The 72089-nt window shown below is 39.5% G+C and overlaps 1 protein-coding gene across 1 annotated transcript; it reads left to right on the top strand.

Moving 5' to 3' along the window:
* Positions 1-14945: 14945 nt before the first annotated feature.
* Positions 14946-67024, top strand: UNC5D (unc-5 netrin receptor D). The gene is made up of 16 exons (XM_068421285.1): positions 14946-15222; positions 19653-19796; positions 22588-22691; positions 35643-35823; positions 36647-36814; positions 37159-37323; positions 42760-42792; positions 46860-47045; positions 49017-49394; positions 51561-51645; positions 53319-53487; positions 55170-55397; positions 58906-59055; positions 63175-63336; positions 65119-65297; positions 66820-67024. The coding sequence occupies exons 1-16, from the start codon at positions 14946-14948 to the stop codon at positions 67022-67024; spliced, it is 2814 nt and encodes a 937-aa protein (XP_068277386.1).
* Positions 67025-72089: the final 5065 nt, after the last annotated feature.

Below are 72089 nucleotides of genomic sequence, written 5' to 3'. Positions count from 1 at the left end.
CAAATTGAAGTGAAATAAAAATGAGAAAGGCAGGATTTGTTACTTAGATTACTCTTTGACATCAAACTTCCTCGCAGAAGAAACAGTATATTGTTACCTTAAAAAACTGAGGTTGGATCAAGTTTGTATGTGAGGACTTTTAAAAAAGAAAACTATGTGGAATTTCCCTGCCTTGCACTTAAAAGCTTCGGCTAGAGACCAGAAGGACCTCATTAAAGTTTGCTGAACATTCTTTTTTCTCATTTTGCTACTTCCCTACTGATACTTTTATTACTTTTCCCTATGGTGCTTGACAATGCGTGTGTTTTGTGTAGTGCGTTACTAAGCATAATAGGAAAACATGTGGGGAATAAAAAGTAGTTATTCTTGAAGTATCCATAACATCAGCTAATTTATGTACGAAATCTGCCAGCAATATAAAGAAATGAAGCAGTTGGGGTTTCAAAGACACTTGTGCTTTTTGGTTATGCAATTCCATAGCTTGGCAGGGCCAGAAGCAGCTGCAGTGTGATAGGAAGGAGGATGGGAAGAACACTTATACTGTGGTGGGTGATGCAAATCAGCCGTAGAAATCCCTTAGACAAATCCCTGTGAATTCACTGTGGAAATCCCTCATAGGCCATGGATGTTTGTCACTGTGTGTTGACTACGTGATGGCCGGTATTTCTTCTGAAGTGCAACGTGCCTTTGGGACCAATCACATGCATCTATTCAAAGAGATGCTTTCACTTGTCAGCATCTCCCCTTTACTTATACTTACTGCATTTGGGCTTCAACAGAAATAAATTAGTCCTCCTTTACCATCCTGTCTCCACCATCTTTTCTGTGTTCAAAGAAATCATTTTACTTGAGAGACTATAGTTGCTGTTTTGTTTTGGTAGATGGAGTTCTTCTGAAATTAAGCTATGACCGTAGATGCTGAGCACTTTTGAAAATCAAGTCTTTGTGCATCCTTTTTCCACTTTTATTTCATTTTATGGACAGAGTACTAAATAGTCACCATCTAGTATGCATTACTTTAAAAACAGGTCAATAAAAATGACCAGAATGAAAAATCCTCACGGTCATGTAAGGACTTTTGCAACAGAAAGGCACTTTTCTTGCCCATACTGCTTAATTCATACATGGTGATTTCATGGTGATTTTTTTCCCCTTGATATTATTCTTAATTAAGCCTCAAAAAAGAGACAGAATGTGCCTTTTGGGCCTGAAAATTTAATTAACAATATATTTTACCAGATTTCTTGGATATTATTACACTTTCGCTTCTTGCCTGTAAGACACACGTTTCTTGTTTGTGTAGTTAACAGATTAAATAAAACCATAAAAAGGGTTGTATTTTTAACTCCAGAGTTTTCTTACCCCCACATGCACCTTTTAATGTTTGAAATTAAGCAGCAGGGAGATTTAGGCTGAATGTTTCAAGGCCATTATAGTTAGCTATACCTCTGAGATCCATTCGGCAGCGCAATGCTAACAGAGCACTTAATCTGCGTCACGGCAAAGACTCCAGGGTGCGTGCGCAACGGAAGGCATTTATTTACCAAATTAAAAGCACAGCAAGTAAAGGCCTGGGTGGTATTTAAGCATATTTTATCGACTCCTATTCTGCTTCTATTTACTAAAGTTCTCACTGATGGAAGATGATGGATGAGCTGATTGCTTGGCTTGCGAAAAGGTGAAATACATCTTCTCTGATTTATTCTTCTTGCATTGACAAAACAGCTTTTGGTGTAATTGGAGAGTGTCCAAGTCCAGCTACATACGGGGAGTCCTGGCAGCTTCTCTCACTGCTGTATTACACTCAAGCCTGTGTATGTCTCATAATGGAGAGTCTGACAGATTTCAGATTTAATGTCAAGTCCAGTGTTAAAGCCAATTATAGACATATATAAATTTATAAGCCTGTCTGTGTATAATAAAAAGATTTGTGTATTTGGTTCTTAAATGAAGCTATATACTTCATACCAGAGAGGGATCTGGCCCATAATTTCTGTGCTTATGTGATACACAGTTATGTACACAAACACATTACCAGATCTTACCTCACTATTATTTGTTAAGAGTAGCCAGTATGTAACGCTCCTTTGGATATACGCATTGACTTGTGTGTGTTGTGAATCTACTGAAGTTGTTTTATTTGCTTTTGATTGAATGGTTATGGGCTTGGCTGTGCCCATAGATTAGATTTCTCACAATATACTATGGAGTTTTCTGATTAAGAAAATTACCTAAAATATGTCATAATACAGCACTGTGAAAATATGATAAGGTGAATCATATCAAGGGCTTATTTTCCAAACTCACGTGTTTGAATTCAGCCTAAGGTAACACCACTAATTTTACTACACAGGCTAGAGCAAAGACTGTGTCTTATCTTTTACACTAAATGTCTCTGTCTCGTTTGTACCTGTTGATTTTTCAAGATCTAGAATGAAAGATGTCTAGTTGGAATTTAGATATGTATATATTTTATAAAATCTATAAAGTACATGTTAAACACAAGTGAGATGTAGCAGTTCAGTGCTCTGTAATGTTTTCATGTCTTTTTAGTGAGTCTCTTTTTATGGAAATGCAGATTTTTATCCAGATATCTAGTTTGTCTCCTTCTCATTTCAAATATCACACTTTGCCATGATTTTGGCTACTTCCTACAGCTCGTGATTTTGTAAATTACTTTTCAGACACTGATGTTCACTGCAAGACTACATCAGAGCTGTCAGACTTGACAAATAAATCTTCAAGTCTTGGAACAAAAGGGCTTTCAATCACAGAGCTGGTGATAAACACCCTGGGTTAATAATGCTGCTTTTCTCAGGGAGAAGATGACTCAAACAGCAATGAAGTAACAAGTGATTTTTATCATCATGATGATATGAAAAGGATATTGTTCATAGAGCATTTGAACGTAGTTCTTGACTAATTCCACATTCTTCTCGGTGCTTTTTGTAAAAGCTAAGGGAAGACGTTCTGAACGTAGCTAACAGGGCTTGGGGCAGCCCAGACCCAGTCTGTGATCATTTCCTAGATACACGGTGTCAGGTTCAGTGTCTATGTGTGCACGTATGTATGGTCTTAAATATGTGAAGGTAATTGTGGGCTGGCAGATTCTAAAAGATGCTATTTCTTAATGTTGAAATTGGCTAAAAGGAATAGTTTAGTTTTGAGTGATACACGTTTTCATCTAGTTGGTCAAGCATGTACAAAAGGGACACTTTTTGTTTTTCTTTTTTTTTTCTGTTCTGCACAAAATCCCTAATGTTGTGACTTTTCCAAAAAGGCTGTAATGTTGTGCTGGAGTTTGTGTGAAACTCACTTCAAATCACCTCCCTTCAATTTCTTCTTTGGTTCATGATTCACATAGTGTGTACAGGGAAGAGCAACTCACTGATGCAGCTCCAGGGCTGAAGGTGTGCGTATCAATACTGCTGGTGGTGTCATGAACTTCCAATAGAAAATACAGTTCATATTCTGCAATTGTATTGTTTGCATGAATTCTACTTTTACAGGAGAAATTCTCAAGTCTTAACGTATTGGTTTGGTGTCTGAATAGAGGGGTTTATGGTTAATTTTACTTCCTTTTTTCTTCTTAAAAAGAAAATAATCAGACTTGCCTCCTGCTGACAAAGTGGTAAGAGGGAAATTTCACTGCAGTCATTCTTTTGGGGGGCAGTCAGATGCCACGTTATTGGAGACTACATAAATGAATAGATGGATGTAAACAGTATGTTGGGGATTAGTTGTCAATGTCATCTCTTATCACTTAGTTCAGTGAGTCATGTAGCTGTGGCAATATACAACAGCCTTAAAGGTAAGGCAACATTAGTGATGGCAAGACTTTTTAGGATCAGTTGGCATTTAGAAGGGAAGATAAAAACCTCTGCACTTTGTTCTGCTCTTAAGAAAGACTGAAAATGCCTTTGTCTGTGACAGGCTATCTAGGATTTTGAGGAAAGGCTTTGTACATTATTAATACGAAGATTGTTATCAGTATAGATTTTTTTCTGTTCTCAGTTCCCAACACGAAATATGTGAGTACTTGTTGATTTAGCAGAGCTCATTCTATGTGTAAGACAAACTTGCTGATGTTTTTAAGCATCAGAATAGATTTGCCATGTTTTTGTAGTAGGTACTTGTCTTTTTGAATATAGTGTGTTATATATTGTATTTGTATATATATTGTATTGTGTTTCACTTTGTTTCCTATGACATAGACCAATGGGATCAAGCTGGGAAGCAGGAAGAACTTTGAGTGTTACAGTACAGACAAGTTGTAGGGAGTCTGTTTCATTAGTGCAATTTCCCACGCTGCTGGTCCGAAGTGTTTTAAGGGGAGGCGTATAGAGGGGTGATAGTGACTCGAACTCTCATTCATGTATCTAAATAAAAGCCTATTTAGAGTTAAATATTCTGTCATAAATTGGTACCAGCTTTAGGGAGGTCAGATGCATCAATCACTGATAGAATGCAATTCTTCAGATTAACTAGTCTTGGCAAATGAGCTAAGCATAAGTTGTAAGTCAAGCATGTGCTCAAATCTCATTGACTTTTTAAAAGCAGTATAAGTGCTGTTCTGTGCTAAATTGGAAACTTAATGCTGTTTCACTGTCATCAGTTTGAATTTATTTTTAGCTGTTCACACAGTATCAGGAAAAGAAGGTTCTAGACACTTCATAGTGATGAAGCAGCTAACCCAGCCTCACTTTAAGGTGGTTGTGCCGATATTTCTCTTGGAAGCGTAACATCTTTTCTCCTTTTGCAAACTGATCGTTAGAGGTCATCAGATAAATCGTACTTGAATAGAAATACAAACAGTGTTTGCAGGGTATAAATATGTGCTACTGCTTTGAATGGTAAATGAATGAATTAGGGGAATATTGTTGGATCAACTTCTTGTTTTTCATTGTGTCCCTCACTTTACCTGCCAATGAAAGGCTTGGTGGGTGAGGCATGACAACACCCCACCTGTACTGGGCTTCAGTGGGAGCAGCTGCCAATGTAATTGGTATCTTATCCATCGAATTGCTAACTGAAAGGTGGCATTTATTATAGCTAATAAAGCACCATGTCTCTTAACGTGGAGAAATTGAACTTAAGTATCATGTTTGTGGAGTTTGAAGGAGATGGATTTTAATGTCATACTCCATAATTCTTGACATGCTGGGAAAAAATGGAAGTGTTCTGGGGTGTTACTGCTGCGTTTTGTTTTGAGAGCAGCTCTTGAGTTGTGACTGGACAAAAGTGGCCATCTATCCCTCTTCCCCTCCCCTTTTAGGGAAAAAAGGAAGGTAGTTTGTTATCAGGTATGGTTGTTAGCCATGGGTTATACATGCCTACCATGGACATTATAAAAATATACAGCGTTCAGTACCAGAATCTGTATTTCTGACCTATTCTTGATTTAGTCTAGTACTTCAGTTTGTAGGTTACATTACATATAATGACACTGCCTCGCAAGCCATAAAGTAGCCTCCACTTCAAAATTGAAATAGTCTGGCTCATAATGGCATGAATAACCTGGTACAATGGTGCTCTGTTGATTTAGTCATTTGGCTTGTTCAACATAAAAATTACCAGCAATTTTAGGATAAGTTATGAAGAACGTAATGTCTTGTATTGTTGGACAAGAAGTAGAGTTTAGAAAAATTGAACTGTGAATTGAAATCTGAAGGGACTGCATTGTCCTCTGCAAGAAATACAGTCCTTACCACGACTTAAGGAAAATCACCACTCTGTGGCTTCTTTCCCTAGAGCCTTTTATCTGTCAGAAAAACCGTTTGGGTCATGGTGTTTCTTTTCCCATGCAGAAAAGAAATAGGAGATGTTAACTGAGCAATAGCAGCTGAAGTTCTAATTTTATGGAATCCAAAAAAAGAAAAAGCAAAAATATTCCTTTAAAAATCAATCAAGAATCCCATCCCACAGTTTCTTCGAGTCTCGCTTAGAGGATATACGAGGTATGCTCTCAGTGCTGGCCTGGCACTTTCTGAAATGCTGAAACTAAGGGAGCTCAGGCTTCCTTACCCAAAATGCAGGAATTTTTAACATCAATAAATAGTTTAGATTCCAGAGCTTGCACTGAAGAGTGGTCAGCTGGAGGCTTCTTTGTAAAGCGTTCAGAAAGTACAGCATTTCGTAAAATTTCTTGAAACCACATGGGTAGACAAAGTTGAAAACAATGAAATTCACGCAAGGGTAAGCTGTGACACTGCCGAATCCTTTAACTGATCTGAGGGGAAGAAGGGGAAAAGGGTGGATGAGTTTTATTACTTCAAGGTATGATCTGCCAGTATAAATATTTTCAGTACAAGAGAATGTAGTTGATGCACATAAATGGATTCAAACATAGATTGCCAGTCTCACCCAAAAGTACATGTTTGCAGCATGAACAACTTGCTGCAGAGCCAACAGCTGTCAGTTTTCCTAAAATGCCCTTCTCCTTGAAAAGCAGCATGGAGCAGGATATAGAAAAGGATATAGATTTTTCACAACGTAGCATGCAATTCAGATGGAAAATGTCAGGTTTTGAAAATTATTAATCTTTGTGCTGCACAAAACTGTCAGCTGCAGGGGCGTTTAGTGTAGGAGGTTCTTGAGAGAGAGTATTTTCAAATGGATTTTTTTTTTGTTTTTCTCTTTTGCTTTGTTTGGGGGTTCTTTTGTTTCTTCCCCCACCGGTCGCTGAGTAAACAGGCAGTCTCAGTTCATGACTAGGACAGTAGCTGCCAGGTAGCAGAAGTCACAGAAAACTGAGCTGAGTTAGTTCTAGCTCAGTCAGAGCATACTTGAACGTTACAGCCCCTGGATTCTGATTCACTGTAAAGGGAAATGGAAGGCGGGCGTGGGGAATTATTTAGGAAATGGGTGAGCAGCTGAATGAGGAATTCTTCTGTGCCAAGTTACTACAGAAATTTGATTTTGGTAGGAGATGCTGAACTAGCTATCTGCCAAAGTTGTGATCTGGAATATTGTTCTTTTCTGCTGATAGCGGATAGTTCCTGTAAAAGCTTATCGTATTTTGATTTTGCCTTAGCCAGTCAAAAAGGCAAAATGGTTCCAGTTTCTGCTAAGGCCCAGAGGAGGAAACATTCATTGTAAGTGTATCTCGTTGAGGAACAGGAACAGCTCTTTGCAGGGCAGTTTGTGACTGCTGCTTTGAGTTCAGTAGGATCTCCGTACATGGTTGTAAAAGAAACTTATTATTATGTGAATTTCGAAATAATAAGACTTGCTGTTAATGTTTGCATATCTAGAATCTCTGTCTTGAGGTTTCTTGTACCTGAAGACAAATCCTACTTTATTCATGCAAATATCAGTATTTGGATAAATAAGGATTCCCCGATTCAAAGCCGTTGTATGCTACTTTCTGTTCCTGGCTCCGATGCAATCATATGCTCTCGGTATTGGAGGTGGCAGTTCACTGATACCTTTCTTACTGGAATGCAGGGATTTGAAGGGTTTAGATGGACAGGCTGGGGGAGAGTTCCTGCTGAGATTATAAGCATAGCATTAAACAAGTACTGCCTCTCTTTCCTGTGCTGGCTGCCAAGAAAAACGTTGACGTGCTTTGTTATGCAACATCTGTTGTCAAGAATTGTATGCATTATCATTCAGGGGTGGAGGAAGAAAGGTGGTTTTTTTTTTTTCTGCTCAAACATTTACAGAAGAAATTAAACTGACATTATCTACAGAACAGCTTTGATGGTGCAGTAGTTTTAAGAGCAGTTTGGCATATGTGTGGGCTATTTGTGCCCCCTCTTTTTTAATGCATTATCAGCAGTACTACAGCAGCCTTATTACTTGCTTGCAAACAAACCAAAGACTTGTCTGTAGTCCAGTTGGAAGCAGAATGTGAATAGCTCTGCAGTAAGCATCTCCAGCAGTCGAATTGGTAGTTGGGCACATCAGCACCTTTAGCCTTAATAATGACAATGGTTTTGTGAATTAAGTTGGAGGAAAGAGCTCTGTGACTCATTCAGTAAATAAAATGCTGCTGTAGCTAAGAATAAGCATTGTACCACAGGTGCAGCTATGAACTGGGTATGAGTTCATTACATTTATTATTGCTTTGTTGCTGAGCTAGAAGTACTTGCGTCAGCAGGTACCCTGTTTTGGCCCAGGTTTTGATAAGCAGATACGTTAAGTCGGTAATTGTACTTGGGAGAGAAATCCTAGCTTACACTTGTCATTTGTGGACAAATTGGAGTTTTTAGTTTACTTCAGGTTAGTTTTTCCCATGGAAGTTTCTCTCTTTGGTATATCACAGTGCAGCTGATCCAAATGATAATTACACTCTTGCCAATCAAGGGAGAGCAATCGAGGTGGAGGATCTTTCGAGCAGTACTAGCAGCTGAAGAATCCCATCCTCATAATTTCAAAGCTGATTTCAGTCTTTGAGGGATGGGAACATGGAAGGAGGGCAGCAGATTAAAGCTGTTAGTGTATATCTGATTAGATTTGGGCTCAAATATATTCTGCAAATTGCTGGGTCCTAATAAAAATGAGTTGGTGATATTTAAAAACAAGTTACTTACATTATGATCATTTCCCCTTGACTTTTACGTTAATAAGCTCATTAACTTTATCCTAACATAATTCACTTTCTGCTGGTGAATTATTTGTTATCCTTGAAAGGAATCCAAGCAGTTACATGTTTTATTTACTGCACTCTTAGTGGCATTGGGATTTTTTTCCTAATGTTCTCACAGATGGAAGAAATCCACTATTTTTCCTTCTTTGTTGAGGATCAAAATGAGCATTTTAGCCTTGCTCTAGTTTGGTTCTAATTAATTCCCTTTCTGGGTCATTGGCACTTGAAGTTGAAAGCTACTTTTTTATATGTAAACTGAAAATTTAATTTAAAAGTTTTAAAAATGTCCTTTGGTTAAAAAAGCCCTTAAACTTAGACTTCAGCAAGACAGTTTATTTGCCTTTGTGTGCTGAAGACCAGCCTACTAAAGAAATCTGTGCATAGGTTTCAGTGTAAATGTGAGATATCATCTAAATAGACAGAGCATCCAAGCAGAGCACTCCAGAGAAGCCTTCTCTCACTTTTCTATCTCCTGCTTTATCTTGTGCTTCTGTGCTAAATTGTAGTAGTGACTTTCTCCAGCTGCCTGCAAGGCCTGTTCCATAGTGTAGAAACTGGAAGTAAATACTTGACTTTTTAATGGCAACTATTATAGCTGGCAGCCCTTTGAGGCACATGGAACATCAGTTGGCGAAATGAGACTGGTTAATTTATTCAGAGTTCATTTATTGTCACCTTAACCAGGCCAAGTATCCTGGGCAGCACCAAAGCTGAATCTTCAAGGCAATCTGTTGATCCCAAAGGTGACACATCTGGTGGTCTTACTGCACCATCTGGAAATGTGTGGCTGCACAGTACGATAGCAAAGCTTCCCCCCTCTCTCCCCACAACCACCTGATAAATATGATGTATTTTCAGGAAACCGTTGTTAAAATTTGTACAACTAATGCTATTGCCATTGAAGGCAAACCCTGCGTAGCTGGCATGCGATAGTGGATATTTGATATGTACTGAGAATTGTAAGGTTGTTTTGAGGTCATTCAGTCATCTATTGAGGCCTTAGTCTTTTCAGTCCTGTTTGTTAGCTAAATGTACAGACATTGTCCTCATCCATTTGATTCTCTTCACGTGTACAAGTCTGGTACTACCCCATATTTTCTCATAGTATTTTTAAAGTATTTTTTTCCTTCTAGTGTCATACTATTTGCACATTGCATGCTGGAAGACTTCTTGTTACAGTTTCATCTGTTTAGAATGCTGGAGAATCTTTTTGCCTTTAAAGATTTATATTCCTTGCATACTGCTTAAAGAAAAAAATCTAGATGTTAAATAAATGTATGAATGTATGAAAGATTCTTCAAGTTTGTAATCCACTTAATATTTAATAAATGCAATATATCATTTTTATAATATGTATGACTTAGATATAGATAGATTTAGAATACATAAGGGATTACAATAGGATAACACATCCATCTCTGTTGACATAGAAAAGACCACAAATGTTTTATGAACATATTAATCCTCACTGGTGAAAATAAATGCCCTACCCTGCTGTAACCCATTAGCAACGTGGTTTATGGAAAGTTACTTTTCCGAATTTCATTGAACTGTAAGTTTCTCGTGAAATGGCTGAAGAGAGGGCACAACAATGTCAACCCAGTAGTTAAATTCTAGAGGGAAACTGGTGCTAGTGAAAAGGGATTTTTTTTCTTTTCAGTTTTTTTCTTTTTTATAAAGAGAACCCACTGGAGCTGATTGAACGGGAACTGGTCTCCATGTACCATTCTTTCCCTGGTAGCCCTGCTGAGGCTGCTCACTAATCCCACTGGGACTTGGCAGCACGAAGTGAGCTGATAGTTTCTGGTGGGGGTGAAGAACAGGTGGGGATGGTGAAAGGTGACTGCTTTCATTCTTGATCTGGGTAGGTGATGTGATCAGTTGTAGAACTGGTATCAGTTTTGTCTTAGTCACTTAAACATCTGAAGGAGTTTAAGTGTGTAGAGCTGTGTAGAGGTGCAGAAGTACATTTTACTTGGGTTGTTTGATAGAGTCAGAGAAGAATTAAGGCTGGAATTCGTGGATAAAGGTGTGATGCTTTTGAACTTTATTCTGTTTTATGTAAGTAAATGTATTTAACTAAATTATGCTTTCTGCCATGTGCAGAGATTAAACAAGGACTAAGAGTTTTAAGGAAAGTATACAGCCCTTAGCTAAGGCTCATAAGATATTAAAAGGGAAAGAAGATGGAATAAATGAGGATTGAGAAATGGCCTCAGTCACATTAGCCTAAAGATCCTTTCCATGGAAGAAGTCCTGCTCACTAAAGAAATAGTACTTTATATTCTTAAAGCATACTGTCACAGCAAAATTTTGTTGACATCCTAGGGTCTTTCTCAAATGGATTCTGTGTGAGAAGACATTTGGATGATAATGTTGTTGCTGCTGTTTGTTGAAAAGGTGGGGGGAAAGGGTTTGTTCAGTGAAATAAAAGCAATCAGAATGTTTTAGGGAAGTAGAGCTTTTCTGCTCAGTTACAGTTAACAGTTAAGGGACTCCCTGTCAGTGAGAAGAGTAGGTGGTTCAGACCAACACGCTGACTGGCCTTTTAACGGGTGAGTAGTGTGTATGTCAGCTGTCGTGGGGTTTGGCCAAGGAGCAGCGAATCATTGAAGCAGGCTCACTCAGTTGCTTACAACTGTGGCAGGTCATTCTGTCATTCTCCAGCCAGTTCTACTCACCACTCGTGAGTCTGTGGGTAGTCTTTTGTACCCTGGGACTTTCTCTCACATCTGTTTTATTCGTTGTTGAAGAAGCATTTAACCTTTTACAGCTTTGTAGACGTAAAGTTAGTTACGTAGGAAAGGACTGTTAAAGTGAATAGACGAGCAGGCATTTAAAAGTGTGTGTGTTATACTTCACAGTTGTCTCGATTTTTAATCCTATTAAGACAACTTATTTCCATGATTATGTATTGACTTTCACTCTCCTTTCCTGCTAATAAGCTGGAGACAATGTCATCCAAAGCCTTCTAAGTAACAGAGGAATAGTGTATGCAGCTTAGCATGGTTTTACTAAGTACTAGAACACAGCTCTGTGGCGTTTGGTTCCTAGTTTCATGGCTTGCTCTTATTCACATTGTCCATTTTCAGACTGTTGACCCTTCTGCAAAATGAAATTGATGATGTGTGCTTCCCAGATTTGTTGCCAGACTTCCTTGATGCGTGCAAAAAAAAAGTAATGATCAAAGAAGCCACAGTGCAATTCAAAGCAAAGCAAAATGGTAAAAACAGGTGTATAACTACTAGTTTCAAGTAGAAGCATCCAGCTTAGTATCTAGTCCTATGCACACAGAAGAAAGGAGATTCTTTAAAATTCAGATAAGCAGGTTTACTTTGCAGATAAAGATTCTGAGCACACTGCTTTTGTGTGATAATATTTTAGATTTATTTCCACAACTTATTGCACATTCGTTTTTTGGAGTTTTCATTGCAGAAGATTGCCAGGAGGAATGGATTTTGTCTTCCTCAGCTGGCAGAACAATTTTCCACCTGTCGCCCAAATATTTGATGAGAAGGATTATGGTACAGCTGCTGGAAGTTTATACTTTATATCCAGAGGAAGCAAGAGGGTCTGATGAAACTAATACACTGATATCAAAAGTTGGCTTGCTGAAATGTACATACAGCACTTGTGACTTTCAACATGTGCTGAAAATTTAGGAGACCCTGTCTGCTAAGATGGGAAATACAGAAATGGTCGTGGTTGTATGGAATTTCTTTAAGCAATCTTTGATTTCCCCCCAGTGCTCCCTTTTGTCCAAAGGAACACCGATCCTTCTAAGTGCCCGACTTAGTTACTGAGGCACGTGGGGTTTCACTTTCACAGTCAAGTTTTTCAAGCACTAATAGGTCTCAGACCCTGTCAGTGCAGCTGATTTCATCAGCCCAGCAAGAGGAGGGTCCGTTCATTGTAGCTTTGACTTCACCCTCTCCACAAGACGGCATCCTGTGGGATGTTGGTTTTGAAGAGTATCTTAAAAACCTAAGGAGCAGGTGCCTCAGACGTGGAACGTGGCGTTAGTGCCGCTTTGCTTGTCCACACATCGGTATCGTATATGGGTACAGAGTTGGCAGGCAAATGAAGGCGGCTGTACAGTAGGTGCTCCGTGGCAGCCATACCAATTAAGCAGTTCTGTATCATTTACCGGGAGTGCTGACTAAGTAGTAATTGGATTCCCCTCCAATATGTAGAGTTTAAAGAGTTTAAAGGAAAATTATGCAGTGAAACTCATCAGCATGCATGTTTTATTACCGGCCATTCCCACTGTTCCTGTATTGTCAATCTTTGCTAAATGCCGTGTCCCTACAGGCTTTAGTAAATCCATGTACTAGAGGAAATAACAAAGGCATTAAAGGATTTCATGTGGGCAACAAAATCTCGTATTTCCATCAAAATCTGAGTGACTTCCAAAAAACCCACATTGTTGAATATGGGACAGGGTCACCTGATTAAAAGAATGTAGACAGATCTCACTAAGTTGCTTTTCTGACTGAATAATGACTCAAATTTCATTATGAAAACCATTCCATGCATAAGGAAGTTATGTCTTCTGTAATATGAATTTTTTCATCCTCTGACTTCCTGTAAAAATGAATGTATGTGTGGAAGTCAGCAGCTACTGTAGTTGTCTCAGCTAAAATATTCTTTGACCTGAAATGCATATATATTTATATAACATCAGTTATGCCACTTGTAAGGAGAATTGTGCCCTTAATTTCAGTGGGGCTGGGATTTCATCCTTTGTGTCTTGCCCTAAACAGCAAATTTAGTGGAATACCATGGGTCAAAGTTCTCCAGCTGATTGATCCTTATAAAACTGTCCACTATTCTTCCTCAACACAGGCGTGTTGCTGCCTTGTGAAGCACTCAAAGCATTGATGGGAGCATGGGATTTCCAAGCCTCTCCAAAATCCTATAATGACATTTTTGTTATTTTCTATAAAGCACGGATTTAATAAAGCCTGCAGGGACGCAGTATTACTGAAGATTGACAAGATGGAAATTGGCATGAATGTTCAGTAGTAAAACACTAAAAATTATGATGGTATTTTATAAAGTACACTGTGAATGTAGTTTAAAACACTGGGCTCATTTGAAAATCACAATGATCTCCAGCACGTCCGCAGTGTATATTTGCACACACAGATACTGAGCGCTAAGAGAGAGCGACCTATTTTTGATAGAAGCAAAGACAAAGTATGTTCTCATTATTCTGTAATCTACTAGACCTGGGAAGGTTTTTAGACTTACTTCATATCATCATAACTTACCTTTCATCTAACTGAATTTCATTGTTTTTGGTTAAATCACATATGTATTTCCCTCAGCTATTCCTCTTTCTCTGATCCTGCATTCCCTTCATCTGCATGTAGACCGTGTCCTCCTCTGTTACCATCTGGCCACACTGTATGTATTCAGTACTTTCTCATCTTCCTTCATAAATTGAACCCTTCTGACTTATTTTGGTTGCTGTTCTCTGAATTTTCTCACAAAAACTGACAAACTACTAAAATAAATCCCAGCATTGCTAAAAATCAATGGGAATTTCCCATTTTTGACAGCAGCAACTAGGATTTGACTCAATTAGAAGAGCTGTAGTAAAGGTAAAGCTTGTATTCCGGTGCTTCTATGTTCATGTTTAAGCTCAGGAGTTCAGAAAATCAGACACCTAGGCTTACACAGAGCTGAACGAATGCCCTCGGATCCTACTGTCTGTGATACAAGCTGAAAAGACTCACTGTCTTGCACTTTCTGGCCTTACAGCAACCACTTTTCCACTTTGATATCACCTTAGAGGGGCTGCAGTAAATGGGAACAGTGGAAAAGCATATTGAAAATTTCTTCTAAGTGGGCATGAAATCACAGTTTGCTTATTCTGCTGTTGGAGTGCTACAGTAATGCTGTTCATATCAATGTATTTCTCTGTGGTTAACACTCTGATCCCTGCTAAATCTGCAGCAACGGTCTAAAGGAAATTAAACTCAGTGAAAGAAAGGAAGATTTGGTAGTTAAGGCACTGGGCTGTCACTCAAGAGAACAAGGTTTAGTTTCTACTTCTTCCACAGACTTTCTGTCTGACCCTGGGTGACGCATTTAATCTTTCGGTGCCTCAGTTCCCCATCTATAAAATTGGCAATAGTGAAGATGCAGTTTCCTGATGATTCTGATGCTTCTTTTCTGTCAATTTTCTTGACAGTTCTTACACTTGAATTGTTTGATATTTTTGTGTGTGTATGTGTGTGTCAAATTCATTGCAAAGCACAATCCTGACAGCTACTGAGTTCTACAGGTGTTTCTCTAGTAAAATTAGTTCTTAATAAAATCCAAGCTGGTATTTAATCAATTAAATGAGATGATACAAAGGGTGCAGCAACATGAAAAATGTGTATTTTCCTTTCCTTCCCTTTCAGGAAATGATAACAGTGAAGCCCTTCCGGAGTCTATCCCATCTGCTCCTGGAACACTGCCTCATTTTATGGAGGAACCAGACGATGCCTACATTATAAAAAGCAACCCCATTGTCTTACGCTGTAAAGCCATGCCAGCTATGCAGATTTTCTTCAAGTGCAATGGTGAATGGGTCCATCAAAACGAGCACGTGTCTGAGGAAAGCATGGATGAGACTACAGGTAAGGGCTGATGTGTCCTTCGGGAGGTGTATCTGAGTGCAGCGTCCACCAACAATACACAAACCAGAGCAAAGAACAGGAGATCCCATTCAGAGACCCACAGACAGGAGAGTCGTGGGGCTTAGCGGATAGTTGCAGGCTTGCACTGAGCTGAAGGAGTGGGAACTGGCTCTAATTCCAAAGTCACAGACAATGTCGTATGTGTATTTCAATGGTGTAATTTGTAGTGGGAACTAGAAACAGAGAAACGTGCTTTTGTGAAATTCCCGTCAGGATGAACCCTGAAAAACCACCAATGTGGTACTTGAAATTTTCCTTCACCCCCAGCAGTGATAGGTACTTGGTAGGTAATGAAGTTAAGTGGGAGAAATCCATTGTGTAAAAGTGTGAACAGAATGGAAGGGAGAAGGTTGAAAATTACCAACAGATTTTGGCGTGCTCCCAGCACACCCTATATCTTTTCTCATTTAGAAGCATCTGATAAGTATTGCAAACCAATTTAATGCAGCACCGTCTTGTAATTTCACAATTCTGTTTTGTTATTGCTTTCCTCCTCTTTTTAAATTCCAAGATTGCTAGGCAACTCCGTGTCATGGAAATAGCAGCGTATGCATAACATCCTCTCTATCAATACAAGAAATGCCTTTTTAGAGGAAAAAATGCCATTTAAAAAGAAGTTGCATCTCCTAAAGTGGTGTTTGGCATTCTTTTAAAGTGACACATTCTGAAGAGATTTCATATTAAAGACTTTGGAAATGCTAATCTGTGTGAATTTTAATTTTTACAGTTACCTTTTCGGAAATAATTTAATAGGCATAACCTTTACTTCTACAGGCACTGCTGAATCAATACAGAAGAAATGTCGTCCCTAAATGTTTTTCTTCCATATGGTTAATGAAAATCTGTCTTGTGAATACTGCAGTTATGTTTTCTAAGCCTTGGATTAATAGCAGAATAAAAAAAGATAAAGTAACATTCGGTGTTTTTTTAAAATAACACCAGTAACATTGAGGTTTGAGACACGGAGGGACAGGCTTAGCAAATGGGATCTGGAATATAAACGTTGCAGGTTTGAATGTAGCCCAGGGACGGAGCTAACCCTACAAGTATTGTTCTCTAGACAGAAGTGTTCAGTGTGTCTGTGCGTTCCCAAAACAACCATAATGGTCCGTAGGACACACAAATGCAAGTGAAGGCTATGTACAGTGTAATGGTGAAGGGACAGGCATGGATGTTCTCTCACCATGATGATCCATATACATAAATTATTTTGGAACTCTTCCTTAGCCATCAGTAAACAGGAGACTATGGAGTTTTTTTAGAATTAATGTGTATACTGCCAGTGCCCTCATTTCTGGAGTCAAATCTGGGGCATAAACATGCATGCAGAGTGTTCTGCGTGCTGCGTGGGCTCCATCTGTGAAAAACTGCTCTAGAATTTATGCCAAGAATGGTGCCTCTGGTTAAAGGGTGTGATTCTGGTGTGCTCGCTAAAGGGAGGTTACACTGCACTAAAATGGGTCTGTCCTTTTCTATCCTTCCACTATTTGTTATGTGATTAAAATTCAGAGAGGATGTATCGAAAAATGGTGAAAATAGCAACAAGAAACCCAAACAAGAGGACATTGAATGCTGAATACAAGAAATGTATCTTAGCAGCTCTATAAATTCCTGGCAGCGAGCTCTTAGCCAGGCATATGCAAGAAATACTTGGCAATGGCACTTGAAGGCACAGTGCTCTGATGGATTTTACCTACAGCACTCTATGTTGTACACATAAAAGGACAGGGAGGACAGCTGTTGGTAGACAGTGGGTGTATTTTGTCATTGTGATGAACATGGGATCCAATTTCGCATGATTTTGTTTTTATGGGACAGAAATAAAAATCTTGGAGTAACACAGGAGTCACTGATAATTTGAAGAGGAGGAGCTGCAGGAGAGGAAGGATTTTGGCAGCTCTGTAAGCTTTGTAGTTCTGGGCTGCGACATGTGCTGGCTGCCTGAGTGTAAGGGGTCCAGGTGGGCTTGCAGACTTCGCACTGAAGTCTCTCCTGTCGTGGATTTGCTGCTGTTTGTGCAGAAAATCAGGGCAGGCAAGTCAACACGTGCTGCAGCTACGACGGAGACGGGTTCCCACCTCCGCGCTGCCACGGTCAATTGGTCGGTCAGAGACCAAGTTATATCATCTTCTCCTGCCTAATTTCCTGAGTTGCAGAAAAGAGACAGTAATCCATGGCCTGCCTTTTCTGTTTATTCCATCTGTGTACTCTGCCTCATAAAGTGAGAGCCTGAGCTGGTAGATGCTACTGTGATAAAAATGTAATAATTACAGCTTGATTAATTTCCTTCTGCTTTATTTTTCCTGCCTGAACATTGCAGCGTGCACCTCAGAATTAGTTTACAAATATTTCAACTTTTGGTTTCAACCAGAGGATCAGACCTGCTAAGAGTAACTAGAGTTTTCTTGTCTGATAAATAACAGGATTACAGCAAGAACTGCTGTCAGTGGTTTTTCTCATTTACACAAATAAAGCTGACAAATGCTGAAGTTCTGTGCAGCTCTGTTATGTTTAGTACATGCAGAGCAATTACTCATGTGCTGCCAGCATTAGTCTATCTGCAGCTAAACCATCCAGCATGCAGAAAGCTCATTAGCATATCAGTACCACAGTCGTAATTTTATATTCTGTAAGGCTGTACTGCATAACAAAAGATGATGGTTATAATTTGCACAATAATTTAAAGGGTTGCACTTGCAGTGCTTATTAGAGTTATACAAGTCACAGGTAAAATGTTGCTCTTGTTTATTAAGTGCCTGTTTTTATTTGCGTGGATTTTTTGTTCTGTGTCATTTCCTATGAACAATTTTTCTGGTGTTTCTTGAGATGCAGAGGGTAGGTGAGTATATTTGTGAAATATAGTGATGATAAATGAAGAATATATGCCCCTGCTCCCCATAGGTTTGCTTTCTGTGGTTGTTTCTAAAACAAATGGAAACAGGTGTACTTTCTCCATAACAAACCATAACTTTCCCCAAAGACCAGATGTTCTTCAGAGGTCCCTTGCAGCCACTACAGTTCTGTGATTCTGCTATTTTCCTTGTATTTATTTTGTCTATTGGCAAATTGGGAGACCTTGAAAAGGACCTGAATTCCTACCTGTCCCATTCTCAAAATGCTGAACCACCAGCTTCTCAAAATCATGTGCTGTTTGTTTGCCTGATTCAAACCACATTAAATGTTGCTTCAGAAAATATAGGCTGATATATAGATTAATTAAATAATGTGTCAATGAAAGGAAGAGCTGGGCTGAAGGATATTCTGCCTTAATACGTCTGAAGCTGTAAATGCCTGTTTTCATTGATGACTTTTACAGTGAATGTATTTTTTTAATGTATTAAAAAAAACAAAACAAAACGCAAATACGAACAAGCAGGAAACCTCTGTTTGTTTATTACAGAGTGAATAAATATTTGAGTGACTAAAATGATTCTTGAGACAACTTAGGAAGCTATCACAGGTTTGTCCGTGGCTTTAGGTATCCCTGTGAAATAAGGCAAGCCAAACAGGCTCAATAAAAAGTAGTAAAAATCCCCTTTGCCTGTTGATGGAAAAGTAGCAGAAATTTTGTGTTGCTTTATAGTATTTAAAGCTCGTGTGACCCTCCCTGCGCTCTGCAGTGAGCGTCCCCCGTGGGCCTCGCCTCTCCTGTTTACCAAGGGAACACGGTGACCTCCCAGTGCCTTGCAGAAGTGAAATACCCAGCTGTTAATGGTGCCTGAGATTAAGTGGAAGCCAAGTTTTATGGAGTTTGGTCTTAGAAATTTCTTGCTGCTTTATAAACTTCACAGGCATGAAATATTTTAAAGATTTGAGTTTTCATTCATTTCCAGTGAAGGGGAAATAAGTATCTTGGGACTGTGCAGGAGGAGAAAGAAGAAAGTAGTAGGCACAAATGTTTTTTATTTTCAAATTAATGTTTTTCTGACCAGCTCTTTCAAATGATTTCTAATGCCTTTTAATCCAGATTTGGATTATATTTCCTCTCCCCAAGGCTGTCATGCAAAGGTAGGTGCCGATATGGGAAACATCCCAAGTGTATAAAATAAGGTGTCAGGTTTACAAGGCTTCTTGATGTCTAAAAGATAAACAGTCTGGGTGAAAAAGGCACAAGAGACAAGATTTCTGAGGGAGGTGTTATATTCTTGCAAAGACTGTAGTGGATCGGTAATTCTTGTAACTCAATGCCTTATGACCTACTTAGCTTTTAGAATTTAATTAGTGGCAATACATTATTGTCAAAGCAATTGAAGCTTTGCCTTGATTAAAAATGAAATTGTTTAATTACAAGAAAAGGTTTGGCCAACCTTAGCTTTATGCCCAAGTAAGACAGCCTGTATCAACTCATTTTCTGCATCGTTCCCCTTCAGGACTGAAAGTTCGAGAGGTGTTCATCAATGTGACAAGGCAGCAGGTGGAAGATTTTCATGGGCCAGAAGATTACTGGTGTCAGTGTGTCGCCTGGAGCCATCTAGGGACCTCAAAGAGCAGGAAGGCATCTGTCCGCATAGCTTGTGAGTAGAGTAAATGTTCTGCTCTTGTAGGTTCTGTGAGGTGTGGGAACGTACTGTTCTTTTAGGGTTAAATATAAATGGATACTGGTAAAGTGCTGCTCTCTTTGCAAGCCCTCCCTGTAAGATACTGTAGGAATATCACAGAAAGCATGCCATGTCCTTGTTTCATAGCTCTCTTATTTTACTGTGGATTGGTTGATTTGCATTTACACTCAGCAAGTCTGTTTCAGAGGTTCTGGCTTGCGTATGCACAGTGTCACAACAGTGCAATGTAATAAACAAGGTTAATGCGGATTGAAAATCCCCTGAAAAGTGCCCGTTTGCTCCATGTTGATCACTGGGGTCTAAAAAAAATATGAAAAGGCATTTAACAATGTCAGTCTTCTACACTTTCTATAAAAAAATGCAAGAATACATTAGAAGCTTTTGTAGCATAGTATTTTAAATCTGGTTTTCAATATTGAAGCATATCATTGGTCGTTAGTTATGATAAGCTGTGGGGAAAATGAGATAAAAGTAAGAAAAATGGAATAATTCCAATCAGTAGAGGAAAAAGGTCCTTTAAATCACCAGTTCAGGTCTTTAAAGACCTAGTCCCAGGAAATGACGGCAACAAGCTGCAAAGAGTTGGGAGAAATGCTTCTTGGGCCCGAGGAGTGGGTTGGGGGTGCTCAAGCACGAAACTCTGAATGGGAACTTTATCAGGTAGTGCTCTAGCAATTCTCGATAAATCTTCTTCTCTAAGATTATGCTCTTTTAACAGGATAACTTAAAATAAACATTTGAGATAGGTCATAGGACAATGTAACGACTCCTTGATTTTGTGAATGACAGATTTTTTTGTTGGCTGATTTAGTTTGAATGTGTAAATATGTGTAAATTCAATTTTTTATTTTACTGCATTAACTGTCATAACACTGAATGAGCTAATAATTCCCCTGTATTGCGAAGCTGCAAAGGACCATTATTCTGAATTGAATTTTTATTGACTTTTCTCCGCACTGTGATTTCCCAACCCCATAATATGGCAATATGAGTGAAAAGCAGACTGAGCAGAAGCAGGTGGAGCTGCGTGTTGGGACTTTTAAACCCATCACTGTGGTACCAGTGGTTCTTCTGCAAACCACATCCCCAGCTGCGAGCCGTGGCTGCAGAAGCCGCACTAACCTGGCAGGCGCTCGGAGCGCTCTCACTTCTGCCGTGTGTGATGTACTGAGCGTGGCTGAATGTTTCGCCTGAGAATTGTGTGCCTGTGCTGGCCATTTGCTGTGCGACTCTTCATAAAACAACATGGCTCCAAGTAAAAGAACAGCAATTCTTGAGTGCAGAGGCGATGGGACTTGTTAGTAGTCCAGACAGCAAAAACAAACAGCTGCCAACAGATGTGCATAAACCCGTGAGTTTCCAGGGCTCACCCTTTCACGGACCTGTGTCATCCTGTTGGTGGTGGACAACGTAGCTACTTAATTTGGGGCACGGATTTCTGACTTAGGGGATACCCTGTAGAGGACTAGAGATGAGAATGTGTAAGTCCAATTTCTGGTAGCACACAGAACCCAGAACTTCTTCACAGGACCTGTCACTGTGATGCATAGTGTGGTAGTGTTGCCTTTTTTTTTCTTTCTTTGCTTTTTTCTTTTTTTTTTTTGCACTTAAAGCCTAGAGATTCTGAATTATGAGTCAAGTCCAAAGCATTACAGCACTTTATATTTCTCTGAAAAAGCAGGTAAGTATTTCTTTATGATAGTGCGGAACACAGAGAAAATGAGAAGATGGATCTTACTCCATTTGTCATCCTAATAAAGGCATTTGTAGGCACAACTGCAGCCTAACTGTTAATGAATGACTTTTTAAATAGGGCACTGGAAAAGATATTGGTTATCTGTGTGAAAAAAAATCAACATTAATAAAGAATCATAAAAAGGAGAATACATGCACTGCGTGCGTCTTTCTCTAGTGATCGGCTTGGTAAAATAAATCTTAATGTATTTTATAAAATATATTAAAGTGTAACTGACTCAGAGCCTCTGCTGTTTAAGGGGTGTATTTCATGTAAGCAATGGAGAAAATTAAATCAGTAAATCCACACTGTGGAATCTGAGACAGTGTGTGAAGAAAATGAGTATGTCTAATGGAAACATCCTAACTCTCAGAGCACATGTTGTAAGTAACATTCCTTCTGTCTTCATTTCACAGCAAGCAAAACTTTACATGTTCATGGGCACATCTGGGTTAGGTCAGTGTCGCTGGATACAGGTTTCTTTTGTGTCTGTTCTGGTTTACCCAAACACTTGTACGTAGAAGTGCTGCAGCCACGTCAGTGTGACTCTGAGACAATGTGCCCGATTTCTCATTCCCATTTACTACCTGGGCCGTGGTCTCTGAAGTGAAGCAATCTTCTGATCAGCCAGTTTGGAATGTGTGGAATTGCTCTCAGTCCTTCCCTACAGCTTGTGGCACGTAGGCAATCTAAACAAAACATTTAATCCTCCCGTTTTGGAAAGGCAACGGCTTGAGAGACTGAATGCCCAACTGCAGACCACGGAGTCTCTGTAGTCACACAATCGTTTCTCAAAGGTGGAGACACAATTCTCAAATGGAAACACAACTAAAGATGACAGGATCTCTGTGCCTCTCATCTGGGGAAGAATTAGTAGCTCTCAGTTGTCCATTGCTTTATACCCCCACTTGAGAATATGGCAAAGTGGAATTGTTGCTCACTTCTGCAGCCGACACAGCGTGGTTTGGGGAGGAATGGCTTATTCATTAATTATTGCATTAAACTCTGCAGATCTACGGAAAAACTTTGAGCAAGACCCACAAGGGAAGGAGGTTCCCATCGAAGGGATGATCGTTCTCCACTGTCGGCCGCCTGAGGGAGTCCCTGCAGCTGAGGTGAGGCGTTGTGCGGTGTCACTGCTGGGGGCTGGTGGGAAACGGGAGAGAGCAGGAGCCTTCAGGTGCTCCTCGTGTCTCGCACTGTATGTTCACCGAGGGAACGTTCTGTAATTGGCAAAGATCCTAGTGCCTTCCTTAGGAGGCTACAGTATGGTTTTATACGTTGACTATTTCCATAGTCTGAAGAGTGTGCTGCCATGTATGTCAGTTTGGTTTTGTTACTGATTCTAAAAATACAGCATTTAAAGGTGAGCAAAAGGTTTTCAAGTGAAAAACTATAAAATCTGTGTGTTTTCTTTGAGACCAAAAGAAACAAATGATGATAGGTACACTTCTACCCAACAAGTACGGTTTGCTGAACTGATTGCATACATTTGACTGTTTTCCAGTTGCTGTGTAGTTAAATAGCTAACAATGCTCTCTTTGCTGGAATTCAGCCATTTGGGAAAAAATGGTGATTCTCAGTCAACACTTTGAATTTTACTGAGACTTTTAGAATTATTTGAACTACACTGCTTTATGCTCAACAGGATATCTGTCTGTTATGAAGTTAGGAATTATATCCAATGAAAAACTGACATTTTAATCGCTTCCTACAGATAAAAATTGTAGAGTTCTCAATAAACCCTGATTTACTGATGTTGATTGTAAAATTGTTATTGCTGCTAATAAAGACTGTAAATCTTAACAGGTCATATTTGCTTTGGACAATAAAATTTCACATAAAGGCTCAGGATGGAAGGCTAATTCTATGCTCATCAAGGTAAAGAGGCTGCTGGAAATAATTCAGTGTCTTTAGGAACTGGGTACCAGATTCAAATAAGTAATGGCTCTGCTTTGTGGCAGTAAGCCTGAGGTTATAAACTCTTCTGGTGTTTTCACGTTAAAGATGACCTGCTCTGTTAAACATGTGGATGAGAAATAACTGAGGTAGCCAGTAAGTCTTGCTCAATAATTGTTATGTGAGTACTGAGAAGTGTAGAAGGCTTCAAAACCCAGTGCTGGCAGGAAATCTATGGTGCCGATCCAAGAATTTATTTCATTAGAGTTTGGATGAAGCCCTAGATGAAAACATAAGGCTTGAAATAACTACGGACAAAGAAACTTGTCTTCTGTTTCATTAGATGCAAAATAGATCTAATTGTGGTATTGTTGTTGTTTGTTTGTTTGTTTGTTTTAATCCATACTCTGCATGGACCTGGAAATACAAACTGAAAACAAAATGGGTCGGAGACTCCAGCCCCTTTCATGTTACCATGCCAATATCTGTCTGAATCCCTTGAGAAGATTTTGATTATTCCATCACGTGCAGGAGTTCAGGAACGTTATTTTCCCACAGAGCACACATTTCTGTGCTCGCCACAGTCACAAGTTAATCTAGCGATTTATTTCTGACAATGGCTATGACTGACTGATACAGTCAAACCTCTAATCACGCAGTGTGGCTCAGCAGAGGCAGACACTTTACAACTGGAATGCAATTGAAGTTCAGCTCAATTACGTATGTGAGCCTGCCCCATTATCAAGAATATAAATCTTCATCTCTGGAATTGTTTTTCTGCAGCTCAGAGGTGCTGAAGATTTCTTAAATCTAAGGATAGGAGCATTGAAAGTAAATGTTCTTGATCTACACCATAGCTTAATCTGAAATCATCTCAGTTCATGTGCAGGTCCAGGCTGTCTGCCCTCCCTCTGTAGCCCACCCTGTATTTCTGTCGCTGCAGCCTTTGTTAGCAGGTTTCCTACCTCCAGAGTTTGCCTCTATGAAGAAGCGAACGTGAGAAAATTCTGCACATCTCTGCTTTGGGAGATTGCTGAGGGTTTGGGCCATTCTGGGTGCATTGCCACAGCAGTAAGAGAGCAAGAAACCCCAATCCTGCCACGAGGCAGACTGGGAAAAGGTTTTAAATCCTTTTCTCATGCATTCACATGGCAAGCAAAACAGAGCTGGTGAGCAGCTGTGCTTGCAGGCATCAGCACCCAACCCAAATAAACTCAGTTTTTTATAAGTTAAGCATCAAAATAAAAAAGAAAATCCAGCATTTAAGTAGAGCATCTGATAATCCCCTGCTGTGGCAAATGTTGATTTAAATATAACAGAGTCTCTGCTGGCACAGGCTCGATGGGACCAGAGCCATTTCTTTCACTATTGATGCAGAGTTGGCCAACGGAAGAGACAGTTCTGGCTTTCAATCCCCACAACAGATTCTCCCCATAGATATGTTTATTAATTGTGTGCAACAGAGGCCTCATTTAGCTTGGAGTGTATGCAACGAGGCAGTTGTACAGTACAGGAATCGGCTAAACTTTGATGAATCCTTGGCTGCGGGTCAGTTTTGTTAGGCTGCCAGGTGGGTACCTTGGGCTGGGATGGCTGGACCCAACTGGTGTCTTGCTGAGCCTGTTTCACTCCGCAGGTATCAGAGGAAGGGCTGCTGATCTTCACTGGCACGAGGAGAATGAGAGGGAAGGGAGGGCTGAGTTCTCCTCTCTTGAGTTTGCCAGAGCAACATCTTTAGCTTTGCTACTGATGATTATCTGCATCTCAAGACTAACCTTGTTCATTATATTCAGCTTGTTGTTTTGGGAACATTTTGAAGAAATTTGTGAAGGGACGAAGGGCTTCACTCTATTAAAAAGACATTTTTAAAAAGACTATAATATATCAGACCTTTTGTTTCTTCTCCTGTACATCTTCTCAAGTGAGTTTCCTGACATACTCTTTCCTTATCTTCTCAGCTGACCTTTTATTCTTTCTTTAGATAGTTTTTCTCTAGTCTGTGTTCTCTTCAGTTTCTTGAAACTCTTCTTTTTGGGGGTGGGCAGGGGGGAAGACATCAACAATAGATACTCCTTTTTGCTGCATTGGACAAGCTTGCTACCGTTTGTGTATATGCTGAGTATTAGCATTTTCAGTCTGTCCTCCATCTGTTCAATACTTTCTCCTCCTTCCTCCTCCTGTGTTTAAATAACTCTTCTCTAAAGCATATACTCTTTGAGGTCCTTTTTCTTTTGTTCGCCTTCAGCATAAAGCTGGCTTCTCCTGGGGCCCCTACGGGTGTAAACCAGCATTTGTGTGGTTCAGGCTGCAGGGCTGGAAACTAAAGCAGGATTTTGCACTTGATGCCATGTATGGTCTGATGATAAGAGCTTTAGATGCTACCACATTATCTACGATTCTGCAACCCTTTGCATGTAGGTTCACAAAGATGTTTAAAGGAGTTTAAACACATCTGGGTCCCTAAGCCAGCCAGCCAGGCTGGGTTCCCCAGCAGCTTGTTACAAATCTTGGCTTTAAATCGATACACGAAGCGCAAAGCAAGGGAGATGCAAGCTGCGAGTTTCTAAATAGGTGTTAAGCCCTCATCCTCGAGAAATACGTGCTGTACTGCTATTTTCTATGTATTACAGTCCTGCTATTAACATGATTTAGTGCTGTTTGTGCCTATTACCTTGACTATATAAAGCAACTTTGGTAAGATTTCATATCCATAATGCTGGCAGGTTGGTAACCCTAATCATACCTTAGTGTTTTCCTGTACTCTCGCCAAAGGATATTTTCCTTTCTATTAATTTTAAGAACATACTGAGCACTGGAGTCACTGCCTCTCAGTGACACGATCATTTCCTTTCAAAGGGAAACAATGAAGAACACGGACAACTTGATTCTGTCATTTTATGCAGCCCTGTCCCAGCGTAGGTGTAGCATGTGGAATCAATGTGACCAATAGATCCTGGTGGTTTGCGACAGAGTCAGCAGACAGAATAAATTATAACATCCTCTGTAGTTCACTGGTGGTAATTCCTTCTACTGTCTGGTGTTGCACGCAGACTAAATCTCTGAATAGCTCGTATTTGAGCATTAGTAGCAACTCGCAGCTCTTTCTACATCTACTGTCTGATTTGGGGGGTTTTTGGTAATAAAAGGGCAGCTGTTGTGCTCAACTCTTACCGCTGAGCGTAAACTTGTGTTGAGTGCTCTGCAGAGGCTTGTGGAATACTTTACAATATCTTTACCATTTAATATACACATATATTTAAGTTTTAAATGTGTTGTATCCAGTGCTACTTTTTCAAATGTTTAACACAGATTTTGACACTTTAATGGACTGCTGTAGATGTTCCAGTGAATATCTGCACGAGTCCTGATGGTTTATTTACTGCTATAGCTTTTAATGGAAATGTAAAATCATTTCTCTTCTGGGCAGTACATATTCCATTGCAAACACATCAACAAAATGTGAAACCCACATAAAATTCAAAAGCTGCAAGTATTCCAAAAGTAGTGAGAGTCATTGCTGCCTGTTTTACATAGGGTGTGTATTTATGGGACTTGTACACATACAATAAATGTAATGTGGCAGGATAATGGTATTGTAGTAAAACACTATGGCAAAAAGGGCTGGTGAATTATAGTCTTCAATGAATCTTGTTTCTAGTTACAGAAAACAGAGTATGATTACTAAACGCAAACAGCATTTTATACAGTTAGTTATAGATCTTGGGTCTTGTATCTGGAATATCAATATTTGCTTTACTTTTAAGGTACGTTAGTTACAAATACAATGAAAGTGTTTCATTTTTAACCAAAGACATTTCACTTTCAAGACTGAGCTCGGGTGTGTGCAGTATGTCTCAATGATTATTTATCTTCACGTAAGCTCCTCCTATAGACTGGTTTTACTTTTAAGCAACAACTGCAGCCAACATTTGCATTTTTAAAATCATAAAGTTATGGGAAGCTGTAAGAAATTTAATAGTTAACTTAGACATGACAAAACTAGATTAGAAAATGAGAACGTTTCTCTCCGTCGCACACAGACACACAAATGTGCCCTGTTCAGTTCAGATTTTTAGCTGCTTTTAGAGCAGCTTCGTAATTTTCATTTTTCATACTTTCCCATCCAGCAAAGATTGAGGGATGTGCAGTCAATGTGGGTAATAAGTGACATGCTGATCTGGACTGACTGTGTTCAGCACATGACAATCTTATTTAATAATAGGTAGAGCCTCTTTATTCTATAAAACATCTGCTCAGTTAAAGCCTTTTTGTTTAAGCCTCTGACTGCTTCATAGAAGTACGGACAACACAAAAACAGAACCAAGGTTTAGTGTATGTTATGTGCTCTTTCATCTTTGGCCAGATCTAGTATTCATTCCCTGCCCTTCATCACCTGTCTTGTTTGAGAGAAATGTCTGCTGCGGTGTTCCCTGTCTGCCTCCCTGAAGTACTTCATCTGCAATGCCCTGAACTGTTTTTTTTTACTCAACCTAGATCATGGATTAGGTATTACAGCAGCAGTTGTAATACACAGAGCCTGGAGTAATACTCTGTAGAGGCTCAAACAAAGAACAGGTTTCAAAGGCAAAAAAGGCTTGTGATTATCAGTGCTTGTAAAAACCACTTTAATGCTATTGCTCAATATGCTAAAATAAAAAGCCTTAGATTTCACAGTTATTCTGTGTAAGTGGGGAATAAAAAGGACATGGTTTTTCATAGAACTGGGAGTCTTTTAAATATGTTACAGACATTTTAGCAGGTTTTGTTAGCTGCATACATTTCAGGGCAGCACACCCAGCTACATAAATTGGGATATCTCGTGCAGCTTAGGTTAACGGTGAGTTTATTTTTTTCTTTTTGCTTTGTTACAATCACATTTTTAAAAAATGCTATTGCTAAGCTATTTAACGTTGAACTGGATATATTCTGGGTGCTCTTTTTTGGACATTGGCAACTCTGAAATGTTATGGAGAGCCCGTGTTGTCAATGCTTTTTTTCTACTGTTTGTCCTCGTTCCCACTGCAGCCAGCTGACAGCAAACACACACCCCTTTTAAACCGTACCTGAACGAGCAGACAGGGTCAGCCAGGTGTGCTGGCTGCTGAGCCTCCGCATACAATGATGTGTTTTAAGACTTGGACTGTCCTACATTGGTTTAAACTGTAGTGTTAACAAAGTGACACAGGCACATAAAATAATGCCTTTTGAGTAGTTGAGGCAAGAGGAATTTCTGAGCATTTTTCATGTATTCAGTGCCGCTGCCCGTTGTTCAGGCTCATCGTAAAAGATCTGCCAACCTCCATAGCCTCATAGACAAAATACCTTGCATTATATATGAGCAATCTCAGGCAATCACAGATTGTATAAGATCTGCGTAAAACTAACCTATTTATCTGGACTCCCTGTGTGGTAGATCAACAGTTGTTCTCATTCTATAATACAGCTGTCACCTAAATTTAGTTTTCACGCCTGTGCCGAAGATGTAGCCTGTCTGACTGGAGCAGCCGTTCATCACTGGTACGTCTGCTGGCCAGGAGAAATACCCAATACACCAATGGTGTGCTTATCGTTTAGAGAAAAGATAATTAAGTTCCAGGTAAGCGTGTTCTATGATTTATCTTGGAGATCAAGCTCAGGTTATTCAGCATGGTTTGAACTCGTGGACTCTCCCCTGAGTATGCAGAACTCCACAAGCTGCAGTGGAGAACTATTCCTTTAGCTAGAAGCCGCTACAACTTTTTCATTCCCATTTAGGACCTGCCACTAGAGAGAGGGGGAACATTTACACTGTACGTTGCCTTCTGCCAGCCTCACGTGTGGTTGGAGATTATACTCCTCTTCATTATTCTGCCACTGAACTGTTTGAATGTGTTAAATCTGTCACTTCATTTTTTTTACCTGTACCCTTTTTTTACCTGTACCAGTTATTTGAAACAATGGCATTTGTCGGCTCTCTTCTTGGCTCCTTAGTGGTATCTCCAGGTGCCTCTTTTGCTGATTTTGTACATTTTGAAGCTATTGGAAGCATCTTAGTTCCTGCACATATACACTTTATTTCAAAAAATCCTTGGATGTTCGCTCCAAAATGCGTCTATGTGCTGGATTTCATGTGGACAAGTGAACTGTGCACTGTGTTTTCCTCCAGCTGAAAAAACTTCTGTTTTACTTCTGGGATTTGACTTGTTCTAAGTAAATCAGTGCACCCAGGAGCTATGCTGAGGTCATGAAACAGAAACGCTGGAGCAAAACACTTCAGAGTTAGATTGCTGAAATGGTGGGGGGGGAAAGTGAAATAACTTTGTAGTTCCCGTGAATAGATAATTTCTTGTTATAAAGACATGTGCTTTGGGGGTTTTCTTTTTTTGATGTGCTGTTTTGCAGTGGCATATATTTTTCTGGTAGTTTTCAAAAATGTGCTTAATTTTGAATGCTTAAAAATGAAAGGATAAGTTATAAGACTTTATCATTATGTTTATAATTGTAAATAATAAAGGTAATTGTGTGAAAGAGCCCTACAAGGATTTGGAAACTTCACTGTGGTGTATGTTTTGACCGAACAAGATAGTTGGAGGCTTTATCACTACGGGCCTGTTGTTCTGGTCAGCAGGAGGAATTGTTGTGGTTATTTACTGGTGCTGTGGTAGTGCCTGGAGGTCTCACCTGATTCCCAAAGGTTGGATATTCAGCATCTTTGGCAATGTCCAGTTGGGTTTTTGTAGTGCTGTGCAGTGATGGTTAATCGGAAGCTGTTAGAAATGCAAGAGCAGAGATCTCTTTATTTGTACTCTTTGTTTTCAATTTCTGTAAGCTTTCTGTGGTGATTTTCTTATCTCTAAGAAATTGGTATAAATGTGATACTGCCTATCAGGATGTCATGTTAGCAAAACACTATCAACATAATTCCCAATAATCTTATCTAAAAATGTTTTTCCAGTGTCAGCTGCACTTATAATTACTTTCCAAATGTCTGTGCATTGAAAAACAAATAAAAGCTCACTGGCGTGCCACCATGAGTACCATCCCTGGAGCCTTTAGCTGTTTGTTTCTTCCTAACCATCCTAATTCACAATACCAAGAAATCTATAGTGTGCATTGCATACCTTTAAAACAAGATCTCTGGATTACTATGTATCCTTAGATTCTGAGTTATTTGGAAAAAGAAAAGCTCTAGATGAGGCTCATCTGCTTATCTATGCTGCTGAGCCTTACAGTCAAGGGACTAGGATTTGAGTTTCAGCTAGATCATTTGTTTCTGCTTACCATAAAATAATTGAAGTAAAATCATTTGTGTGCACTGCCCCACTGGAAAACTGCCATATAAGCCCACATAATAACCTTTGGGCTTATTAATGCTGACTCATTCATAATTTTTGCACGGGGGCAAAAAACAGTGTTCCAATTACATACTTATTCCTCCAAAAAAAGGAATAAAGATAGACTTATTTGGTGATCTGATTGTCTTTAACAGTCAGACAATGTGCTATTAGCAATGGCGTATTTAGTGATGTATCTTTATAACAATGGTTTAAAATAGCATGTCTGAGTCACCTCCTTGCCCACCTTTAGCATTATAAATTGAGATATACGTACAGGCTGTCACCTTTCCCATTATACTTATTCAGAAGCATATTTGAATTTCGGTTTGACTCGCCCCCTCCCACGTTAGCCTTTATTCCCCTCCTCGGGATGTTTCAGCAATAGGAATTTTCGGTTGTGATTTTAAAGCACGCAAACAAAAATACTCACGTCACTGTGAACTGGACATAGCTCAGAGTATGAGCTATGGTATACAGAGTGCCGTGAGTGAATGTCATCTCCCCTGGTGTCCCGTGCTGTCGGGGTTTATGTAGCATAGATACTAGCTGCGTGCCTCATAAAGTGAAATAATAAGAAAGAAAATGTGCATTAGCAGCATGCAGCACTCGAGTTTTCGGATGATCCCTCTTGCAACAACTGAGTGCATCTCTTCAAAGAGATTTCCGTGCTGCTTTCCACAGTACAGCCAACAAAATCCCAGGCTGATTTATGAGTTAGTGTGTTAGATTTATGTAATGAGATTATATATTCAATCTAATGAAGGAAAAATATGCTTGCCAGAACAGTATGACAGCGCTGTGATTAAACGATTTGGTAACAGTATTCCCTCAGTGGATTAATTTTAAAAAAAGCAGCAGGTACAGCTGACCTGCTTCTTGTGTGTTGCTAGGGCTCCGAGCCAGGAAGATGAATGTTTTTCAATTGTGTTGATAAAATAACTGTGTGATTATAAAGGTAGATATGAATGGTTTGTATCCAGCAGACTGCCCTTTGTTTTTTATTAATGTCCCACGATGATTTATGCTGATGGAGGCTTCTCCTGCTTATTTGTTTGAGTCTTAGGGTAGAAAGCAAAATAAAACTGTAACAAAGATGCTGCCATCTTAATGCATCACTGTAACTGGAGCACCTGCCCTGCCTACACTCATCCGTTCTCCCCGTAACACTAGGGATGATTTCTCCAGCTTAGACACACTTGAGTTTTTAGAAACGGGAGTTTCATGCTAAAGCTGAACGGAATTGAAAGGAACCTGCCTTGCTCTCTTCCACTAAACAGTACAGGTCACTGAAAAACCCATTTCTAACAGGGTGCTTAAAGATCAGGGAATGAGAGAGCGAAGTCAATGATAAGGTAGAAAGAACTTTTTCTAGCCAGAGGCCTGAGCTGATCGGTATGGGAGGGAATGTTGCTAAAAGCTGACGTTGGCCTAGCGATAGTCTCCCTAGGCTGGCTCTAGAGTCAGTGGAGAAACTGTCAGAAGCCTGACAGACCTGCTGTTCATTGTGATGCGGAGGAAATTCTATTGCAAACATTTTCTATTAAAAGAAACTTTTTTGTAGAAAAATCAGCTTCAAACATGTTTTCTTCCCCAGTTAAAAAAAAAGCTTTCAGCTAGAAATTATATATTCTGAGTTTTAGAAGTTCTCAGCCTTTTTCTTCCTTCTTTTTTAGTGCACAGTCAGGTTCTAGAGGGGAAAATATGGTATTGCCTATTAGTGTAGTTTTCTGCAGTCTCATGAGCAGCAAAGTATCTATTCATTGCTTTCTCTGCCATACTTTCTAAACACTAGTCTGGTGTACTTACTTTTAAAATATTCAGTGAATCTGGGACTGACAAAACAGTTTTATCCGAAAGATACAAATACTGGCTTGTTTTCTAAGAACATAAGGAGCAGTGGTATTGGCTTAAAGGAAGGTTAAGGATGTGTTTACTACTTTATCCATCTGAGAGAGAGGATATTTAAAATCTGTAAATTGACTATGCTATAAGAAACATTTGTGCTGCCCTAAGTCAGGTGTTGACCTTTCCCATCTTAAAATCATGAAGCGTTTATCTTGCATTGAGAAAGCAATTGATTCTCTCTTCAAGAGAAGCCGACATTCTAAGTATATTACCTTTGATATATATGTACTCTGATTATTGACCACATGAGAAAGTCAGACGTATGTAAAGGGCAGGATAGTATAATCTAAAAGCAGGAGTACCAAGGTCTTTTGTGTTCTAACCTACAAAATCACCATGTGTGCCTCATGGATATTTGCAAGTCCCCAGAGTGTTTGAATTTGCTGTATGGCAACTGGCAGATGTATGTCTGTAGTAGTATCTGTAGGGATACATACACATACAGCTGACCTGCTCACACTATTTATCCTGCACATACTAAGCACAGTGAGGCCCCATCACCTGCAGCATCTCAAACAGCAGTTGTGTTCCTGTGATGTGGTGCTCACGGGCTGTTTTAATGTCACAGACAGCAGACAGAAATATGGGTGAGTTGGGATAAGCTTTATTTTTAAAGAAAAAGAGTTCGCTCACTCCCGTTGTAACCTACCTAGGGTATGGTGTATTTAACTGATTTTACTTTGATAATGCTGTAAGCTGGTCTTTGATAATTACTTTCTGTAATTGGAATAAATTTATGATTATGCTAATTCATCTGCTGCCACCCAATATGAGGTAGCTGGTTAATCCATATCTGCCCCTGCATTTCCTTTGTAGATTACGTGATTAGCCTTTGTTAGAAAATGATGGGGGTGTTTTAATTCTGAGCAGATTTAATTTCAGGGGAAAAAAATCAGGTATCTTTATATAAACTTATGGCATATTATAGCAGTTTTTAAGTCTAGTTCAAGAGAGAAACATTTAAGACCTTCAGACAGACTAATTCTTAAAAAGAAAAGTATTTCATTGTGTTACAAGCAGTGCCACAGACCTCGATTCTTTTCAAGGTGAGCTCCCAGCTGAGTGCCAGGACACGAGAAGCTCTGGATGTGTCAGTCACACACCTTCTGTCCCCAGCCAACCAAAATGACTGATGCTACTGGAAGGGGAACCTGCTGTCTGGCATGAAATCTAATTGGCTTTGACGGTCAGCTTTTGCAGATTTGTTTATAAACTGGAAAATCTACAAATTGCAGACCATCTGCGCAGAACAGCGTGCTAATGAATGCCTGTAGCTAGCTGATCCATAAGCTCATTACCAGAAAGTTCCAAGTCCTTCCACAAGTTCCTAAACGAGGTTATTCATCTGAACTGAGATCTGACTTCGGGGTACAGCCATACCTCCTTCGGGTCTAGAAAAGCTATTAAAATAACTCACATTTATTCAGTCTTGTAATAGAATCTGTTGTTTCTGCTTCTATTTTTAATTTTTCAGTTCTGTAACAGCAGCTTACCATGCCTTAAATATTTTTTTTTAATGTTTCAAGTAGAGAAATGCCTTGCAGATAATTCCTGGGTCTACTCAGATATATTGGTTGGTGAACTAGAGAAGATGTATGGAAATATATTATACACAGCATTTCGCAGTATTTATGTACCTTGACAACAAATACTAAAACAGCCTCTGGTTTAAGAATGTTTATGTAAATTTGGGCTCTGTTATGATGACTGAGCTCTGCCACTGTGTGTGATGTCAAGCAATTCTGTCCTTCTGTTTCTCTCTCAAAAAAAGTGGAATTAATAATACTTACTACGTGTCATGCCAATGTATTACAAAGCTTAACTGATCATTGTCCAGTTGTTTGAACATGTAAAGCACTGTATATCATGAGTAGTATTTTTAAACATTTCTTATTCTCTCTTGGTTGAGATTTTCTTGCATTTTCTTTGAATGAAAATCAGCCTTTCTAAGTTACTAGCCCGTATCTCCTTCCTCTGAGGTTTAGGGAGCAGGAGGTGGAGGTGGCAATCGTTAGCTGCCTTTCACTTGGACTGCTGCTCTCCACTGCTCAGGTCTCTCTGCTCCTTGAGGCAGAGGAAGTCCTTCCCTACCAGCTTCATGAGGTCGTTAGCCCAAGGCATCAAGTGCCTTGGTTTGGCTTTACAGGTTTACAGACTTCTCCCTTGTTTTTGCATTCTCTTAGAGAAGCCAAAAGGACTCTCCTAAATAGGACAAAAATTGAATAAATGAATAGTTAATAAAACCAAAATGCAAGCTATAGATTCAAGAACAAATATAGAGGAAATAATAAGATGCACTTATTTAAGAAAATTATTTCAGGTTCAAGCTGTATTACTTATGGTGAAGAGAAGCAGGAGGTAAATGAAATATATTCAACTAGAATGATCCAGTATTTTTATCATCACTTCTCGATTCCTTGCATAAGTATTAAAGCCTCCTAATAGCACAACGTGTGTTATATAAAGGAATATATATATATATGTATGTGTTATATAAAGGAATATATATATGTATAGGAAACATGTTAAGGATTAGTTGTTCTCCTTTTTTTTCCTTTCCTCTTCTTCCTCATCTTTCCTTCCTCATTTCCCAGCAGAACAAAAATAATATTTCCCTTACAACCCACACCCTTGTAACTCTGAACCAGCTCTTTGCCGTTTTCTTTTTGGTCTTTTATTATTTGTTATTTTATTATGTCCTAGCATTTCATTTGGTGTGCCTTTGTTAAAAAGCTCTAGGGTCTTCAGAACAGGAATAGTTTATTTTCTGGATTTGTGTATGTCTGCCTTTTTGGGAATCCCATCCTAGCTTCATTTTTATCTTAATGTTTATTATAAAGATCACTATAACATTTATTAATGAAATTGTTGAAGTATAATTTTTCAGACTTTCTGCTTTCATCTTTTCTTTTCCTACTTCATGTTCTCTTCTCCTTCCCTCTCCAGGTGGAATGGCTGAAGAATGAGGAGCCCATAGATTCCAACCTGGATGAGAACATTGACACCAGAGCGGACCACAACCTCATCATTCGACAGGCACGTCTGTCTGACTCCGGGAACTACACCTGCATGGCTGCCAACATCGTTGCCAAGAGAAGGAGCATGTCTGCGACAGTTGTGGTGTATGGTCAGTGAAAACGTGATAATTATGGGAAAACTTAGATGTGTGTGCTTTTTATTGCTGGAGGACTTTATATTTTTAACATACAGCTGGTTCTAACTCAAATGGCCAACCTCGTTCCTGGTATGATGAATTCCAGTTCTTCTGCTCGAGGCTGAGATCATGCCTGCTTTTAGAGTGGTTAGAATTATGAGGGTTTTGTTCGTGATGGATTCCCAGAAGTTCTGTCAATAATAACAATCCTTGCTCCAGATGTTAAGAACATCCCATTATAAGCTAAACTACATAAATAAGCCTTGCCTGTATCGGGACACCCCGAAGCACATGCCTAGGGAAAGGTACGTAAAGGGCTGCTTTAACTGCATCTGTGGGACCCCAGTGTCCAAGCACTAACTAGGGAATCTGGACGTTACACAGCAAAGGATAAAAGAGCAGAACCGTTGCTTTATTATCATCCTCTGTTGCTCTCCGTGTTTATTACTGCATGTGACATTTTATTGGTTGAGGCAGAGCATTCCTAAATCACCCTTATTAAAATAAAGAAGTCTTGTTTATGATTTAAGCAAAGCATATTTTATGAGAACTGAGGAGCCTGCTTTTACCTCCCTCCCAGCCTCTATCAGTCACTGCACTTCTTAGCATATTGCTCTTCCAAAACAAACGTTTGTGTTCTTTGACACCACGGCCTTTGTGTAGTTGTGTACTGATAGGTACCAGTGCTCCTACTTCAGCTTGGAATTTACAGAAACAAAATTCTGCCTTTGAATGAAGTGATCTGATCAGGTTTGTTGCTTATCACCACCTATCACACCATATTTGTGTTTTGCAGTTAATGGAGGCTGGTCATCCTGGACTGAGTGGTCAAACTGCAACGCACGCTGTGGCCGGGGCTGGCAGAAGCGGTCCCGGACCTGTACCAACCCCGCTCCTCTCAACGGAGGTGCATTTTGTGAAGGAATGTCAGTGCAGAAAATTACCTGCACTTCTCTTTGCCCTGGTGAGTATGCACAGACTACTAAGGAATAATTTGGATGTCACATTTACGGGAGAGCTCTTTGAGTCTGAAATGTTTCCTCCTGCAGTTTTAATTGACTATATTTGCAGAATGTTATATACTGGTGCTATTTTAAAAGCTTCCACTTTGCACACTTGAGGTGGTACCTTCTAAGGATGGATTTTAACTTCGCATCCGATAAAACTGTATTTATTTCTCCTGAGAATTATACTTTGTTTACTTGCTGTGACTTGAGGAGAGATATGAAACAAGTATTCTTGGTAGGACCTCTTAACTACACCAGTTTGATATGCAGTGATGCTTGTTATTTCTTCCTCCCCATTCAGTGGATGGAAACTGGGAGGTGTGGAGCGAGTGGTCTGTGTGCAGCCCAGAATGCGAGCACCTGAGAGTCCGGGAATGTATCGCGCCGCCGCCAAGAAACGGAGGAAAGTACTGCGAGGGCTTGAGTCAGGAGTCAGAGAACTGCACGGAAGGGCTCTGCATTCAAGGTGAGTAACAGCTGGCACTGAATTGGATTTAGGAGGTATGGCCTAAAATGGATACTGTAATCCTGGTAACGCAGCGTATCTGCCACACACCCGTGTCAGTAGAACTCTCCTGGCTGAAATATTACTGTGAAAAAATAGATTGTTTTCAGAGGGTTGCATATGTAAAGTCTGAAATCCACAGTGGTTTCTGAGTCACCGGATTTGTGTAACACATACTTTACCTACTAATTATCAGATGATTCTAAAAATCCAAATAAAGAGGTTTTGCAATGTGTAATTATGACCACCAGCTACAACATATTTCACAGAATGTACTACTTAACCTTCCACCTTTTCTTGCCAGTAAATTGGCAAAGCAGCAACATGAATACTCTTGGTGTAAGAGCTGTTTAAGGTCAAAGTTTACTCCATTTGTTGCTTTTAACACAGAAGTTAAATAAAGGCAGATCTACTCTGTGGTGAGTTCTCTATGAAAGGATTTGCCCCTCATAAATGTCTGGGAAGCATCTGGCATTTGGTAGTTGCTACTATCAACAAACAACTAGGAGGCAAGAAAATCAGCCCTGCAGCTGCAGAGTTGCAGAACACCCAGGGACAGCTGCAGTCTCCAAACAAAGAGGAAACCCACGAGGTTATTCCTGCACTGAACGCTGTCCCCTATCCATGGAGCGACACCGTCACCTCACCACTTTCTAGCAATGAAGTGGCAGCCGCGGGAGCAGTCAGGAACGCTAAGGCTGAAAGATGGAAACTGAAATCAGTCGACTTTTTCTTTAATTTTGTCGCGTCCTTGTAGCACAGTTGGTTTCAGGTACAGGCTGCGCCTCTGAGCACTGCTATCAACAACAAGGTATTGTATCACACGGGCTTTTGTTGCTGGCTTCTCCAGCTGTGAATTTCTCCCTTCTTAGCCTCTCTCTCTCTCTGAGTTGTTCATCCAGACACTGCCTACAGGCAGGTTTTAGAATGTCCCTGTCACGCTCTGTTCAGTGGTGAATTATCACTTTAATATCGGTGCAAGTCCTACTCAGATGTCACAGAGTGTGAGAGGTTGGTGCTGTGCTTGCCAGCTGTCTTTGAGGACTACCTCTGATATTTACTGCTAGTTTCAGGAGTGCATTTTCAGGAACTATTCTAGGATAAAGCCCTCTGAAGCTTTTTGTATGAACAAAGGTTTCACACACCGGTCAGATGAAATGTGTTACCGTGTGTAGAGGAAAAGGGATTGGGTGCTTGGAGTTCAGGTCATAGACATGTTACCAGTGCAATGCTCAATTTTTTTTTCTTTTTGTAATGTGTCTGCATTCCCTAGAACAAGACTGGTTTTCATAGTAGAAATATAAAACTGCCTTGTACAATTCTCAGGGGTGAGCTCTGTCCGTGTTGGTGCACTCCTTCAGCGTGCTGTGCCTTTACTGAAGCCATGCTTTGTAAGTGACTGCCTTCTCTTAATGAGCAACCTTCAGCCCCAGTACAGGTTACCAGTGCTGAGCTCTGAATAAGGCATTCAGGATCTAAACCCGTGTGGCCAGCCCATGACGGTCAGATCACTGAATAGAGATGTGCATATAGTGCAGCCCGGTGTATTTTTTTTCTGTTATTAAATGTAATGCCTATAAAAGATGTCATATTGACAACCTCGGAGACATAGGTTCTCTATTTATCTATAGAACAGGTTACAACAACATACAGCTTCCCTGTTGCTTTGCTTACGCTCCTCTGTTAATGTGCCCTATTAAGAACTCCAACAGCAAGCACTGAAAGCAAGCCCTGGCCACCAAATCATTTGATAGATGGGCTATTGGAATAGTTATGGCATGGCAACTAAGTTTTAATAATTACCTGAATTTTTTTATTATTTTCCTTGTCTGTCATACACTTTGTATAAAATCAGGCTCTTTGGATCAGGTACTGTCCCTCTGCTTTATGTTTGTACAGCCACTGGTGCAAAGAATATTATTATTAATGAACCACTAACCTGACTAATGGCACTGCAGTAAAAAAGAAAAATGCCCCAACAAGTTGCAGTTCATTGAACTAGCACAGGATTTTATCATTGCCTTTTTAGAAGAATTTTAACTTTTCTTTGCCGTGACATTTACAATCACTTTATAGATGCAATTTGAAGAAAATGTTAACTATGTTGCACAACCATGTGCGAACAGAGGTGAAGTAAACAGTGTATGTCTGAAAACTAGTGCCTGGAATAGCAAAAGCTTTCTCTTTCAGAAGCAAACCACTTTTCTGCACGTGGGACTTAAAATGCTCTTAATAGACTTAAAATGTTTTTAGTACACTATGTGTAAAGATCTTCCCTTGTTTAAAATAAATAAATGGATCATTAGGGGTAAAAAGATCCACAAAGCATTTTTTAAAATATGAGTAAATTTTGTACAGATTTAATCAACTTAGTGTCAGTTGTGAAACACAAAGTCTGTAAAATATAACTTCGATGTTGAAAATAAACTGTCAAAATCATTTTACAAAGAGTAAGTGGCATAAGTAATAAAACCCAAATTTTATGATTGAAATGAAAAGCCTTTTAAAATCCAAGCCTACTAGAGATGCATATGTTGACATCAAAGCAATGCTATTTAAAATTAACAAAATTCCATTCTCAGCTTATGCTGAATATAGGGGGGAGGGAGATCTGGTGCTGCTGGATTTTCCATGGAGAAATCTCCCTGGGTGAAGTGTTTCTGTTCCTTTTATGGGGCGAGATGGCAGTTAGGGAAACTGAACAAACAACAATACTCTAAAATTAATTCAAAGACAAATAGAACAGAAGATTTCTCTCTGCTGCACACACCAGCAATTTGTCACCTAATATCAGGATCAGAAACTGATCTCCAGGTATTTTGTGGGGAAAAAAATCTACTCCAGTGTAAGCTGGAGTTGAGTATGTTGTCAGTATTATCCCTCGTACGTCACAGTACTTCACGGGAACTGAGTAAGCGGAGCAGTAAAAGAGGAAGCTGAAGCCTAGTGATATCAAAGCTGTTACTGTTGGGTGATGAGCGGAGCTGAGATCAGCTCTGGCCTTACATGTTCTTCGTGTGTTAAACAAGCTCGTCTCCTCCTTTTGCTGTGGGGAGGAGCACCAGGAGTGGGGGGGTCCCAAAGCTGAATTTCCGTTTGCGTTCAAACAGGCTGACGTGTGAAGTGCCTCTTGTTTCTTTCATCTTGGAGTGTGATACTATTACTCCTTCATGGGTCGTGCTGTGTGTATATACTTGTGTCAAATTATTTTTAGGACTGTAATTGCTTTCTCAGCTAATAGGAATTGATGCAATTACCCTATTTTTAAACATCTTTCTCCCCTGCTCATCTGCCAGCGTGCGCCTTTTCTGCTCTGCTGTTCATCCCGTGGGGAATTGTGAAGGAAATGCAGTACTGTGCTACAGAAAACTAATCTCTTGGAGGTTATTTATCAGGCACAACTTGTTAACTTTGTTCCTTTCGTGAGGCAAAAATAGAAATGAAACATTTCTTTGGTTAAGAAATAAGAACTTAAATGAAAGTAAGGGTGAGAACGTAAGATGTGAGGAAAGTGTAGGCCTGATTGTGAACTGGCAGAAAAAATACTAATCCTTAGCATGAATTTTCAAATTTGGAGTCAGTAAATGAAATGGTGATAAAACAGGGTCTACTCTCAGGTTCTTTATTCAGTCCCTGGCAGGAGAGGTTGGGAATAACACAAAGATGACACCCCTTCATTCACAGCAGCATCCTTGCTCTTGCTTTGGGTTTTGATTTTCTGCATGGATCCAGACAGGCCAGTCCCTAACTGAGGAGCAACTGAAAGTGCTTTTTCTTTCAGGGAATTTCTTCTAGGACTTGTAACAATTGGATAAACTTACATGCAGAAGAAAGGTGGAATTATTTTTGGTTTTGATATATATGAGAGATTGCCCGGCCTGCCAAACTGGAATCAAAACAGAGATTGACTCCATCTGAATGCAAAGGTCACTTTCACTCAAGACGGTCTGAATAACTCACTAGTTTCTTGCATATTTCTTCTTTCATTGTTTATTCCCTACCAGTATTCTCGGTAGTATACTTTTCCCCGGTGGATTTCTCTCTATCTTGCAGAGGTGAAAGCTTTTTCTTTGCTCTACAAAAGAGAGGCTTTTTAGTTGTTTTTTTTTTACTTTTATCTATTTGCTTTAAAGTTATTTTTTATAACTTCAAAAACTATTGATTTATTTTCCAGTGCCCAAAAAAAAACCAAACAAGCATGCCATAAGCAGATGAACTACAAACATGTTTTTACTAATGCATCATAAATCACAAAAAGATTTGTTTTCCATTTTTCAACCAGCTGTGATACTGAATATTGCCAAGAGGCTTCTGGATCCAGCAGCCTCACCAGTTTATATGGCAAACGCATTTCAGTTCTGTTGCAGTTTTCTGTAGAGAGCAGTGTATGAAACAGCATGAAAATGTCTGTTTCTATTGCAAAGCTCAGGTCTGACACTGTTCATTTGGTGTTTATGTACATCATTTCCTAGAGAAATTAAAAAAACCTCAAGAAGAAAAACCACCACACACCAACTTTTGGCAAAAGCCAAAACCCAAGAATCTTTTGGGCAGATTTTTTGGAATCTGGTGGGGCAGGCTGCCCAAGAAACTGCGGGGTGGCAGAACTGACCTTGAGACCATAATTACAGTCCCGGCAGCCCCACCAGAACATGAATTCGTGAGCAGGGTCTTGGCAATGGCAGAGGGTTCCCTGGGCACTGCTGCGCTGGGCGCCCACAGAGCCTGCGCTCACAGGGCGGGGGCTGGACAGGCCTGGGTACCCCGTTTGCTAAAGATCAGTTTTCCAGGTATGAGGTTATAAACGATAACTCAAATGCTTATATGAGGGAGACAGAGAAGCCTCATTTTTGAGAGAGATGCACCACTCTAAAAACCTATTTTATAATCTATTTGCATATGTATGGTAGTACATTGGTTCTTTATATACATATTGATGTCATTATTGGTGTATATTTGGATACATAAATGTGAATATATTTTACATTTTTATATTTTATAAATTTCTTTTTAAAATGTCCATACTAACCTTTCCATATATCAAACATACAAAGAAATAATTAATTCTGAACTGACTTTCTTTGCCAAGTGATCCACTTCAAAGTGTTGAACCTCCTTATTGCTGAGATGTATAATATTCTGAATAAAAGCCTCCAATGACGCTAACAAATACTTGAATTACCCAAGTGAGAAATTACTGCAAAGAAACAGCCTGAAAGAGATTTTTGGCGTGGGGAAACGATGAAGGGAAAAAGATGGACAACATAAAATATTCATATTGTCAACAAACATGGAGAAAATGTTTCATTTCTAGTGCTAGACAGAAGCAATATAGGAAATAGACACGCTCCATGTAAATTTATTAAGTGCAACTTTCTCTCTCTCTCTCTCTCTCAGATAAAAAACCTCTTCATGAAATAAAATCCCAAAGTAAGTTATTTTTTTTCTCTTGTAAATATGATTTTTCTCATCTTTTCTGCCACTCTGTTTTATTTGTTTAGGAGCTAAATAAAACTGGAGGTTATATGAAAGGCTTTCACACCTACTGAAAGCATCTTCTTAGCAACTTTGTGCTCACCGGTTTTAGACTGAAAATTGAAAAGTGACCGTTCTTTAGTGATTTGTGCCTGACTGGGAGCCCTTTACAGGAATGCTTGTCTTGAAATTGATCTCTTGAAGACATGTAATTAGAAAAAAAGAAATTAATATAGGAGTTTGGCTTTCTTGGTTCAAATCTGGTTCCACTACCGGCTCTGTCTGATCTTGTTCAGCTCACTTTGACCTTCATTTATCAACCGGTAAAGGGTGTTTATGCTTTACCCTGTGGAGTATATAGATAGCATTAACTCACCGCCTTGGGGGGCTTCTGCCCTGCACTCTTTGTTTCTTAGTCTGACATTGATTTCAGTGGGATTTTAGTTCAGAGCAGCACATTTGGAGTGACTTGACTAACTGAAATATTTCATTTTAAAAAAAAAGAAAAAAAAAAAAAGACACAACTTCATCAAAACCACAATTTCCATGAGGCCTGTCTGTTTAAAGTGAAGACATTGCTGTTTTCTTTCATAAAATGTACACCAAGTTTTGAGGATTTTTGCTTTATTTTCAACAAAAAATTGTCTTTGAATTTTGACAAATAGATTTATAAACTCATTTTTCGCTCAGTTCCTTTGAAGGACTTAAAACAAGAATCCACCTGTACTGAGAAGTAATACGTGCAATTGTTTATATCTTCTTTGATATATCTTGAAAGAATATCAGTCAAATCACTTTACGTTCTGATTTATTAAGAAAGTAACGGAACTGATTTTAGCATCTAAGATACCTGGGAGAATTAAGGGGTTTCTTTATAGGTGTGGGGTTAGAAACATAAAATACAGCTTGTTGCTGTTCAGCGAAACGGGAACTTAATTTAAGACTGCACAAATCATCATTGATGCAAAATCAAAGTCAATTAGGAAGATAATTGAGAAACAACCTGTTCTGCTAAATAACCTCTTAGATGATTCTCTGACTTTGGATCCTGGTTCTCCCCGCTGGCTGTATGAAGAAATGGCCTTCACGTTGGTGAGGGGTACCGCAAGTGAGAGTGACGGACAACTGGGGGAGGATGGGACGCTGGGAAAATCTTCCAAATCTCCTAACAAACTCCAGTGGTAGATGGGGGGAAATGTATGCCCTGCATAGCTCCTGGAAAGCACTTATTGTAAATGAGATAATTTAATCAATTATGTTTCCTAATGTAGTAAACCAAATGTTTCATTTTCTGCTCCTGCACATCTTAAATTATCTTCAGGTGCTTTATGAAACTTAATCATAGTTAATAGAAACTTCATTACCATCAAATGTGCTTTCAATAAATGTTGTGTAACAGTGTCAGGAGGTGGAGTGAAATATAGGCTACAATTACCACCAACATGTATCCTGTAACCGAAATGTATAAAACCCGTAAGTGCTTTACGAGAGCCCCTCCCTCTGGGCTGGGAGGATGCAGTTCATTAAATAGTAATTGGTTGACTATAAATGTTTTCTTTTTTAGTTTGTTTGGTTTTCACCTTGTTCCCTTCTGGGAAAAAATAAAAGCAGAAAATTACCCATTCCCCACATTTGCCATGCTTTTCTTTTTCCTTTAACTTCTAGTCTCTCATAAAAGGAATTATCCATAAGAAGAGATAGAAAGGGGAAGAGATTAAAATTACTTTTTAAAAAAACCAGTATTTGTTTCTAAAGAAATACGAACGTCCTAAAGAAAAATGACAGTCCCCTTTCTTAAGCAGTTGTGTTCCACGGGAACAATTCAAAGGAATACCATGTCACTCTTGTTTTACTCTCGTAAGATAAAGCTACTTAAAATTCTGTTAAATTCTGAAAAGGATATCCTTTCCCCTGCACTCTGTGTGTGAGTTACGTTGGGTTTGTGGGTTGTTTTTTTTTGCCTTGCAGTGGAATAGTTATGGGAACACTTGAATAACTTTTCCAGGTCTTCTATGAACCATAACAATGACCATTTTATTAAAAATATGGAAATTCAGAAAGAATAACTGTAAGAGTGTTGAAGCATATAATGCATAGAAAAGTGTCAAATTCAAGTTATAGAGATACTGAAAATCTTTCACTGAAAACAAAGTTCTCTCCAGAAAAATTTTGCTTGTGTATTCTCTGCAGTATGAGGTTATTTGAAAATTCAACAGAATTTTTGCAGAAGTATTTTCTGGGCTAAATAGCAGTTCAAGTAAAACTGATTTCAAAACATTTATTTTGGGTTGAATGGGATGTTGGAATGTTGCATTTGGGGTTGACTTGGAACAGTTTGGGAATGGGGATGGAAAAGGTTTTCTATTACGTACGTTTGAGCCAAACAGTTTGGTTTACTTTTGATTCAACTGCCCAACTAAGAAGTCAGTAGCGTTGCCTTTTCACAGCACATCTCCCGTGTGCTCCAGCCCTTACAGCAGTGGTTACGTCCTTGCTGCTGCAATTCACTGATGTCAGAGAACCGTCGGGTCTCAGCTATTGTGTTGGGCAGCTCATGAGCCTTCCCAGGAGGTCCAGCTCCTCGTGTTGTTGGTTGTCAGACACTCAGGTTACATAAGAAACTGGTGAGCCAGGAAAATCCGCTTTTCTGATGCTGCCCACAGGTACTCATTTGTTTCACCTCAATGGTCTGAAGTTTCATATTCATTTTAAAAATTCAGCTGAAATAAAAGTTATCTGACTTCCTGCAGAAGAACTCATGCACAACAGAAGCCTCCTCCCAAATACTAATTAAGTAATTTCAGTAATTGGCTATTTATTAAATGCTGAATTTAACTTCCTACCCTATTTCTGTACACTGCAGTTTATTTACTGATATTGAGTAGTCTGGATTTCCTAGTTATTTTGTTTCCCTGTCATTTGTTATAAATAAATGCACTTGACAGCAGAAGCACCACATAGTAGGATAACAGATGATGTATAGGGTGAATACATGATTATCTCTTCCTCTAAACTGGAGTTTGGCATTAAGGGAACTATCTAAGGACCCACTAAGTGTAGTTGCCAAGTAATTTAATTTCATGGTACGTGGTCCCAAGTCCCAGAAGATCTAGAATAGCAGGACTGGATAATTCAATTACATAATATTGCAGGTTTCATTTGGATTCACTCTTTCAAAGCAATGAATTCTTCTCTGTTGTAAAAGTTTGAAGTCTTAGAAAACTTGGTTGTAAGCTTAAGGCATGGGCGCGATCACAGGGAAGGTTTGGTTTCCAACCTGTTTTTAAAGACTGAAGATGCTTGCAGGAGTCCAAGAAGATATGTGGGATCTCCTCAGCCCTTCTCTGCGCTGTAAGAGGATGGACTGTTCCTTCTTATACTAAAGCTCCCACAGAAAATAAAGAGGGGAGAAGGGGAAATCTTCACTGAGGTTTTTTCAGAGGATTCGTGACCTCCTGGGTTAGCTCCAGAATTCAAACCTAAAACTTACATGTCCCTGGAAGCTAGCAATAGAGGAGACTCATGCTGATACCTGAAGCAGCCCTCCCTAGCTGCAGTTGTTCCACGTCCTCCCTTTAAGGACTGTATTACCATACCTTAACAATCTCCACTGGGCTGGAATGGGGAGCGATGGCACCCCTCATTGCCTGAGCTAGCAACGTGTGCTGATGAGAAAAAAGGCTCTTTAGTGGTAAGTGTTCTGCTTCTGACTGTTACCAGTCCGACTCTCCCATTTTAAAAAAAAACGTAAAGACCATGACGCAACCTCTAGAACAACGTCAGCTCACCAATATGGAGTGATGTGTCAGGAAATTTGCTCTTGCTTTCAAGTGCTTGCTTTTCGGTGTTCCTGTGTGCTCCACTATCCTGCTGCGATCTGCTCCACATTTGTGACTCAAGCTCTACCTCCCTGGCCACGTGGCTGCGGCCTCATACGATCCCCCTTGCTCACGGCCAGCCAGCGCCAGTCAGAACATTTTCATGAGTGTTGCTGACTTGGTACCTGCTTTTTCTCCTTGCAGACATTGAGACTGCCAGTGACATCGCCTTGTACTCTGGCCTGGGAGCAGCAGTCATTGCTGTGGCTGTGCTGGTGGTCGGCGTCACCCTGTACAGACGGAGTCAGAGTGAGTACGGCGTGGATGTCATTGATTCATCTGCACTGACAGGAGGCTTCCAGACATTTAATTTTAAAACAGTCAGACAAGGTTAGTGTTGTGATTTCATTTTCTTCTCTCCAGAGCTCCTACTGCAAAGAGACACTACGCTCACATTCAGTGCCTGGCTGGGGGAGGGCGTCCTAGCTTAGTGCTGAGCAGCTGTGTTGAAAGCCAGGGAAGGGGAGGTGCAGGATCTGGGAGTTACAACTGTCTCGCACTCTCTCTGCTACTGGTCTGTCATGGCAACTTGGACAAATACATAGTCTTTCTTGACCACACTCTAAGTGCTTTAGAAATACTGTCACTAGCTTCTACACTGGCATTTGTGACTTAGAAAAAGCCCAAACCAAATTAACCAAATCAAACCAAACCCAGAAAGCATGTCTGTAGTTCCTTCCTATTCAGTTACAGACCTTCTATTTTCTTTACTCCAATAAAAGTGATCAGTTTTTAATTAGAGAAACCCAACTTTAAGTATTTTTATAAGGTGCTGTTAGCATGCAAACATCCACACCCTGAGGTCTGTGGGAAATAAAGGTGTGTAAACATGTATTGATTTAAAAAACAAAACAAAACAAACTTCAGAAAGGCACCAATACAATAACAGATGGAAGAAATATTTACTTTTACTAAAAGCAGCACCCAGATGTTTTCTGGGATATTCTTTCCTTTGGACAGAAAGGTGGGAGGGAATACACATGGTGACTACTGTTCTGTACTGACATTCTAACACAGAGACCTGCCTTATTGCGGGTGGGGGTGAAAGTACCCCCACGTCTCTTCTCTCTTCGGAGAAGTGAAATATGTTTGTTTGTTTGTGGTGTTTGGTTGGTTTTTTGTGGTGGTGTTTTTACAGCTACTTTATTTTCTGGGAGACATTCCTCACCAAGCATAAATTGCAAGAAATTGGAAAAAGCTTGGCAGACAGGGATGTTTGAAGGATGTTTACTCATTCATTCAAAAATCCAGGCCTTTAATTAGAGTCCTGTAATTCTCAGTGACTGTCTCAAATAGTCACCTTGTCCTTCCTTGTTCAGTTTGCCATGAAAGTCTTGTCTTGTGTCTGGGAATTGTTTGTTTGCCTTAATGTCTCAAAAACATTAGTTCTGAAAATATCTGAGCGTGCCAATTTCTCTTAGGCCAGGATGCTGTTAGTTTGGTTTCAGTTACTTTGGGTTCTCTATCTGTGGATTTTTTAAATAAGAGCATTTGTAAATTAAACAATTCAGTTGAAAAAAAGGCCAGTTCTCTGTTCAGTTTGCTGAGAAAAGAGAGCACAGGACTGACATACGGACAACAGATTAGTGTCATCCAAATTTCATTCTTTGGAGAAATGTATTTATAATGTCAGCAAGCCAGCCTGCAGTCCCTTAAAGTGATCAAATTTTCAAGGATGCAGTACAGGTAATTTCCAGAAAATTACTTTGGAAAACTTTTTATTTACTAAAAACCAACCAAACACCACCCCCCCCCAAAAAAAAGAAACAAAAAAAGACCAAACCAGCTAAAGGCTTCAGGCCCTAAACCTATCCATTCCTCTTTTTTTCAGAGTGTTTTCTGAGCTAAAATGCTCCTAAATGAATAACTCTGGTCTTTTTCCCTATATTATTATTGTCCCACTTTCTTTTCAACCCCGTTTCCCTCAGGCATGAAGCTATCGTTTTGTGTAAGCTCACGGACAAGGTCTGCAGGAAGATGTGTGTTCACCCAATGGGTTTTAGTGTTAAAAAAAAGGAAAGAAAAAAGGCATATACACAAACCTGAATCCAAGACAAAAGGAAACTCCTTGGATTCGTGCACTCTGGTGTTTCCTGAAGTGCAGAAAACGTAGTGATCAAGTACCTGTTAGATCTATTGCATTGTTTCATCTTTTTGACATTACCTTATGTGATTTTGAGCTCTGAGAGTATGAGGAAGGAAGAGCAAGCCAAAAAGGAAAAGGTGGAGAGGTCAGAAAGAGATTTCTGATTTAATGTCTTAACACAGTCACTAACTCCCTGCTCTGCTCCATTCTACCAGGAAACTCCCTGCTCTTGAACTCATCCATGCAGCCTGACTTGACAGTGAGCAGAACGTACAGTGGACCCATCTGCCTGCAGGATCCCATGGACAAGGAGCTAATGACAGAGTCTTCACTGTTCAACCCACTGTCAGACATCAAAGTCAAAGTTCAGAGTTCATTCATGGTGTCCCTAGGGGTGACAGAGAGGGCTGAGTATCATGGAAAGGCACATTCTGGAACTTTTCCTCATGGGAATAACAGAGCTTTTGGTACAATGCAGGCTAGAAACAAGGCTGTGTATATTCAGAACCTGTCTTCTATTTCAACGAGAAGTGAGCTGAAGACAACTGCCATCTTTGGACACCTGGGTGGCCGTTTAGTGGTGCCAAACACAGGTGGGTAGATCCTTTCTCATTAAATGCATATAAATTAATTTTAGATTAAACTTATTTTGCCTGATATAGTGTTCTATAACTAATTGAAAAAAAGGAAAGAAAAGAAAAAGGAGGGACTTCCTTAATGCAAATTTTTGGAATTTAGAGCATGTTGCCCACACAGGAGATGAGTGATCAGAACAAAGCTTGGGATGAGTTACTCAAGAGGCATTATGCCTGTTTGAGCTATTACACATTACTGCCTCTCTTGATGCTTCAGCATGAAAGTCATATTAATCAAAGCTGTTGCTTACTTGGATCCTGATCCAAAAGAAGGGCTCCCCGGGAAGCAGGTCGATATTGGATCAGCGTCTTATATAATGAGGTCATATTCAAAGCAGAATCTACACGCATCAACGTCTGAGTGCGCTAACATTGCCAGACTTCGTTATGTTCCTGAAGTCTGCTGCACAGAACAAACAGCCGTCCCTGGAGAATGGCTTCCACTCTCGATGAAAACTCTCGTGCAGCTTTCATTAGCATTTACTCTTGCCTTTCTGGTTTTCTCTTTCTTTTAGCTTAATAGCTCGACAGATTTCCATAGTGGGGCACTTCAAAGTCAGCTGGCGTTTCAGGATCGGGCTGTGCACTGCAGCGTCGCAGCAGAGATGCGCAGTTTGCATTGTTTGAGAAGTGGAGTTTGTTTTGTGACTTCAGTTTTGTGAGACGTATTTTAGACTTAAGAAATGGTTTGTTAAATTAGCTGAGAACATACAGCACAGAATTAGAATCAAATAAAGAACATTAAAATCATAGTCCTGCAGCATGTTGCACTACCTCACTATGTTCATATCATGCTGAATAGAATTCCTTATGTTGGATATTTTTTCAAAATGACAAATGTAGCAGAAATAGCCAGGTACCACCGTGGCTAGCTAAGAGGGAATCTTTCAAACTCTGGTGATCTTTATTCACTTTAAATTCAACTTTGCTCTCATTTGACTAGTGTGTCCAGGCTTATCTCTTAGTATCTAGTTGAACTGCATGATTTAGAGCTTTATCCTTCATGTTTGATAAAATGGGTACTTTAAAGGTTACCATAAAAAATGTGGTCTGTTGATTGATAACATAACAGTATATGTCAGGGATACAATATTTAGTGTACAACCATGCACAACACAGGGAATGTATTCATTTCTCTGCAGATTGTTTTTATGTTCAGGAATGAGTATTACAAAGGCAGAGGCACTAAGTCAAGTCATAAATGAAGTCCCTCACACTATATATTTAGCTACTTTATATAATGATAGTCCCATCAATTAGATTATTTAAATACTTATTATTTGGTCTGCTTGCAATTTATGCACTTCCTTCTGCCTATTTATGTAAGATCAAAGTTGCTAGCCAATTATAAATTATAGTGTAATCATGTTACTGCTTAGCTGAGGTTCTGCATTGTGTGACATGCAAAGTAAAATGTAGTCCTCCTGTACTGAGTGTGCTGTACAACAGTTCAATTGCACTGGTACCTGGAGAAAAGCACCCTGTTAACATCTAATGTATACTAGTGGAGTAAAAGGAAAATCATGTCATATTTATTATTTAAAAAAGAAAAAGGAAAAGAACAATTAAATAGGGAACTCAAATGAGATCATTCTGTTGCTGCACCAGATGAAAGCCTGTCAGGGTTACAAGACCATCAAAATGACTGGGCTTACAAACCACTCTTGCTGGGAGCCTTAAGGGAACAGCTGATGGTACCTTTTGTTTCCATAAAGTATTCCCTTTTGCTAAGGGGTGAAGGAGACAAGGTCTGCCTGCCTGTACCCAAGGATAAAGAGAAGCCTCCAGTCACATCTAGACTATGAATCCAGTGTCATTTAGTGACACAAAACAAGGGGAAGTCACCTATTTAAGAGCTCTGTTGGAGCAAGAAGCCAGGCGTGAGGCATATGAGTCTATATAATTCCAGGCTCTAAGACAGTTAAATATCAATAACTATGTGGATCATCATAATAATGTATTTTCCCTTCATCTGATAATGTTGTAGTCAGAACCACTATTTCAGAGGAGCATTCTGCTCTCGTAGAGGGCCTTTCTAGGTCTGGGAAATCAGAGGCCAGTTGTGCATTGATTTTTACTTCTGGTGCCTTTCCCAAAGGTAAGTCCTGCCTTTCTCTTTTGTAGGAGTCAGTTTGTTGATACCACATGGAGCTATTCCTGAAGAGAGTTCGTGGGAAATCCATCTTGCCATCACTCAAAAGGAGTCCAGGTAAGAAATACATAAAAAAACCCACACACACATCCAGAATCTGAAGAACTGTCTCATTTAATGGACTTCTTGTCAACGCCGGCTAAAGGAATGGAATGTGCAAGGGTGACTCCCTGCTGTGACCACGCTGTTGTGACGTACGCTCTGTCTGTATAAATGACAGCAAAAATGATCTTTGTGCGATGCTTCTGTGAAATCACATGGAATTATTGCAAATGCTGTAACGGATGGGATACCCCAAGGAGACTGATGTATGATAAGTGCGGAATTCTAAGTCCATGATTTTATCATTTTTGATTTGCAGACATGTCACACAAGTCAACTAACAGCACAGATGCTTTCATTACTTGTTGTAGAACCTTTGGGTCCATAGACTTTCATAATATGTGTGCAACTGGTTAAAATTCACTATCCAGGTCATCAGTTTAACTGTAGGTACTGAAATGTTGTTACTTGATGACAGATGTTTGGTAGCCTAGATGATGCGAGTAAGTGAATGCTCAGGACCATTTCTTAAATTATTTTGTTTTATAAATCAGCATTAAAATCTGTTCCCCAGCTGGATTTGCCAGCACCAGCCCATGAATAGTAGGAATTAAACTTTGATCCTTAGTTAGGGTTTTTTTCAGCATTGCATCTGGTGGGACAGGATGTTTGAAATACTGGTGGTCTTTCATAAATAGACAAGTTAGTTCTTGGAGGCTCTCAGGGTTTTGAGATTGTCAGATGAAAAGTGACAGGGATAATAAAATTTTATTTAATTGAAATGAGCTATTGAAAAGCACTCTACAGTCCCTCTGTTTGAGCTGTTGCCAGAAGTCAGCTGCTGTGTCTTGTGTGCATCTCTGCGAGTACAAGACCATGTCTTCATCTAGTGAAAAGTGTCAATGATACTTTAAACTCTTATTTGTGTCTTGGTTGAGATTCTTCCCCTTATTTTTATCTTGGAAACACCATTTGCTTTAATTTTAAGAGTGAACGACATGTCCAGAAATTTAGAAGCCAAAAACTGGATCGTACAACCTAGATGAAGGATTACAGTTAAAAAAAACCCAAAGAGGTAAGGTAAACACAGTTATGGGGGACAGGGTTAAATTTAGGTTTTAATGAAAGAGAAGAAGATTCCTAAATTTAAGGAAGGAAGTTCTGTCCCTTGTGTCTGCTGTACGTTACCCTGCTTGTTCATTCTGTAGAACAGAAATGTGTTTTCAAACCCGGGAGATCACACTCAATCTGGAAAAATTTATGAGGCTGTGTTTTTAAACCATAATTTGTTTTATCTGCACTACTGTGAAAATATTGTTGATGACAGACTTTGAAGGCAGAATTAGATGGTAATACCACCAGCTGGTGCATAAAGCAAGGCTTGCTTGCACAGAGCAATTTTAGTGTTGTATTTGGTTTAAGCAAATTGAAATGTATTTTAAAGACCAGAATGCTGAAGTGACCAGCCAATGATTTCAGTAGATGTGGCCTAAGAGTTTTGTTTCATCTCCAGCGAGTGCTTCTACATGCAAATTAGCACAGTAATTGGCTTGCTTATCCTTTTCTCTAACAGATGAGTGAGGTGCTTAGATTTTTAACTAAATTATTTTAAAATTTGCAGTTAAAGTAAATTTTCACTCCTTATTAAAAAGAGCCTGACAGACATTATTGCCTTCCCCACACCAAAGCTTACAGCCAGAAGGCACAGATGTTCTGCTAGGACCAGAAGTAACCTGTGGGCCCGCCGATCTGTCTGTCAGCACGCCATTCGCCTTGACGATACCACACTGTGCAGAAGTAAACTCGGAGAACTGGAATATTCACTTGAAAAAAAGGACACAGCAAGGAAAATGGGAGGTAAGTGCAGACTTCTGCTCCCACTTAAAAGGTTGCACTATCAATGGAAACATGATTACTCTTATTCATGCAGGTGCAGGTCACAGATTACATAAGTGCTAGAAACAAGACTGTTAAAGAAATAATTTAAAAAAAAAAAAAAAGATTTTGCATTTTGTTAAGCAGCAGCTGAAGTATTTTCAACTATTTTACCAAGATGTGCAAAAAAGGGTCAACTGTATGATACAGCACGTGTGACATGAGAAAGTATTCATTTTCTCAGATGCCTTAATAATGGAGCCAGTAGCCATTTATTTTTAAAAACATTGTTTTGATAGATTATAGCTCCCAAAGAGACTCACATCAGATGACTCTATCCGGGCAAGAATTTATCAGGACATAAAGTTGTGGAACCAGTTAAAAATACACACTTCAAGTTCTATTTTTTTTTAACCTAGAAGGATCCTCCCGATTTAAAAATCTTGTCTCTCTGTACATGTCATTTCAATGGGCATTCAGTGATCACCCTGTGCTCATAACCTCTGAAGGATTAGAGTGCATTAAATGAAATATTTCGCTTTTTTAGTTGAATGTATATTTTCTAATCCTGATTTACTGGGGAAATTAAGCTTTGTGCATTTGTGACATGGGCATTGGATCGTTTGTATCCACCTGCACTGGCCATCTTTGACCGAAACGGCTTGGCAGGCAGCAGTCTCAAACATTAAGCTTTCTGCCTCATTTGGGGAGACAGCCTACTAATAACACTCCTGAAGGGACAGCTAAAGCATGAACCGAACTGTTATTTAACATTACAGAAACCCACACAGGATAGAAAGGGGCTGAATTTCCCAACTGTAAAGTGTTCACTGTACATGTTAGTAGAACTGCAGAACCTGACAACTAGACACAGATCCATAGTCAGTCAGGTTTCATTGCGCTGCTGCTGCTGGAGCTCTGTGGTTCATTGCGTTGTGAGGGGAAAAAAGCAGTAGTTAAGAGTCATGGATCCCGTAACTCACACTCTGTCCTTTTCCTCCTCTAAACCAATATGTTGCTCTCATTTAAACCATTTCAAGTTCAGCTCAGTTTTCCTACTTCAGATGCACTCAATACTCAGTCAGCTCCATCAGCACTGGTTACAAACCCCCTGGAATTAATGAGTGTAACACCAGACTGCTCAGATACCTGTTGATGCTGTAGTGCAGAACTAAGCATGAAAGGCAAAAGAGTGGGATAGGTGGTTTTTTGATGAAGGTAAACATAACTGTAATGGATGTTCTGAAAGGAAGTCAAATACCAACTATTGTTCAAGGTTTGCTTATTGACTTTAATCTTCAAGGTAATTTCTTAACTTGACATTGGGAAAAAAAATTAGCTAGCAAGTGAAGAGCACTCGAAAAAAGATGCCGAAGATGCTTAGGCATCATCATTATTATTATATGCTGTACACATTGAATTCTGCACAATATATCGCCATAAATCCTATTGCTGACTGAGGGCTAAATTGGGAGTATTTACTCACACAGGCAGTCTACTTTCTCCCCTTCCCCGAGGTCAACATGAGTAAAGAGTGCGCAGACTGGCTCCCAGAAATACTTTACATTCCAGTTGAATAAAAATAAACAATGTCATGACTCCTCTTGTCAAGGCCTATTGATTTTATTATTTTATTTTTTTTAAACCTTAATTTCATTTTGCAGGAAGTGATGTCTGTGGAAGAGGAAACTACTTCTTGCTACTGCCTGTTGGATCCTTATGCCTGTCACATTCTCTTAAACAGCTTTGGAACTTATGCTCTTATTGGAGAACCGATCTCTGACTGTGCCGTTCGACAGCTGAAAGTAGCGGTTTTTGGCTGCCTGTCTTGCAATTCTCTGGATTACAATCTGAGAGTGTATTGTATGGATAACACACCTTGTGCGTTTCAGGTAAATGGCTTCACTTCGTTAATTTGGGTTTAGTTACTTGTCTATAGAACACTAACATTCCTTTATTCCTGGGGGTAGTCCCTGGGCAACAGCGACAGTCCAGAACGCAAACGAATGAGAGTATATTTTAATGCCACTGTTGCATGGCTTAGAACCAAGTCCCTTAATGTCTCTGCGCTGCTGTTTCACGTGTGGATTTACACTGCAAGAGCTTTAGGATAGCCAATCTGTCCTCATTCTTGCCAGGCAGATGGAAACCCACTCTGCCCACAGTCTAGACTAACCGAAAATCCCGTAGCCATGGTTAACGCAGCACAAAGCTACGGCTGAGAAGCAAAGAGCATTAGGCTGGGCTCAGTGCCTCGGCTGCTCCATGGCCCAGGCAGAGCCTGCTTGCATCTGGAGCCCAGTGCTGCTCCACTACAAGCAGAAAATGTAAGTCGTTATCATTTGATGTATAGTATTATCACGCTCATTACCCTCACACTGTCATTAGTCAGCTCAGGATTTCCTCTCTCTTTTATCATTTGAGCAAGAAGAAAGAGATGGCCTCACCATCTTTTTAAACAAAAATTAAATTATAATTGTGCACTTCACCTTTAAAAAAAAAAACAAACCAATCCCCAAGTGGTGATTAAAATTAACATGATTTTCAACATGGTTTTCCAAGACAAAACAACAAAATTCACTGGCTTTTGCAGCTTTAGTAAACTCAGAAGCTTTAGCAAAATGGTTCTCTTTTGGGAACTGAAATGAAGACAGTTGTGACAGATGAATTTTTGCTTCCTTCTCCCATCGTACAGAATAGAAACATGAATCTTAATGAAGCACACAGTAACGTCTACGTGCTTCTAATAAAAGCAAAGCCACTGAAAGGATTGTTGAAGACTTACAATAGCTCTGTAATTATACCCTGTATAACACTTACACAATTCGTGGGCTACCAGTACTTCCCTGGATGAGTCTGCCTGAAATTCAGAGGCTCAGATTCCTCCTTAGGCATTTGTGAAGACGCACAAGTAGCTTTGAGTCACACCTTCAGTTAATACAAACCTGTACTGTCTGATGCCTTCAGCGACTCGGCGTTGGTTATGCCCTGCCTCTGCATTCAGTGTTGTGCAGCAGGTTTATAAAAAATGTACAAAAATCTCTGGAACTTATAGAGAAAAAAACTCGCCAAAATTATGCAACACAACTATGAAAGAGGCCCACGAGAGGGAAATGAGATTATTCTTATTCAAAGCAACAATTTATTTTTCTCACACTGCTCCATACAGGTGCGGTCTCTTTCAGCGATTCATTCATGCTGAATTTTACCTTCAGTATATTAAATTAAAAAAACCCACAAAAGCCTTCACCCATAGCAGCCCGATTTGACTGTACCATCTTATTTCTCAAATTATTGTGACATTCAGCAAAACAATGAAGGAGACTGGCTTATTTTTTTCTTAATGCACATTAAAATAAATAAGATTTCAAAGTTACTTGTTGCTTTTCTGTAGAAAATTGTTAGAAGAATAATTACCTGTTTTCCACATTCACAGAAGGCAGAACAGGGTGTTTGCACATAATGAGACAACTGTATATTTATGAAATTTTACTTCCCTTGAAAGCATGCTGCATCAGCTTCATGCTAGTGTAAATATTAAGTGGTGAACATGGAAGATAGAGATTTTTTTGGATGAAGTTATGGGAGTTGGGCTTACCAAGTTGTGTGACACTGTTAATCATTATAATATACAATAAGATACATAGATAATATAAGATTCCTTGATTTTTTCACTTTGTCCCTGTGTGAAAACTTACCTTAGTTTGCTAACAGATGACTTTGCCCTTTATGCAATTCCGAGTGTGTTGGGAAACTCTTGGCTCTCAAAAGCTAAGAGAACAAAGTCCTTTGTATTTTCCATTTTGCCATAGTCCTGACGCTTGTGGAATTAAGGACCATACACATTATTAAAGGTAGAGCAGTATTTATACAACTACGGTACATTTTAAAAAAATTCCAACACATTCAGGGAATTTTGAAAATAGTTATGAAATAAGCTACTCCCTTTGCAGCTGAAAAGAAAAAATGGAAGTCTCCCTTCTTATTCCTTCTTTCATATAAACCCAGCCATCAGGGGTTAAAACAAACTGAATGCCTGTAAAATGGTTTATAATAGAAATCCATTCTTATAGTTTCAGAAAGCTCTAGCAGTCATTATATTTTCAGAAGGTCACAATGATTCCAGTAGCTCTTCTAACAATAACTTTGCTACTGACAAGCACTGAACCTCTTCGATGTACACAGATTTTACATAATTTATGTGGATAAAAAAAGGTAATATTGAAAGGCTACTTGACAGCTGATTTTTATAGACTTCGGCAAGCTTCCCTTCCTCACTAGTATTTTTACTGGAACAGTACAGGAATAAACATCGTGTAAGTACAGGCAGGGGTGATTTTTTTACTATTATGTTTTAAATTCACAGAATTACATAAAATTTTAGGTTGGAACAGACCTGTAGAGGGCTGTAGTGCAAATTCCTGCTTAAAGTCAGCCCTTCCAAAATTGCTCAGGGTCTTGTCCAGTAATTCTGAAAATGTCCAAGAGAAGCGAAACTGAAGCATTTTGTCTGATGTGTAACTTGGTGTGTTTCTTTCAGTGCTCTTTAAAGCCCTCAGGGTACTTTCTCACCAAAACTGCTGTCGACTTCATCTGTAACTGAGCAGACGATTCACCAAGCGTGCCTTGTGTTGTCTGTCTTCCCTTTAGTCCGTTAAGTAAACATCTCACTGCGCTGTGTATGTCAAGTGTGTAAGAAATACTAGACACAACCTGTAGGGGCTTTTTATTCAAAAGCTTAATTAAAATACCAAGGATAGTTGTGTTATTCCAGAACAGAAGAGGGACTAAATTTCAATGACGACACAGTTTAACCAGTTTCCATTTTCCTCTCTGGAGGGAAATAGCTTTACCTGGAAATGGGCTGGCACAGTCCTGCTCCCCTCTTCATGCTGATGTCAGAGAGCGCTCCAGGTAACGAACTGCTGGTAAACTTCTCCTTTGTAGTAGTGAGCCTGTGGGATGCAAGAGAATAGGAACAATCAAACATCTGGTAACTTTCAGTAAAAAAGAAAACTGTCTGGCTTTGACCTGAAACCCCACAACGTGAAGACAGCCACCACTGTGCTGCAATGCCCTTCCAGTTTCCTTCTCAAGTGCTGCGCTCCTAGTCTGAGGTTACGTGGGCATTGATACTGAGGTAGCCAACAAGAAATCCAGTGTCACAGGTACCACCATTATGGACATGGAAATAGAGCTGCCAGTGCCTAACCTGCCTTTTAACTCCAGTGGTAAAATACCAGTGCCAATGCCCATCATCTGGCTCGTGAGAGAAACACTCCACTGCTGTACCCCGATATGCTGTAGTTGAACAAGGCACCTTTCATAAAGATGAATTTTCCTTAGATTTGGTATTTGTTCCTAATACTGACAAAATCCTTCCTTCCTCTGCCGTTGCAGGAAGTGGTTTCGGATGAAAGACTCCAAGGAGGACAATTACTGGAGGAACCAAAACTTTTGCATTTCAAAGGGAATACCTTCAGTCTTCAGATATCTGTCCTTGATATCCCTCCTTTCCTTTGGAGAATTAAACCATTTACTGCATGTCAGGTACTTGTCAATGTTATACGTTTACATCTGAATTCAGAGGAAGTGAGAACTGTCACTGGTATAGGCATAACCCAAGTAAGACAATGGTCCCTTTTATTTTTTAAAGTTGTGGTTTTAATCTCTTGAGTATGCAACAAAAATGCACTGCCTTATGATTTTGACAAATACAGATTTCATATATAACAGAATGCTTTAAATTTTTCATTTTATAAAGGTGCAAGCTTGTACTTTCCCTCATTTCAATTGCCTCCAATGGAAGGCCTATATTCTTGTTAAAATTTATCACACGTGAAGATGTTTTTGATACCTTTGTCATTCCGATTTCAATATAACTGTGAATATATGGCTGAAAATTACATTTAAATGTAAGCACTTAAATGTCATGAGTTCAAATCACAGCATGTATATACTACGAATTAGAACTGAGGAAGAACAAATTATTTTTTCTGTACTACATTAATTAATGAGGCTGTTGAAGACAGGAAAGTAAAAATCAAAACAAAAGAAGAATTTCTAAGTATATTGGTTACTGGCAATTATAAGCAATGTGCTGGCACATAGAGTGGGCTGGTCTTTTAAAATACAGAACTTCAGACTAAATAATTTCCCTTTCCTCAGAATCGTACAGACAGTTATCTATCATTCAGTATTTTGGCAAAAAAACTTTTAAAAGTATTGCTCTAGCCTCCATGTTTCTTTGTAGTTAAGAATTTGGGGAGGATTATTTCTGCCTGGTAATTTCTGCAAAGTTGTTATGGCTTTGGGGCATTACCTCCTTTGCTGGCTGTGAGTCCCTGGTGCACACACAGTTCTGAGAGTGACTCAGAGGCCTCAAAATATGTTCTGTGCGGTTCAGCACTTCTCTTAATGCTGTGTACAACTTTTATGAATAAATTTATTGCTTATGATATATTAAACTCAGGTATTTTTGTTCTCTGTTGGCAAATAATAGCCTAGAGTTTCCAGTCAAACCTGAACTGCAGGGTGCTGTTAAAGCAAGCCATGATAGCCAATGGAAATTTCTCTGTATTAATCATCACACCTTGCAAGGACCTCACTTTGCTGAGCCCAATGCCAGTGGCATAGTCCAAAGCAGCTATTAAATTTATTGCTGCAAGATAAAAACAAAAAATAAGAAGGCAGAGGAGGGAGCCATAGCCCCCAGAAGAACGCTTAGGTGCTGCGCTTGCGTTAAGGCAGGCCCAGAATGGCAGAGCAGCCGCAGATTTTGACCAAGCAGCACGTTACCCTTCTCTCAGCAGCCACTCAGGGTTAGAGAGAAGCTCGTGCAAAACCTCTGCTGACAGAATGCTCTGACACAGTGCTGATACTGAAGCCAAACAAATATTTGCATTTTATAATTGGGTATAGTCTGGATGACTTGGAGAGCTGAGAAAATGTAATTGTTTCTAACAGAAACTGCAGAACAACTGACCCTGGCTTTGTATTTCCCTCTCAGTGAAATGTTTTGTGAAATGTCCCAGCTCTGTGGACAGCTCTGATTTGCTTACAGCCTCTTTATATATAAAATAATCTATTTCTTCACCTGGAGTTTCTTCCAGTGTTCACTTGTTTTCTCTCCTACGTACCACACTTTAAAAACAAGCTGGCTGTTCTGGTTGTCAAGAACAACTGAAAAGGGCCTGTTCCATAATTGTCTGTTTAGTCCACCAAATGAAACCATTATCAGGTAGTATGATGAGGAAAGATTTATGCTCATGATTTCTCAGATAAGTAAGTAAATCCTGCTTCAAGGCTTGAACAGATGAATAAATCATCATGTATGATTGTGGCATAAAAGCAGTTGGTGGCAGTCAGAATCTCTCTAGACTCTGCTAAGTGCATTTGTTTGTCCTGGCCATCCTGCAGGAGCAGATGCCGAGTGCTTGGCATCCTTCCCACCACGTTCACAAGTAACTGGGGGAACCCTTAGAAACTGGTTGGGTGTTAGAGCAGGAAGGGGCTGTGACAAGCATGTTAAGAAGCCAGACAGGTACCTTTGGGGGTTAAAAGCAGCTGTCTTCCTAGCATCTTGTGTCTCTTGGAGGATCCAGTGTCTGTCTGTAGCTATGAGATGATTTACATTCCCCCTCTCTGCTAGGAACTTAATTAGAAAGGGAGAATAAAACTGAAAGCATTTCTGGAATACTTGAAACACTCATCGTTCCACCATGCTTTGCCCCCCCTGTATAATGTTTCATATAATTCTTTTCAGCTGAGTGATTCTTCCACTCTGAATGAAAGCAGAGATGATTATTCTGGAAAAATCTAATTACACTTGCTCCACTTCTCATATTTTGCTAATGCTTTCCTTATCGCTGTTGGTATCTTGCTACTGCCACCAACTCGGGATCCAAACACAGAGCTTATCGTTATCACTTAGTGCATCATCACAGATAGCCTGAGACACTCTTAAGAAGCAGTGAACTGCACACTGGCTACGAGTGCAGCGATGCTCTCCCTACTTTAGTCCTGCCCGTACTTTAAAGTACAGGGTGAGGCTGATCTTTGAAGCTGTACATTCTCAGGGTACCAGGGCACAGCTGACTTCTTCATGACACAGAAAAAAAAGCAACCTAAGGCCTGTAAAAATCACTTCTAGGAAGGCAAGAATGAAGAAATGCATGTTCTCTGAGCGGTGAGCTCTTAGGTGAGCTTTCGTATATAAACTGATGATAAGAGTTAAGTGCATGGTTTACTTGATTTAAACAGCTAATTATGACAAGTGACTAGTTGGTCGATCATTCAGTTATAACTAAAGTATTAAATACTGAAGGAATTACAGCTGCCTATAGGCAGCACATTTTATGTCCTTTTTTGTTTCATTTATTAACCCTTTATAAATCTCTGAAAAATCAAGCAAAATGTATGCCCACATTAAATTTCCATATAGTAATTACTGTATTTTCTTTGAATGATCCAGCTTCACATGCCATTCAAATAAATTCTAAAATTTAAAAATAGTGCATGAAAAAAGGACAGAGAAATCTGGAAATTCATAATCCTCCTCTAGAAAAACTACTGTAAAAAGCTTTAAACTAGTTTTCTCATGTTAGAATAATTGCTCATTGAAGCTGTTTAATGCTGTTCCATAATCATATGGATGAAAGCTAAGATATAATAGAATGAAATATTAATATCAGTCTTTTTTTCCCCATGTACATTCTTCTCCAGGTTGCCAATTCTGCAGTATTTTTCCAGAATAGAGAACATGTTTGGTTTAATTGTTTTTACTATTTACATGCCGTCATGGCTACGATGCAGAACACCACAGTGGATTTATAGCTGATGTTAGTTTGGAAATTTAAAAAAAAAAAATGTTCTGAAAGCATAAAGAGAGGAGACGAGTAACAGAGCTTTGGTATTTAGAAAGTAATCATAAAGCAGAAGTTAGCTGCCCCCTATGTACTTCTCCTGTCTATTTCCATACGTTTTTAGGAACTCAAAGCAACCAGAGATGCCAGAAATCTCTGATGATTAATTGCTGCAGTTGTCTATCTAGCATTTGATGAGGGCATTCATCCCATAAACTGTCTCTGGCTGAAGTAGAGAAGTCACTGAAAGTAGTCACAGACTATAACAGGATGAAACTAAGAAGTAAAACTGAGACTGACCAGTGATGTGCAGGGGGCTGCACGTGACTACCCAGGCAGGTGGGTGCTTTTCAATTCGGATGGACCATAACTATAGAAAATCCGCTGTCACGCTCTGTGCTGCATTAACGTACAGAGGAAGAACAGTTCTTGAGGGGAAGTTCCTTTTTCTGGATTCTGTAGTCCCAGGTGATGGTAAGGAGACAGAGATTAGAGTAGGAGTTCTGATCCCTGCCTAGGAGGACTAAGTGAAGTGCATCTTTCTTCAGTTTCATTTTAGATGAGAGTCTTTCATCATTTGTGTCACTCAATGAAATCTAAGCTTTCAGTAAATGTAACTTCTTAGTATTTATCAATTGAATCATCATTTATTAGTTGTCCTACTTTCAGTTTGCAGGGATGTTAGTAAAAAAGCAATTGCAGAGAAAAAAATGGATTTTTTCCCTGTTTTGCGATCCTCACAACTGCTGTCTCTCTCTTTCTCACGCCTGCTTCCCTGTTCTCGTGGGATACGTTCCTCCCCCAGGAGGTCCCGTTCTCCCGCGTGTGGTGCAGCCAGAAGCCGCTGCACTGTGCCTTTTCTCTGGAGCGCTACACTCCTGCCACCACACAGCTGTCCTGCAAGGTCTGCGTCCGACAAGTCAAGGGGCACGAGCAGATCCTACAGATCCAGACGTCCATTCTAGAGGTAAAGTGTTCTCTCTCCTTTCTGTTTTGTTAAGTTGCTGTGTAGTATGAGACACGATCCCTCCCCACTTTTGTCCTTTCTATCTCTGTGTAGTTTCTGATGCCCTGTTCAAAACGTTTTAACAAGTATATAAAGCGTTACAGATTCCATTGCCAGCAGAAATCAAAGCACAGAGATTCTACAACACTAAAAATAATATCCATTTGAGTTAGTGGTAATGATTTTCTTGCAAAAAGTTTGCAGAGCACAGAGTTGAAAACAGATGGATTGCCTGTATGCTGTTAGGCCACTGACTGCTCACTTAGAGCATTTTTGTATACACAGAATGTCTTCCAAGGACCGTAGCTTTGCTCACAGGTGAAAGACACCAAACATGTAGTTAAGCAAGCTAGCGCTGTGTCTGACAGCAATGAGAACTCCAGCTGCTTTTTTAAGATTACTGAGCATCTTTGTTGATTAATCCAGGTTAATACTTCTGGATTAAAGATAGATGCCCATTGCTAAATGCACTGTGCAGAGAATGCAGCAACTAAATACAAAAACCACAAACATTCTGTACAAAAACATCCTCAGAATGTGGCCAATAATTTTTCTGGTTCATTATTGTTATTTCATAAAAAATGTCTGTCATTCTCTATATATCTCAATACAATGTTGATGCTGCCTTTTTTTTTTTTCCTCCCTCCTCTATCTGTCCACAAGTCCCCAGAGCACGTTACAATTCTGTCTTCAAATGGATGTGCTAGTATGGAAGGCTTTCTCACGCCTATCTCAAAAAGTGATTGAAGAGGGAGGATAATTTGACTGTAAAATAAATATATAAATAACAACTGAATCCTTGAATTGCTCATTGCTGTACAATTCCCTGAACTAACCAGGTAGCAGTAGCTTATCTCACATGTGCAGGGTACAAAAATCTCCTGTTGTTCTGCATATTTAATTTAAACAGTCAGACCATGCGATACATCTACAGCACCGCTGCTGCTCTGCATGGATGGCTTTGGGGATGTGTCATAAATGTTATATGAAGAGACTATAGCATCATTGTTATTTAATATTCATGCTGCATTGCACTGAAACGAATAATGCGTGGAAATGTGACTCTACTGCCCAAGACTGGTATAATTTCATAGGAAAATAATCCAGGAAAGGACCTGGATTCCAAAGATACTTTTAATATGGAAGAACTGAGGTACTTACAGAATTTAGGTGTTTTTAAAAAAAATTACAAATGAGAGATTTATGTGTCCATATTTTACGCTTAAGCAATTAAAGATTTAGAAGCCCATACGCTTTAGTGGCATTCCATCTATCAATCACTGCTCTATTAGACTTCATCTGTAATACAAAAATAAACAAAAAGAGGAAACCTGTAGGAGGAAAATGACACTATTTAAAATGTTTTTATACCTAAGTGCTTGTGATGTTCTACAAGTTCCTGCTCAAATCAGAAAAATACCTCTTAGCTATTTAATTTTCTGTTGTCAATTCTACAAACTGTAGCTGGAATCTCAGGCTCAGGGGTTTTTTTGACACACCAACAGGTATAGATGGGCAGGCTCACTGCAGGCAGATCCCTGCATAAACAAGGCAGCAAAGCGAGTACAGCACTGTCTGCACGCCCAGCTCTTCTCGTTCTGAAGAGGCTGGGCAGAATCTTGTCTCTGTTCCCCATTTCTAAACGGGAGTGTATGACAGGACTCACTCTGTTACTGTGCTAAAGAGAGCTACCTGCAGTACCTGATGCCATAACTAACTGCTTTGCTTTTATGTTCTGTGTAGAATGAAAGAGAAACCATCACTTTCTTTGCACATGATGACAGCAACTTCCCTGCACAGATGGGTCCAAAAGCATTCAAAATCCCCTACTCTATTAGACAACGAATCTGTGCGACGTTTGACACACCCAATGCCAAAGGCAAAGACTGGCAGATGTTAGCACAAAAAAACAGCATTAACAGGTAATGGAAGGCAGTTTTGAAAGGTGAACATTTACATACGCAACGGGAAGGATTCGCTGCTGTTATGGGGTGGTTGTGTTGTTTGTTTGCTGGTGTTAAAGATGTGCATTAACATACTTAACTCTCAAGGATAAACCGTAGTTCATCCATTCTTTTATGTATGACTAGCTACTGAGAACAGGAACTGCCTTCTCCTCTGAGTCATCCCGTGTGCCCTGTCCTACCTGGTGTTAGCTTCTGAGGGCAGTTTCTTTGCTCTGGACTGGACTTCTTTGTACCCCCCCAAGAGTGGGATCTGGGTAAAGTACAAGACTGTAGAGGATTCTGGCACTGTTGTGCACTATGAATGCAGTGGTTTACAGGACTTAGGAGCTTGCACGTTCTCTCAAAAACAACCATATGACTTGTTGTCTTGGCTTCTATCAGCGTATTTGGTATTCCAAAATGAATTACACACTTTGCAGATTTTTCTTTTTAAGGAAAAGGCATATTTAAAAAAGAAAGTCATGCTTTACTGTTAGGAGTAATAATATTATGATTATTAAAACTGAAAGATGCTGTAAAAACTAATTTACTACTTATTTCGCTTTTTCTGCTTGGCTAAATTAAATTGATGGAGGCAGTTCACTCACACAAATATTTTCTGATTGTCACAAATGCCATAAATATGTTCCCAAGAGGGTAGAGGAATACTTAAATCAAGCAAAATAACTTTTCATTGACTTGTTGGTGCTTTGCATGGGAATCTCAGTAAACCACATCTGAACCAAAGAAAAACATAATTTAGAGTCTTGCAGCAGTGAGAGAGTCAGAAAATTCTGCTTTACTTCTCAGCGTTTACTACCTATTGTCAGGCACTTTAATCTCCCCTGGTTTCCATTCCTCATGCATAGTGGAAGCTGGAGGAGATTTCTTCTTTCTCAGGAAGCTGAGAGACAGTGTACTAAGGAGGTTACACTGACTTGTCTCAGACCAGATTTGTGATAGCCTTTTAGCTTTTGATTCTGTGCTGGAGCCATCTGGTAGGGTCTTTGCAATACAAAGTGTTTTACCAAATTCTTTGCAAGTATCATCCCTGCAAAGTACTAAAAACTACATATTAATAAAATATAAATTTACAAATTAAAAGATATCATGTCTTTACATAATCACAAGCCTCAATTTAAGTTACATAAATCTTCTCCCTGACAAATACTCGCTAAGTTTACTAATGATTATTTCCAGAACTGACTTGTTTTCTGAATTGTACAGGACGATACTGCTGGCCAGCATTTACGTGCCTCAGAATATCCAAGTCCCTTGTTCATTCTCCTGCTAAACTGAGCAAGGGACATTTGACGAATAAATGCACCAGTGTGTGCCCTCCTGAGGGTACACTCTACTCATCTAGGTCTTGCTGAAGGTTTTTTGGTTTTTAAACACATCTATAGTGCTAGGCACAACAGAGGACACACTCACAATCATGGTAGCTACAGTATAGACTGTTCCTCATCATTTTTGTTTCACCTTTTTCTCCGTTTAGGAATCTCTCCTATTTTGCTACACAAAGCAGTCCATCTGCCGTCATTCTGGACCTCTGGGAAGCCCGACATCAACACGATGGCGACCTTGACTCCCTAGCCTGTGCCCTGGAAGAAATAGGAAGGACACACTCCAAAATCTCAGACATAACAGAAACTGAGATTGAAGAGCCTGACTTCAACTACAGCAGACAAAATGGACTTTAGTCACTTTTTTCCATTCAAGAACTGATGGCCAGCTTTGACTATTACACTAGAGATTCCCTTTGGCAGGGAGGAGACAAGGGTTTCTGCACAGTGTGTATGGAAACAGACATTTCCACAATGCAGTTTTCAGTTGGAGGAGCAGAAGCAGCCCTATTAAAAATCATCTCGGTAATAAGAAAAACACCAGCTTCTCCCTGTCCTCTCTCCTTCAAAATTCTTGTTTTAATGTCAAAACCAAAACTACACATCTATCATTCCTGGGGCAGGAAGAAGGAGTGAGATACACAGCCATAAAAGGTAAATATTATGACATAATGTATTTAGGAAACAGTGATGCTAATACAATGCCTAGTGAAAATCAACAAATACAATGTTGAATATTTAGAGCCACTCGAGGTTACTCCTAGTTTAAAGGTTTGTCTCCTTGGGGCCCTGTGTCCCCTTTGTCCTGCATCTCTAACTTACCACACTTAAAGAGGGCGTTTAAAATGTCCCTGGATAAGCATCATGTTGTCACCTTGTATCTGCTACAGGAAAACTGAAAATCTGGCCTTACCCTGTTCAGATGCTTGAGGAATTAGAAGATCTCATAACTATTTAATTGGTATCATGTGTATTCCAAACAATTTCTTTTAAAAATTCAATCACTTAATGAATGTACATTTGCTGCAGAGCTTTCCTGCCTATTCTGTTAACAAAATAACAGAACAAACCCCTTCCCTGTGAAATTAGCGTGTGTGTGAGAGAAATTTTCTAAAGTTCTTGGTCTGCAAACTTTCACTTAGTCAAAATATGTTCCTTTGGGGGTGGATTTAAATAGCCAAATAAACCACAGGAAATTGCCAGCCAAAATAGGGCAAGTTTACACATGTTTTTATTACTTCATGTTCTGGGGCTAAACTAAAAGGTAAAGGTGAAGTCAATCAGGACAGCTTAATTTTGGTTTAGTTTCAGATTGAAACAATAAACCCCACATGCTACTGCCAAAAATTGGCTTGATTTCATTGTACAATTTGGAGATTGCACAGGATATAAAGCTGGCTGTGTTACACCTGGTTTAGTTACAGACATATTGCATTTACCACCAAGACCAGAATCGAGCTAGAGAACTCTCCTCATTTTTTATCCATTTCATACAAAAGTAATTTATTACTTCAACCGAACCAAAAAGAGCTGTCACTGTGAGGGTCCTCGTGGAACTGGTACTGAGCCAACTTTAACAATTATTTTTACTCATATGTTCTTTAAAGTTAGCCAAGGTGCTCATTAGCTCTGGCCCTAGGCTACCACTTTTGGTGACAGAACACAATGAGTATAAAGCAGGAACACAAACACGACTTGGGGAGCTTTATGGAAATGCAAGCAATTGCAAACAAGCATTCTGGGGTTTTTTACCCCCGTATTTGGCCGAGAGCAGCATGATAGGCCACAGGGTAGGTACTCAGTGTGCAAATCTATAATAATCTGAAACTATTTCTTTACCCAGGATTCCAGTTCTGAAAAGTATGATGAACAGCTCTTGATGTAAGACTCTGCTTGTTCTCGCTAATCTGAAATTGCAACCTTCATTGCTCTCCCAGCTCAGCAGGCTGGAACAGTCTTAGACTTATAAATACTCAGACTTCCCCGAGCATTTTCTGCGCTGTATTATTTCATGCAGCCTGACATGACAGTTCCTGTTTGCAATGGGAAATCATCATGGCTTCAAGCATATTTAAGACTGAGACAAAAATACCAGCTTATTTGGCAGCAAGCTGTCACTGTTTTCAGCAGCACATGGTTCTATCTCTGTTTGAATTATATTTCTAGTGACTTCCAGTCCTCCTCCTCAGAAACCTGTTCTTCATTGGACAAAATGTCATGAATTAACAAAAATAGGGAACGGCAGCCACAGAAAAGCAGCAGAGTTTCAGTGAGCTGTCGTTGTCTGGGAAACCAGCTACAGTCACTCTCCAGCAGTTAATTTGTTCTCAGCTTCTCCTCAGACGCAGTTTTAATTTTCAAACTAGCTTAGGTGAGCTACCACAGCAAAGACCTAAGACCACCCTGCAGGTGGGACATCACCAAAGAATCTGCTCTAGTATATTTTCATCTTCCTAAGCACTTTTTCCAGATATTTCTGTGCTGTTAGTCATTTAAGACTAATAGTTGCATTTTAAAAATTACTTACAGTTTCATCACCAAAATGGTGCACTTCCCAGCCCCACCAGACTGCAGCACCGTAAAGCTAATTTACAGTTTTTACAACACTGCTTTTGCAGTCTTACTAGTTTACCTTAAAATCCTTTAAGCCACAAGGAAAGGAACCCTGCTCTGTGGATTTAAATTTAAACTTCGTTTACCAGTGCAAGTCCCATAAACCCACGATGTACTCCCACAAAAAATTTATTGGGCTTTTTGTAATAGATCAAAAGATATCGACACAATTCTCTTACAATACAAGGAACTATTTTTGTTATTATTTTTATCTCTGGCAACAGCTGCTCTCCTCATCTATGGGCCTGTGCAGAGCTTGCTTTCAGCAGGTTAAGAGAGAAGCTTATTCAGTATAAATCACTACAACAGGGATGTTGTTGTAGGACTCCATGGTATTACCATCATACCGAAGGTCCATTCTTTTTCTTCACTTGAAAGCTAGTGCTATATGAGAGTTTTAGAACATTCAGTAACTGATCAATTCAGATAATATTTCCACTACAAAAAATATAGCTTATGTATACAGTGCAGCTAAAACAAGTGAGGAGCTGTTGTGGACTTCTGTTCATTATTTGAATTGCCCACACCCCCCCCCAGTCTGTTTCTGCCTATAAAACACAGATTTAAGCAAAGGGCTGCATTATTTCTTGGATGGTAATTAACTGAATGGAAAAAAGGAAATTATTTCTAAGCAGTCCTTAACAACTGAATGATCTCAAGAGTTGTCTTTCTAGCCTTTCTTTTACTAATCTGAATTATACCTAGGAAGTTCCCCACTTTTACACAGCAGTAGAGATGGTTAACAGTATTCACTGAGAACCTTTTTCATGTTCAGCCTGCTGAAGGGTGTTTGCTGTGGGTTGCTCATTTGTGGTACATGCTTTGGTAAAACAACTCCCTTGACACTATTCCTGCCTCAGAGGAGGCTGGCAGTTTTTCTGCAGCAGCATGTAAAATGGCACATCTGTCCTTTCTTGGATATATAAAGATTGTCTAGTTAAAATTACTTAAAACTTAAAGGATTCCTGAGCATATACAGTAACTTAAAATACTAAGTGTAGAACACAAAATACCTGTAGCAACACAAAACCTCAAAGTGCTGGCAAAAGATCATGATTCATTTTCTAGTAACGCACAGTCTAGCTCTTTTCTCTCATTGCCAATGCTAGCATAAATGGTAGCAAAAATCTCCTTTCCAATGAGGACAAAAATAAATAAATCACTCTAAGATCAAAGAATCACTCAGAGAATCATTTGATAGTAAAAGTGTCCGCGATGCAGAAAACAGAACTGATATTCTAACTCATTGCCACAAGTCAAAGAAAAATCTGTCCGTATCCACGTTCACTGTTCTGTCCAAAAGTAAAATACATGTCGAGGAACTTGCCACTCTATTTTTTGTATTAGAGGTGAGTAGTACAGGTTCTACTAGTGTTTCTTGTCTGGGCTTGGGTGGGTAGGGGTGTATTGTAATTTTCAAGCTATTGCAAAAGCTGCTTTTAAATAAGCTGTTCAATTGTATTGAATAACTGGTTTGTGCTTTACAAGGGACTCCAGGTGAGCCAGGATTCAATGGGTAGCCTCCTTGCCTTGCTGTCACAGAGTAACTAGAGCTGAAGTCACTTGTAAAAATTTAGCTAAGGGATAGGGAGATTAGCCGACCCATCCCTGATCTGTAATGTAGTGTACTGTAATCTAATGAGATTAGACACTCACCTACTGTAGAACCGTGGTTTTTGTCAGCAGCTACTTAGTTTGTCTGCCCCTGGTGTGATAACCTTGGTTGGGAATGTACTTCTGCAGATTTAAGATGATGTCAAAGCCCTGTGTTATCTGGTCTCTGTATATAAATCTTATTGTCTAATCCCAAAAGGAAATGTGTAGCACAAAATGAAGTTAAGGGTGTTCTGCACCAAGCCTGGTTAAAGTTTTTTCTCATACAGCAGGAGGAGAAAGACATGGATCTAACAGCAGGTGTACAGCTGCTACAGAAAACAAGAATGTTTCCTAACAAATCCTCACTTAGGACTGACTGAAGCTTTGTTTTTGCAGTTTAAAAAATGTAAGACCTGGTATTTCCCATACTGAAATTTAGAATATTAACCTTACGGTGATGATACCTTTTCAAGCAATTCCTTCAGTTTTCCCCCATTTGTGCACTGAATTGGAAGGGGAAGGAGGAATATTTTTACACGAAGCTGTAAGACTTTTGCATTCTATTCACTTTCAATCTAAAACCCAGATACCATTCCCGAACCTCACGAAGTTCCCTGATGCATCAGTAAGCAGTACACGCACACACACACACACACACATATATGCCTCATTGGGGTTGTGGCGTATATGTACTTCTGGTACGTATTTGGGAACAACACACTGACATATAATTTCTGACTTGGGAGATGTCGCTGCCTCCTCCCACCTCTTAATCAAATTCATGCCCACTGTGACTCTGCTGGTCTCACTTTATACATGGGTACAGAAGTGTTAAGTACACACCTTGTGTTACTTTGGATGAGGTACGGTGTGATGCTGGTCAGTCTGGTGAGACTTCAGTGTTATGCATGAGTAGAGCTAACTGAAAAATTTTCATTGCATTTTTCAACTTCCAAAACTTTTGACCAGCCTTTTGATGAAAAGGGGAGGGGGAACTTCAATGTAATCAAATATAATATTTTTTTTAAAAAGAGAAAAAACCACAAGTATTCCTCTAGAGACACCTATTTTCTCTTCTGCTCCTTTATTTTTTTGCAATGTCTAGGTTCTGAAAATGTTGGTTCTTACTTATTTGACTGAGCATTCTTCCCTTCTCCCCACAGTTTCAGTGTGTTTAGAACTGAAAAAAGAGCAGAGGTTTGAATGCTTTCTT

Source organism: Nyctibius grandis, chromosome 33, assembly GCF_013368605.1.
Source record: "Nyctibius grandis isolate bNycGra1 chromosome 33, bNycGra1.pri, whole genome shotgun sequence".
NCBI lineage: Eukaryota > Metazoa > Chordata > Aves > Nyctibiiformes > Nyctibiidae > Nyctibius > Nyctibius grandis.
The sequence above is the reverse complement of the archived record's forward strand: the minus strand, read 5'-3'. Positions and strand labels throughout refer to the sequence as shown.

Coding starts and splice junctions, on each gene's coding strand:
- UNC5D (XM_068421285.1), top strand. CDS start 14,946: ATGATACAAAGGGTGCAGCAACATGAAAAATGTGTATTTTCCTTTCCT. Junction 15,223..19,652: donor AAGCATGGATGAGACTACAG/GTAAGGGCTGAT, acceptor GTTCCCCTTCAG/GACTGAAAGTTCGAGAGGTG. Junction 53,488..55,169: donor CACAGCAAGGAAAATGGGAG/GTAAGTGCAGAC, acceptor TTCATTTTGCAG/GAAGTGATGTCTGTGGAAGA.